Source organism: Cricetulus griseus, chromosome 6 (assembly GCF_003668045.3).
Source record: "Cricetulus griseus strain 17A/GY chromosome 6, alternate assembly CriGri-PICRH-1.0, whole genome shotgun sequence".
NCBI lineage: Eukaryota > Metazoa > Chordata > Mammalia > Rodentia > Cricetidae > Cricetulus > Cricetulus griseus.
The window spans coordinates 40,234,000-40,306,088 of record NC_048599.1 but is presented as its reverse complement, the minus strand read 5'-3'; the positions used below and the strand labels follow the sequence as shown (position 1 = coordinate 40,306,088).

At 39.4% G+C, this 72,089-nt stretch overlaps 1 pseudogene; it reads right to left on the bottom strand.

Annotated features, from left to right (window-relative positions):
- Positions 1-12,645: 12,645 nt before the first annotated feature.
- LOC100774142 lies at positions 12,646-60,977 on the bottom strand (annotated as a pseudogene).
- Between the last annotated feature and the right edge of the window lie 11,112 nt (positions 60,978-72,089).

The following is a 72,089-nucleotide window of genomic DNA, read 5'->3' as shown; positions in this document are numbered from 1 at the left end:
TGCCTCTTCCTCCCCAGTGCGGGGATTAAAGGTGTGCACCACCACACCTGGCAAGCATCTTAAAAATAAAAATGAGAAGGTAGAAGTAGTGAGGCTACATGTAACTTTTTAAAAAAGATAGTAGTTTAAAATATAATGATCAAAAAGTGCATTTTCTAAGAAATGTTTCTAAATTTTTAAGACACAATGCTGTGGAAGAATTCTCAGTCCATTCTTTTAGCTATTTTTTACATGCCTAATAAAACAACAAGATATTGAGAATGGCACAGCTAAGAAAGCTGAAGCCAACAAATGTCAGAGTTGAGTATAGCTGACCTCACTGAAGGAAGCAGTGCTGTGTTCCTTGATGTTTACAATGGCTGTATCCTGTGGGTGGATACAAGCAGTGTGATCTCAGTGTCAGCTTTGGCTCCCTCATACCTTCTACATCCCATCCTTCATTTTAGCAAATCCTGGGATACTGGGACACATATTCACTTGTCAGAATTACTGACAGAATTGTATTATGAATTAGCTAGTGCATCTAAATTTAATAGAAACTCTTGTTTGTAGAATACTTTAACAATAGCCACAAGTCTATTATGGTCTCTGAGTTTTAATGTTGATATCTGTCAGTTGGGGACATATAACTTTCAGGTATAGTGATTAAAAATTGGGGAGAGCATCCCTATGATAAAATTCTTTAAAATAGAGATTGGAAATATTAGGTTTTATTATTTTACCAGGGAAGTGCTTGGATCTCAGTATCTCAGCTAATACAAGTTTTAAACAGTAATAAATCTATGAACTCTCAAAACAGTCTTCTACCCTCACACTGTTACACACATCCTACTGTCTGCATTCTGTAAAGGTGTTCAAGTGCACTGTGGCATCTACTGTGCATTCTCTATGTTGAAGGATATACTGCTTACAATCTGTTCCTTCATGTTAATGGTGACCCTCCCATCACTACAATGGCCCTTAATAACTGACAATCAATTCCTTTAAGATTTTTTCCAAAATTGTGGTCCTCTCTGGCAGTAGTATCACCTTGCCTATGAACCTACTGTAGACGCAGGACCTCCAGCCTGCCTAGAAGCCTGATCTACACAAGGGCTTCTCAACCTAAGAGGCTGCCCTGGTTACTTTCCTGTCAACTTGGCACAAGATAGAGTTTTCTGAGAAGAGGAACCTCATTTAAGATCAGATGGATTGTAGGCAAGTCTCTGGGGACATCTTCTTGATTAGTGATTGTGATGGGAGATCCCAGACCACTGTGTGTGTGTGTGTGTGTGTGTGTGTGTGTGATGTTTCGGGTAGGGGGATGCCACCCCTGGGCAAGTGATCCTGTTTATTTAAGAAAGCAGACTGAGCAAACCAGAAGGTGAAAACCCAGTAAGCAGCTTTTATCTAATAAAACCTTTCCTCCTCAAGGTTTTGGTTGTGGTCTTAGTGATTTATCACAACAATGGAAAGCAAGCTAAGACAGCTGCACAATAGACTCCCCTGAGGAGGTTGAAAGATGTTAATGGCAAGGGTCACTAAGCCAATTCAGTTGGTCTTTGGTTGTGGCTTCAGGAGTCTATACTTAAGGTTCTACGTGATACTCTGATTGGAGGTACAAAATGAGGTAGCGTGAATCAAAAGTTTTGTAAGTATTTGCCATTTGAAGTTGTCATCTAAATGTGACAGAAAGAATTTTAGAAGTGGTAGAAGAGCCAAGTGGACTCAGCGTGGTTATAGCTGGCAGGCGTTAGGAAGTGTTAAGCCTGCAACTCAGTGTTGTCACATGTGCTTCTTTGATAAAAAGCAGAATAACTTCTCTCTTCCCTGACACTGTGCTAAATTTTGCAGGTGGTTGGATGGTATTCTGAAAAATAAGAAATAAAGGTTAAGGAGTGCCTGCCTTCAACCAGGCAGAGCAAGGTAGGTGTGGGGCGATGATTGGTGCAAGCACCCAGATAAAATTTCAAAGACCTTGTTAAATTCAAAGTTCAGATAAATAGTGGGAACACTGCATTTTGATCATTTTTATTTGCTTTATTTTGCAGCCTTAGAGTGAGCTCTAAAGTGCTTTATGAGGCTCATGAGCTGAGGATGTTATGGGGATGTTAGTTTTGAATTGGCACAACTCTTGGAAAGAATGTTTAGACCAAGGAAAAGCACCTGTGTACAGCGGGTCTGACTCAGAGCTTCTCTTTATTATTCATTTTCTGGTTTTCCTGGGTCTCTCCACCTTGCTCCCCCAGCAGCCTTTCCCTTTTCTTTGTCTTCTAAAGTGAACTTGACTTTGTGTTTGTGCTTTGCTCAGTGTTGTCCTCCAGTTCTGGGAAAAAGCTCTTGCTTTTAAAGTAAGTTCACAGTCCCTGGTGTTTATAAAAGGGCTCTTATTTATTTACCGTCTTCTTGTACACCACAGCACTGAGGATACGTCCATAAATTTACATCTCTAAAATGCTCTTATTCTTCTTTATAACATGATAGACGGCTTTCCTGGGGCAAGAAATGGAGTGAGTCCGGGGTGTGGTGAGAAAATCTGGGGGTGGAGATGAAAAACAGCAGCAAAATGAAAACAAGAATTTTGTGTGAAACCAGCCCCCACCAACTCTCTTTCCCTCTGCCTGTTACAAAGAGCCCTTTGCAGATGGTAGAGAGCAGTCAGGGAGCTCCCTCAAAACCACCAAGTCTGCTTATGCATGTTATTTTCTTTTGAATAGTGCCTTTTCAACTGCTGCCTCAATCCATGCCCAAGCTTGGGTGGTCATGGAGGTATAGAAAGAGCCAAAAGCAGGCCTAGAATGTTATTTTCTTGACTGCATTTCATCAGAGGGACGGGACAGCCCGGGGTCTCTAGATTCACTCTTAGGACAGGGACAGCAATAACTGAGACTTACTGGAGTCTCAGGTCTCATCCCAGATGAGTAAATGGACATCCCTGAGAAGGAGGATCTAACAAGCCAGCCAGATGATGCCTGTGCAGGCAGAAGTCTGAGAAGCAGAACAATTTTACTTCCCTCCTTCAATTAGGAAACCTTTGTCTTCTTCCTAGTGCTGCTGTCTTGAGAGGCATGGACATGAGTGTGTAGGCTGGACTGTCAACACGAGATGAGATGAGGAAGGAATTGGCAGTCCTCTGTGCCTTGAAATCTTTTCCTTACATTGGGTAGTAAAGTTGGAACTGGTGATGAAAACTGAAGTGCCTCCCCAGCCCCCATGCCACAAGCCTTGTTTTTGTTGAATATTCTCTGCTCCTGACTGACTGACTAGATCTTTGTGATTGTGGACAGCTGGACTGATACAAATCCAGAGCCACACTTTCTGGGGCTGTCTAGTTCCCTTAATATAGCCCACTTCTGTATCTGACATAGTGTTTTCTCAACTATCAGGTAAAATCCTTGGGAATTATTAACTGACCACCAACTTCTACCAACCAAAGAGCTAAGACTGTCATTAAACAGTGTGAAAATCTGTACAGAGTTTTCCCTCCTTTTCTGAAAGATGCCTACCAGATGATCTCAGAAATACCTTAATTAATGCCTTTATTTGCTTTGGGACTATAAAAGTTTGTGTAACCATTTCTATGTTGGACACATGTGATTTGAACAACCAGAATCCCTAGCCCTGATGAAGTAGATAAAAGCCATAAAAGCCAGGTAATGGTTTAGAAGACCTGGCACTAAAATGGATATCCAGAATGAATTGGCCAAGATGACAGCTAAATATATTTGGGAATGATGAGTAAATAATCAATGTGAGCATTATGTAACTTGTTATAGAACCATTTCTGGCATGATGTCAATTTTGTAGGAGATTTGTATAAGTGACTTTGAGACCAGGGAAGCCCACTTTCACACAGGGTGTATACAGTATGTCACGCCTGTCTGAGGCTCTGCATATTTTCTAATTTCCTAGTCACGCACAACTCTCTGTCTCTGGCCTCAGAGCTTAGACCTGTTTCATGGCTCACTCATATTTGGTTAAGAATATACTCTTTCCTATTTCTGCTGAGATGAGAACTATGATTTGAGTTGGTGGCAAAGGCAAAAGGAACAATGGCACGTCAATAGAACTAAGATGTATTCTGTCAACTTCACAAAGCCAACAGTCAAACAACGAATACTTTCCATCAGCTTCTATATGCAGACCCCCAATTTGCTTAGTTTTGCTTTTAAAGAAGTCACATATACACACAATAATTAGTTTACTGAGAATGAAAATGTGACATCCATTCTTCTAAATGTGATTCAAAATGCTGTCACTAGACAGGAACAACACTACTCAGTTGGTGTCAAGAATATCCACATGTGATTTATAGGGCCTATGATCCTTACCCATGAGTTCTCCTGCTATTAAAGGCCAACTATTAATCTAATACTTCTGGTTGGAACCTAGGGCTGCATAGAGACCTTTAAGAATGCAAGTGCTTGGCTAACAGTACTATGCTCTAAGAGATCCTGGCATGGTAGAACCTGAAGTAGCCTATGCATCAAGACTATTAAAAAAAAAAGAACCCTGGGGCCAGGGCCAAGAGCTACTGTCTTGTCTAGTCCATCACTAACATTCTTATACTTTCAACCTAGTGGATCTTAGCTTGTAAGTAAATTAGATCCACCTGCTGCTTCTTCAAAGCATGGCAATGCTCAGATTCAGTGGTAGCTTTTGGTTACTGTGACAAAATCCCTGTGACAAAATTCCTGAAACTTGAGAGGAGCCAAGAGTGATTCAGGGACAGTTTTGGATGTTTTCATTTACGGTTGGTTACACTTGCCAGCTGTGGTGAAGTCAGATACCATGAAGGGATTATGGAATATTGCTGGGTTAATCAATTCAGAGTATCCAGGAAATGAGAAATGAGAGGAAGAAATGGGGGACCCCAATGACCTAATATTTTGCACTAAGCTCTACCTGGTTAAGGTTTCCACAACTCTGTAGGGGAGTATCAGGGAACAGGGTCAATAGGGAAACTGGAATTTAGGGTTCCAAAGTACAATTAGAAGGAAGAATTAATTCTAGCAAAGTAGGGCAACTTTATTCTACAACATTTCATTATATCTTCAAAATAAGTAGATAGGAAGATTTGGAAGATTGTTCTTTTTCTGGTACTGCTCATCATACTCAGATCCTTGTATGTTCTTGGTGCTTTTTTAAATTTTGAGACAGAGTTTTGCTAAGTTTCCCTGGTTGGTCTCAAAAAGTTTGATCTTCTGGCCTCAGCTACTGTCATAGTTATGATTATAGGCATGTACAACCATGGCCAGCTGGTGAATTATTAACACACTGAAAGTGTGAGTGTTTGAGAAGTTACAAGTGCTTACCCTAAGAAGAACATTACTCTTTCTACAATCTATCATTTTATCATACCATACATATAGCTATGTATAAATATTATGTCTATTTAAAAGAAACACACAAGAAAAGAATAAATAGTTTCTATCATCTCTTCATCTCTATTTTATATTTTTGCCACAATTCCATAACTTTTAGATCTGTTTTCCCTTTTTGGTTTTCCAGTATTTGAGAATTGTTGCTTGTTTGGGTTTTATTGTTTGCTTTTTTTTTTTTTTAAGACATTTGAGTATCAGTGAACCTGGTTCTCTGGGGCCCTTTTTATCTAAGACAGCCTGGCAACAATGGCTCATCCTAGGAACCTGACCTTCTTGTGGTTTCTCATATCTCAGAGTTTCATCTTTGCACTAAATAAGCTGAGAAAAGGGCAGGACCACCACCTACAGGGTCAGGAAATGTTCAGGGCTGGTGGTAGATCTGTAGGGCAGTGAGTGTAAGGTCATAAATTGGAGATGAAGGAGTCAGTGATCCAGTGGAGAAGTAGAGAATTTCCCTCTTTGGAACCATCACAGTGTTCCCAGGTGCCTGGGACACACCGATCTGGCCTCAGTCATGCTAGCTTTCTGCAGTCCCAGGGAAACTGATTAGAACTCCAGTTGAGCTGATGTGAACAGATGGGGCTGAAATGACCTTTTCCTAAAGATGGATGATAACCAGGCATAGTGACCTTTGGATCTTTTTCTGGTGGCCTGGGAGAGGTGCAGAGTAGTTGGTAGAGCCTATGGGAGCTTTCTTTTCTTTTAACATCACAATTGCTATAATAATTTCAAGAGTTCACTTGGGATCTGTGGTGGAGTACATGAACAGCAGACCTCCTAGATTCCTGCTCCACCCTCAGTCCTCCACCCACCACCTCGACAAAAAGCTCCTTTGTGCTCACTTGACCTTGGCATCATGAATGCAGCCTTTATGTGAGTCCCACTTCAGAGTGTGCTGTGAGCTTCCTTAAGTGCAGTGGTTTTGACATCAACTTCTGAAACCACAAAGTAAAAGAGCTAGAAAGAATTTCTGAAATGGCCTGACCTGACTTCATTCCTTCACTGTTCCGTGTGTGTGTGTGTGTGTGTGTGTGTGTGTGTGTGTGTGTGTGTGTGTGTGTGTGTGTAACAGGAAAGGAAATAGGACCAGAAAGTTCAATGTACTTGTCCAAAATAAAGCAGTTGGTTGACTATTGAACCATTCTGCTGCCTCTGTACATAGAAACATTTGCCTATAATCTCTGCCCATTATTTTTCAGTTCTATCCTGCTGAAATTCCCATGGGAAAACTAATGGACCTATAATCCTATTAAATGTTAAATCATTTTCTGCTGCTTACATGTCAGGGGAAGTTTCAGAACTTGTCTTGAGTCCCTCCTTTCATCTTCCCAGAGCCTTGTTTCAGGGAGAGACTTACCATAGAATGTGTTCTAGTTCAGCTGATGGGTTTTGAGCTTGAAAGGATCCTGCCTCATTACTAATGAAGTAAATTTAAGGCTGTTGATGCAAATGGATTTGGTAGCTGGAAGCATGCATTAATTTTATTTTGGTCTAGGATTACTGGATTTTAAGAGCACACCTATTTTGAACTTGAATCTTAAAAGAGTATCAGCTTTACCTTTGGTCTGTAGACCAAAATACAAGATGCTTAGTAGCTCTCTTTAGGATAGCAATCTTTGTTCTTTTTAATATCTACTTAGGCACTGCCTTCTCTACCTGGAAGGCTCCTTCTTTTCATGATTCACTCCCAGTTGGATCCCAGTGAAGTATTTACTCCTCTGAGAAGACTGCCATGACCTGTCAGTAATGTTAGTTGCTAGCTCCTCTGCTGCCTTCTGGGCAGGCCTTATTACATTACATGCAGTGGTACCCAGTAACTGAAGCAAGTGGTCCCCGCATATGAGCCCATGAACAAGTGAAACAGGACATTCCATTCTTAGATGTAGTATTGTAAGTGGAAGACATCAAAGGGACATAGCTATCTACTTTATGTTTGATCCCATTACAAGACATTCTGGAAGAGGCAGAACCAGGACTCAAAGCAGATCATGCACTCATAAATGCACTCTTTAAAGGATTCTGCTGATCTGATTGTACTTTAACAAACCAGGGAACCATACTTAGTTACTATCCTAATTCTAATATTTAGATCTACCCTGATTAAATGCTATTTTCATATTATAAATTTACTAGACTTGGATTTGTCCAATAGACTAGCTACTGGCCACATAAAGTAATGTAAGTTTAAGTCTATGATATTAAAGGAAAGATAATCCAAATTTAGTAACTGGGTTGTATTAGCCTCAAGGGCTCAATAGTCAGATGATATACCCTCAGGTTTGGACAGCATACATTGGTAATATGCTATAGATAAGACAGGGTATTTTCTAGCTTTGTAGAAAGACCAGTTGGAGAATAATGCATTAAAGATGGTGCCTTCAGAACCCAATTTTAAAGTCTATCTAAATGTCAACTGAATGAAACACTGAATTCCAAAATATGAAGTTCACATCATGTTCCTCACTTTCCAGGTATATATTTCCCCATTGGCTTCCGTGGGGATTCTGTCTTCCTTGAGCTGTAGGGACTTTGCTGTCATGGTGTGTGGCTGTGAACCATTTCTGGTTCATTGACAACTTCATTTTGTCCTGCCTTATATTTTGTACTTTTCCACTTTTGTAGCTTCTGAGGGGCTACTGGCAGTCTTTCTGTGTAGTACATCTGAAAATCTAGAAAAACACTGTGACTGAATCACTTCCCCTAAGACTCCAGTCAACTATTAGCCAGTTAGGCAGCATGACTTAGTAGCCTGCCCATTGCAACACCCCCTACATTATCATCAGCTTCTGGTTGTCTAGTCTTCATCTGTCTCCACTGCAGCCTTTTACACAGCTGTGTCTGTGCCTGTATTTGCCCTGTACCTATAATTAAAGATATGCTGCTTGCATTATTTTTATGGGAAAGAAAGCTTTTCTTTAGTGCTGTGCTGGCAATGCATAACAACTGGCTTTCTAGGGGAGAAAGGGCTTTGATTTGTAGTGTTAACTGAATATCATAGCATAAACACTCATACAAAGACTGATTTCAAATTTCCAGTATGACATCTTAGAATACAGTTCTGGGAAGTTTTCCCAACACATAGGCACACACAGTATCTGAAAATAACCTCAAGACCATGGAAGGTAGCAAAACATAAAATAATTACAGCAATGAAATCTGAGTGTTTTTACCTTTGCATGCATGAATATATATATTGGCTTGTGTTTAATAACTGGCCCATAGACCTCCTAGGGATTGAGCATTTGACTCTGTTTGAGTTGGTATGAGCACATGCTAGCACACACTTTTCACTGAAGAAATACAACTCATCTGTTTCTGCCTGGAACCCTGTTGTAGTATTGGAACCATTGGGGCATACACTTGAAGATTCAAAGGATGCAGGAGTCTGTTGTCTGAGATTACTACAGAGCTAAATAAATGAGAGAGATCTGCTATCAGACATTATTAAGCATATTAAGTGATTTGGGCCACCAAAATGGAGGAAGATCTCTACTTCATAAAACAATTTCCCCGGCTTGCATAAACTTTTTAGAAATGGGCCAGTATGTTACTGTTTGGGAATATTGGTGAAGTGGTAATCACTCTGGGCTCCTCCACAGCTCCATGATCCTGTTACCACCATGCTTAAGAAACCTAAGAGATTTGAACAAGGGTTTCCTGTTGCTTTAGGAAGCCCAGGACTCTTTTCCATTATGCAATACTGTACATAAAAACTCCCATCTGTACTTTCATGTTGCCTATGGAGGTTTGTTTGTTTTGTTTTATTCCTGTGATGAGAATCTCCTGAAAAGTGAGAATAAATGTCTGTTCATTAGGGTGGTTTTACCAGTGCCTCCAGTAGTGTCTGAGTTAGGAGGCAAGGGTTTGATCAATGTGCAGTGAATACTGGCTGAAGTATGAGAAGAATGGCCAGGACAGGGCAGGGCAAGTCAACTTAGTCTGTGCTGTTGCCTTGTTATTGTGAAATCTCAGGTAAGATTAAAGTTTATCAGTACCAAAAGGAGATCTTCTAGTGTTTTCCCACAATTTGAGGGTCCTTTCACCCCCTATGGAACAGGACAGAAAGATAGAAGAATAAATAGTGTGAACTTGGAAGCTGATATTTCTGGAGATAATGTTTTTCTCTATGTTTTATTTCCTGCCTACATCATCCTGAGAAGACTATACCTTCCAGCCTGTTTCTACATCTGTGATAGTATTTGTTTGTACTCATTTCCACCTCACCAAATAATCAGAAGTAAATGAAATGATATGTGGACCACAAACATGAATTTAATAGAATGCATTTAATAGAATGCATTTCCAGGCCTTGATGTTGGGTAAATGAAAGAGCCCTCAACATCACCTCAGTCACTAGCTTCAAGTGTGCTGTGTGGCTACTGAGGAAGCTCAGCAGAACTAGGGTAAAGGAATTATTTCACTCCTGTGTTCATTCAAGGTTCATTGATAGAAGCCGGGTAAAAGAAGTTTGTACCTTCTCCCCCCACCCAAGGCCTTGGGGGAATTCCAAGATCAGTGAGTGAGTGAAATATTTGGCCATGTTATAAAAGAATGTTAAGCTGTGAGTTTTGTCCATAGGATAGGACTCAAAAGATATACTGAAAAAACAAACAAACAAAACAAAACAAAACAAACAAAATAACTTCTAACTAGGAGCTTCAAACAGCCAGACATCTTCCAGAACTCTCTGTTTTATGACTCCCCTTTAGTGCTCTTGGCTTATAAAAATCAAGTTCAGGTCTATCCCCAAGGTAAGTAGACAGATGAAAGTAAATGATGGAGCTGAATGACACAGCTTTAAAACCTACCACTTGAAATCCTTGCCAGCCAAAGAGTATAGGCAAGCTCTGGATGCTCAGGGTTGTTGAGTTTTGTTGTTTGGGGATAAGTCCACACTATTCCTGTCAGACAGAGGCTCTGTCATAACCTGGCCTCAAATACTCCAATACCTTCCTCTGTTGGGAAAAAGAAATCCTTCTGCTGAGGTCTCCATGTGTCTCTGTTGCATCTGTGGATTTGGGCCTTCTGCAGGCAATGGGCTGTGTCTTCTTTCGGGTATTTGTACTTTACTGGTTCTCTCTCCAACACTTTCCAGCCAGGAGGCCTCCTTTTTACATTTATGAAATGTACATTATATATTCTATAGTTAGCAGCATGGGGATAAGGCATTCAAGGGGGCACAACTTTAAGAGAGATGAATTAAGCCTTTCCCACTCCTCCTTACCTGCCAGTGTGTGCTGAGCTCTCAGAATCAGATGTGCACAGCTGAAATTGCACACAGGCTTGGCAGTTACTTCGCTGAACAGGTTGGACAGAGCAGAGCAGGTAGGAGCTCCATTTGTGAAGTCTGGCAATTCCTGGTCTTTCATACTGCTTTTGGTTTTTCTGGGTGATACTGGAGCATATTCCATTATAATGAAAGCATCCTAATAATAATGGTACCTCAGCAGCTGTCTCCTGCTCCGGCTCATTATCTCAAGAACTAGGAAGACTTATTCTTAAAGAAGGAACTATAAAATAAATGGTTAACCTGTTAATTGCTGTCTTTGTCTGCGGGAACCTATCTGCTTCCTACAAGAGATTATTTCTGTTTCAGGGTGCAGACTCACTCTTGTGGATTGTTGCCTTCATCTGGGTGGGGATGTCTGTCCTCCGAGGTTTGGTTCTTCCTGGAATCCAAGGTGTTTATACATGTATGACAGTGGTTTATTCCTGTACCTTTACCCTTTGCCAGAGATGAGAAATGACAGGTGGCCAGACTGGAGCAGGAGTCTGAGCCAAACTAAAGGAGATGCAAAATGAAAGCCGAGATGCCAGGCTTTCACTCCGCTTTCAGGTACCAACTAGACACACATCAGTAACTACTCCTTAGTAAAAGTAATTTCCACGTGCCTGATTCAAAATAATGTCTGTCTTTTTCTGGTGTGTGCCCCCTTCCTGGAAGTTCTTACAAAAGAGGTTTTTTTTTTTTTTTCTTTTTTCTTTTATAGGCAGATCTTAGTGATAAACATATGATGCTACGTACAACTTCTCATTCTTCTCCTCAGTCCAGACCATACCACTCATGACTCAGAATCATGTGTGATCTCAGGCCCCTCCTATGTTTGTTAGTAGAATCAGCACCTGGATGATACAAGATATAATGAAAAAATGACATCAATGGTGAGTCTTCATGAAAGGACTAGTTATCAAGTATTGGAAAATTCTATTTTTTGGGGTTTTTTTTTTTTGCTGTTAAGATAACGAGAGAAGAGATTTAGTTTTTCTATTTCTGTGGAAATAGTTTACCCTCTTTTCTTTGAAACTGAGTAAAGCAAATTGCACTTTTGAAAAATCCAGTGTTAGGCAGCTAGTTGGATATTAGCAGGTCTGGCAGTCACTATGCATGGACCTCTCCTTCATAATCAGCAGTTTGTCAAACCAACATTGAGATTGCTGGACTCTGATTGTTGACCTAAAGAGCAGGATCAGAGCCATATTTTCTCTGTGTGGAGATATGACATCATGAATGGCCTAGGAAGTCAATAATAGCTAACTATTTAAATCTTACATGATGGCCTCCAAGCCAGAGCCTTTTAGGTAAAGACTAAGACACACTATATTATCCCTAACATCTGAATGGGACTGCCAATACCTGGAAAGAACAATATCCTTTGAAAAAGATGACCTAGAGACCTTAGAAACATTATAAAGCTGCCTAAAATGTAGGTTGTCATGATGGTCTCTGGCCATTTTTCTATTCTCACTCTTTAAGAGTGCTCTACTTTGTTCTGTAATGAATAACTTGTTTCCTAAACTGAGCCATGTCTCATCTGAATTCTTTTAACAGAAGTCACATGAATTACAGAGCTGTGTCAATTCCAGAGCATATCCTGTTGACAACAGGCTAGTTTTATTAGACATGGGTAATTTAAAATTACCATGGTAGGTGTCAGAATACTTGAACCATACTTATGTATTCATGATTCACTAACTGTATAGTGTTGGGTAAGCTGCCTTGCTTGAGCCTCAATTGCCTCCACAATAAAGTGAGATTCGAGTCCCTTTCTCCATATATATATATGTATGTATATATACATGTATATATATTAATATGTATGAATATATTATGATATGACTATTATATATAATTATATATTATTTACTATAGTATTTATTTTATAAATAATATAATATCTATTCAGAAAATATGCAAAAGAGTTATTGTAACAATACCAGTTAGCTAATAAACATCACCTCAAAGTTGGTCCCTGGGATGATGTGAACATGTATATTATTATATCTACCCCCTTTTCTTGCTTTCAGTGTTGCTCCACTCTATCTCAATGGGTTGGTCAAAGCTAGCCCCTTCTGGTGCCATACATGGCTAGGCCCATTAGCTCAATGCCAGCACCCAATGCTGAGCCCATGGCAGGGACCTTGTGCTTGAGGCTGTTTACATCCATTTGCTCCAGGCCCATATGCTCAAGTCTGTTGACTCCCATGCTCTCAAGGCTCATGTGCTCTAAGTTGTTGGTTCCCATGCACTCCAGGCCAGTAGCCGTATGATACATTATAGGGCCTATATGTTCCAGACTGGCTTCCATGCCTGTGGGGCCCATGAGATTCATGCTCAGGCCAATGCACTCAATGGCAGGGCCCATGGTTTGGTCCATATGGTCAATGGGTATGGCCATTGCTCCAGGGCAAGCCTATGCCAGTACCCATATACCCCACACCCGAGCCATTGTGCCCCATGCACTCAGTACTGGAGGCTATGTGGTCAAGGCCTAGTGGGCTCATGTGCTCAGTGCTAGAGCCCATTCATTCAACTGAGATCATTCAGTCCAAGACAGGCCCATATGCTCAATCTCAGAGCCTACCTGATCCATGCCATGCCAGAGGCCTGTGCCCTTTCCCTCCATGCCAGCACTTCTAATTTGTTCAATGCCAGGGCCCATCCTCTCCATCCCAGGGACACTGGCTCTACCTCTGCTTCCATCTCCTCCCTGCTTTGAGATGATATCTTCTCTCTTCAGAGTATTGCTTACAATTTCATTTGTTCTTTCCATGTTCATTCTAGATTCAAATTGCTGTATGTTTTCCATACCACCACCAAAGACTCCTTCCATTTCTCCAATTTTATTTATTCTAAATCCTGTGCCTTCCATTCCCATTTCTGGAGGCCCTGGGTTTATCATTCCTAGAGTACCTAGGTTTCCCATTTCAATGCCTTTCTTCTGGTGGTTGATATCAGTAGGCTTCCCTCTAGGTCCTAGCCTCATGCCAATGCCACCAAGTCCATGGGAAAGTTACTGTGGGCATCCAGGAAAATCTCCCATTTTAAGACTCTTTAATTCATTTTCACATGCATCAGGCTATCAAACAGCAACTGTCCATTAAACATAGATATAGCTTGCACCAAAAGCTATTATTCTAAAGTCATAGTTCCTATTCCACAGCTTTGGCCATCGTTATCTTGCAGAATGTCTGCTCAGACCACCCCACAAGCCATACCAAATACTTCCTTCAGTTTCTTCCAGCCAACTTTTAATCCAGATTTGCTTCAAATGCTCTGCTTCCAAATTGTCCATCCTGCAATGCATGGATAATCTCATCTGGGATGTTAGGATTATTTAGGATACTGGGTGGGATATTAATCATTTCTGGGCCACCTGCTCCCATACCCACCCCACCAGTCATAGCTTTCACATTCCATGTATATTACCTCACCAAGTTTTTCTTTAACCAGGTCTTTGAGTGACTATTTCACATCAAGAGGTATGTTGGTAATGAAGGCTCTGTTTCTTTTAATTCCATTGGCTTGTGGTTCAAAGCTATTGCCTCCTGTTTTTATGCTTTTCTCCTTCCTATTCTTATTCTGAGTGGGTCTTGGAGCTGGAGCCTTTGGACATGGAGCTCCTGTGGCTACTCAGCATGCAGGGTGTGTTTTCTCCATTTGGGCTCTTTCACTTCCACTTCAGCCTCCTCTGCTTTGACCCCTGCCACCATTTTCTCTGAGTCTGTACTTCCTGAAGGGAGTGGGCTGCGTGGAGCTGCACCTGCATGCTCATGTGACCCCCATATTTCATTTCTTTATTTTTTGTAATATCCTTTATAATAAGATAATAATAATCTAAAGAGAATTATAAGAACCTGTTCTGTACCTTACGAGAATCTCAGGTGAAATAACCTAGAGCTTATGATTCCTATCTGGAGGTGGCTCATGTCCTAAACAGAACAGCTGACTGAAGGGTCTGATGTTTCAAAGAGATAGTTTCAGAACTGAGCTGTATGAGAGGACAGCTGATGCCCCTAAAGAACTCATTACCTACTTTGTGGTGGTAAAACATCTCAATATTTTATAGGGTCACAAAAGCAATCTGTGCTGTGAATATACAACAGTATAAACTGAGCTTGAGTTTGTATTTTCTATTCATGATCTAGGCTCAGAGTTGCAAGGTCTCAGCCAATAGGATGAAATATGACTTAAAAAATGAAACTTCATGAGGAAAATATTCAAGGACACAATCTAACCACTAATTGATGCATGACATGGATCTCTAAATAGGGGAATGTTCAAAGTACAGATATGCAAGAGTAAAATAGTTCTAGATTTACAAGCTTATAATTACAAAGGAAAAGAAAAGAACACAATGTAACAAAGAGCAAATAAAATAATGTGTATAGTTACATCAGTTCAATTCAAATAAACATTAATTATTCAAATAAACATAAATCATCTAAAATGCCATACATAAAATTAAATGAAGATAAAACAGTGATAATTAAAACTGTAACTAAAAAAATGTGTGAAGAAATAAAGTTAAAATAAAATTAAGGTGAAAATATTAATGTCAAAAAAATGAATGAGGTATAGGAACAAAACCTTAAACAGGGAAAAGGAAAATAGATGATGGTCAAAGTTTTGTTCAATGAGGGGTACAGCAGTTGTATAAATTTATGCATCAAAATCTCATCTGTGAAACAGAAACCATACAAAGCAAACAGACTATAAATACAAGGAAACTGACAAAGCTCAATGGTAATTTAGCTGGTGATAAACAGCTGTATGAATTCCAAATGTCAAATAAATAAAAAATTGGAAGCAATGTCAAGTAATGAATACTATAATCGAGAAGCCCAATTTAGTACAAAGCGTGATAAGATGAAGTCCCTGGAGTGAATGTATTTCTTTTATTTTGCAAACTGTTGGGAGGAAATGTATGCTTTCCCTATTTTTCTGGAATACCTGTGAATACCAATTACATATTTAGCCACAGAGAAAACCTTAATAAATGCATCCCAAATAAAGATCTTACCTGCTATATTTTCTGAATATATACAATTAAACAAGAAATGAGGAATATAAAGGCCAGAAGGAACATTACATGGAACTGAGCTTTCTCCTCTAAATAGTACTGGATCAATAAAGAAATTAAATTGAAATTGTACAGTATATTAAATATTTGGAAAATAATGGAGAAATGAACATTCAGTATAAAGGCCTATGAATTGGTTACAGCTATATGATATAAACCATCTAGCAGAATAATAATAGGTTTTCCACTATGACCTATGACTTATATAGATAGGTATGGGTTTAACATGTGGAAAATCCTTAAATCCAAGGAGAAAGTGATTGGTTACTCATATGACACTAGTACCACTATTGCTCCAGTAGGTTTGTCTTAACAGGCTGGTCATTATTGTAGCTCACAGGATCCACAGGTAGGTGAGATTTGTGATTACATTTCTCTCTGTTAGAGTGCATAGGACTTTTCAGCAATGCGAAAGCTATCCATAGTGATAAGGCTTCCAAGTCAGTACCAGCTTCATTTATCAATGTTCTATGACTAATGCATGCTGTGTATTCATCAATAGGTTTTTCAGAGGATAACCAGAAGCATTGACAATAGTCTCTGGGATTTCAATAGCCAATAAACCCTAAAGAGATCCTATTCTTGGCACTAGGCTTTCTATTTGCTAGCCTGTGGTTTCTAATGGGGGCATTGTTGTCTAATTATAGGACAACTCAATTTAAATTATTTTTATACATGTGTAAGCATATATTTTAAGAAGCTTCTACAGTACAAAGTTTCCATATAACTTTTATGAAATATCTTTGGTGTTAGTTATCCCTCTTCTATTCTCTGCCTTCCACTTCCCCACCACCATTTAACTTTTCTGTTCATTATTCCTCTTCAACCCTTTATGTCACTGTGTTCTTGAAAACAACTTACATGACCCCTCCTTTCCTGAACTCTATGGGTATTCCAAATGGAATGCACAGATCTGACGATTATAATCTGATATCTAAAAATTAGAGAAAACATTCACTGTTTGTCCTTCTGGATCTGAGCTTCCTCACTCAGAATGATTGTTTCCAGTTTTATCCATTTAGCTGAGTATTTGATAATAATTTTGTTGCTATTCTATTGTATAAATGTACCACATTTTTATTATCCATTCATCAGTTGATAGACATCAAAACTGTTTCCATTTTCTGACTATTGTGACTAGAGCAGCAATGAACATGGATGATCAGGTAAGATCATGGAAACTTGGAATGCATGGGATTGCATAAATATGTAAAACCAATAATCTTTATAAGAGAAATAGAAATTTAGAAATAGGAATAAATTATTATTGCTGACAAAAACAAGAGACTCATTATAAAATGTGGAAAAATAGTTCAGAAAAGACAAAAAATCCCTCAAATAATATTCAAGGGTATAGAAAAAATTTAAGTCAATTGAAAGAAAAACATCATATTCCTGGAAGGAAAGACTAATATTTTAAAAGTACCAACTTACTTGAATGAAATAGATAGATGTAGTACAATTTTAATATGAATTAGACCTGGCCAAAATTCCAATTATATTGGAATACTAAGTGACTTAAAAAGCCAAGAAAGTTTTGAAAAAGAATAAAGACTAGGAATAGAATATAAGACATTCTTTCCTCTCTTTCTGTCTATTCCCTTACGGCAAAGTCTCTTCATGAAACTAATTATTCCTAGGTAGGCTGAAAGTCAGGAAGCCTCAGTGTTTCTCTTATATCCAGCCTCTGCACAGCTTGGATTACATGCATGTAAGGAATGCCTGGCTTATTACATGGGTTCTGGCACCTGAATTTTGGTTCTCATGTTGTATAGTATGTGTTCTTAACTACTGAACTATTTCTTCAGCACATAACATCATTTATTAAAATTCTGTTTTTGAAAAGAGCTACAGCATTGGTTTCCTATTACTCTCGCAAGAAATTCCCACATGATCTGGTGGCCAGAGATAATAGCAATGCATTTCCTCAGGCTCTGGAAGCCAGCAGTCAGAAGCGAAGGTGTGCCTAAGGGTGCCTGGGGCCTCTTTTGTGTGTGTGTGTGTGTGTGTGTGTGTGTGTGTCTGTCTCTCCCAGCTTCTGGCACCAGTGTTCTCTGCCTGAGGCCCCATCTCTGCAGTTTCTGCCTACTGAGTCATGCTTGCTTCCTCCTCTGTGTTTTAGCTGAACTCTTATCTGTCTTATAAGGATGCAGGTGATGGTACAGATACCACACCAGCAATCCTGGGTCATTTCTCCTTGTCCACTTCCTTAACTGAATCACATTTGCAAAGGTTCTTTGACCAAGTAAGATCAATTACAATTATGTAGGGTCCAACATTAATGCTCACATAGCTCTAGTGAGGAGGCCTTTTTCAGCCTACTGTAGTCATTATGATCAGAATATTTTCTTTGAATGACAGACAAATAGAACAATGGATAGAAGAGCCCTGAAATAGACCCAAACACAAATGCAAACTAGATTAAAGGAATGTTTGGATTTCAATTCACTATCAAGAGATACTTTATTTGATAATTATTTGTAGAAGAAAATAGATATTCCCATAGCTTGACAAAATGAAATAAATCTAAGGTATATCAATTTGCAAATTTAAAAGGAAAATGAGCCGGGCGTTGGTGGCACACGCCTTTAATCCCAGCACTCGGGAGGCAGAGGCAGGTGGATCTCTGTGAGTTTGAGGCCAGCCTGATCTCCAGAGCGAGTGTCAGGACAGGCTCCAAAGCTACACAGAGAAACCCTGTCTCAAAAACCAAAAAAAAAAAAAAAAAAAAAGAAAGAGCAGAAACTCTGAGACAATAGTAATAGCCAATAGAAGAAAGCAAGCATGGCTATATTAACATATAAAAATAGAAGACTAATTATTCCACAAGTATCTCTTAAAGCATCAAAAGTCTAATGTTCAGTAGCACTTATTTTTGAATTTATTTAATATATTTTTATTAATTTATTGAAAATTCATACAATATATTTTGATCACATCCCCTCCAATTCTCCTATCTCCTCACAGATCCACTTCCTACACCCTTTCCAACTTCATGTCCTCTTTTTCTTTTTAAGTAACCCACAGAGTTCAGTTTATACTGTTCATTTCCTCCTGGGCAGTGCTGTCCAGTGGTGTTTGGTTGACTTACTAGGGGCAAAGTCCTTATAGAAAGTTGACACTCATTTTCTCAGAAACCCTTATCATCTGTCAATGATGGGGATGAAGCTTGTGCGCATCTCCAGGAACTTTACCTTTCTCTCTACAGATCTTTCTGTTTTGTATTACAATGAACATTATTGTATAGTAAAAAGTAAATGAATGTTTGAAGAGGGAAATTTTACTTGTTTGTTAGAGTTCCATAAACATTGGTTGGAGTCCTGGTTATCAGAATATTGAATATTCATGAGGCTTACCTTCTTATGTATGAATAGGAAGCAGCATTTCATTCTCTAGGCTAAGGTATTATATGTCTACACTTGTTTTATAGTGAAGAATTATAAGTACAACATACTGTGGGGAATGAGAAGCATGAGGTCACAGGTCGTGTGCTTGACCTGTGAAGGGAGAGTAATCCATCCCTAGTTGGATGTGGATTGATCACCAAGGCTTTGGATACTGGAAGCTTGTTTCTCAGCATGGTGTATTAAATAGTGGGTGCCTTTAACAGGCGGCCCTTACTGAGAGGTTATTAGGTTATTAAGTCATCGAAAGTAAAGTCCATGAAAGAGATTAATGTGATTCCTCTAGGATCCTTTTTAGTTCTTGAGAGTGAATAATTATAAAAAGAGGAAGGTTTTCTCTTCACTCTCTGGATGGCTGTCTTGCTACATGGTCCGCTCCCTCTCATATATAGGCATCTGTCATTGTGATGCTGTCTTCTCAGAAGTTCTCACTGGAGTCAGTGCTCATGCAATATCCTTCATGAAGATGAATGCAAAATAACACATTTTGTAAAATGAATTAAATGCAGTTATTCTTGCAGATTATCCAGCTTCATGTATTTTGTCATAGCAATGGTAAATGGACCAAAAATACACTTACAAATAAAAAACCTGAGAATATATGTATTCACATCAGAGAATAGAAGTACAGAATTAGAGACAGGCTTGAAGTCCTACCTCTACCCACTTATAGACTACTGAGACCACTGTATCAGTTATATATACTTCCTGCTGGCATGATGATAAGAACATGCATCCTTTTAAAATGAGTGCTTCTCAGTTTATTGTCTAGCCACCAATGCCTTGTGAGGTTTTATATATTTCTTCCCTTTTCATTTTAAATTCCTAGATTCTTGACTGATTTTGCTGAAAATAAGATATACTAGTAAGGGATTATGGAAATTACTTAAAGGGCTTAGGTTAAGAGCCCTTTGAATTACAAAAAGCACAATTTCTCAAGCCAGTATCTGTCACTTAGGACATATTTAAGCTCCAGGAGATTATCATAGCCCTTACTCTGACAATTCCCATCACTGACTTGCATAGTAAATTAGTTTTGTGGTTAGAGGCCAGAATTAAAGAGGGAGGGATTTTCTAATTTCAGAAAGAAACCAAGGCCAAGAAAGGAGACCATGTTGTCCTTTCAGTGGCATGCAGCTTACCAATGCTGACTAGTGACAACACTTATGCTTTTAAGTCTAATCTAAGTTTGTTCCCATGTTCATGCTCCCACTGCTTGGTAGAAGAGAGAGACCACACCTGGATGCCCCAAATGGTCTTTTGTCCCACTTACACACTAACTTGAATGGCTGTTTTTCTTTTTTGAAGGTGAATAAAAAGCACTGGACTTGTATGATCTACCTCAACACATAACTTTAGTTTGTCCAGATAGATATAATGAAGCCAGCAGTCACTAAAGAATTCTTGTAGAACCTATGAAAGACACTACTGGATTAAATGACCGTTTCTACCCAATGTGCTGGCTTACTGGTTCTGGGTGGGAAAGAATATCCTCAAAAAAAGGTTTCTATTTAAAATTTACTCTAAGTCTGATGGGGAACAACTGACTTGTTGCTGGACTCATCATACACCTACCTGTTAAACCTGTGTGGATTTGTTTTTCACGTATTGTGGTGGTTTGAAAAAAATAGGGCCCTCAAAGGGAGTGGTACTATTGGGAGTTGTGGTTTTGTTGCAGTATGCATCACCTTGATCGAAGAAGTGTGTCACTATAGAGGTGGGTTTGAGGTCTTATATATGCTCAAGCTTCACTCCGTGTGACACTATGACCACTTCCTGTTGCTTGAAAACTGCAGGACTCTCAGCTACTTCTCTAGCACCACATCTGCCTGCATGCCTCTATGTCCCACTGTGATGATAATAGATTAAACTTCTGAACTTTAAGAGAACCACCTCAATTAAATCTTTTCCTTTATAAGAGTTGCTGTGGTCACGATGTCTATTCACAGCAATAGAAACCCTAATTGACATACATATCATTGATAAAAATTATGAACTTTATAAGCATACTGTCAAAAAAACCCAGACAATTTCTATCAACAAATCTCTTGATTAAAATGTCTAGCCCAGTAGTTCTTAACCTATGAGTTGTGACCCTTTGGGGAGTCATATATCAGATATCCTGCATGTAAGATATTTACATTATGATTCATGACAGTAGCAAAATTATAGTTATGAAGTAGCAACAGAGATAATTTTATGGTTGGGGGTCACTCTAGCTTGAGAGACTGTACTAAAGGGTCACTGCATTAGAAGGTTGAGAACTATTGATCTACACTTTTCCCTTTTATAGCAGTTTTTATATTCCACAGTTCATTGGGCAAACCGTCACCCTTGCTTATTTATACATTTAGAGATTGATTCTCAGAACACTATTTTTCCTCAAACACAGAATTTTCAATTTTGATAAGGACTTGAGTCTTAGTAAACTCACATTATGGAACCTAAACTTGAATCTAGGTTTTAGGTGCAGCTAAATTACATGTGTTCAGATTGAAGAAGCATGGAGCAAGTAGTGAAGCTAGCAGAGAAGCTAGCTATAGTGTGTGATGACTGCAGGATACACTAGAGACCACCTGGGCTTACTACCATTGGAGAGCACTAGGAGGCAGAAGAGAACACACTTCAATAGCTGTCCTTCCTTAATGGAGAACTGTACCAACTTTCCTCATTGGCTGGAATATGCTCTTGAAGGCATGAAGTTCCCAGTGCTTCAGGCCTGCTTGTCAAGAGCAGAGAGCAGACCCAAGAGAACAAGTTGGCTTGCAGAATGTCACCATTACTGGGGCACCAACACCATCTGCTAAATCAACCTTGTGGGAAACAAGCTCACATCTTAATTTGAGCCACTTTATTTCATTAATAGATTAGGCCTTCTACTGTGACCTCACAAAAATAATTTAGGCATACATTCTTAAGCACAGTGAAAAAGTAAATTCATTTATTGGTTATATTTCAATTCTGAGGAGAAGTACTAGTTTTCATTTTGATTCTAATTTTATTTTTGTTATTACTTGAAAATATTGAGAGTGGCTAGATTCCAAATCAGAAGTTAAAGACCCATGAAGTTCACTCCAATTATGACACTTAAGCCTGCATTATGTGGTTGGCAGGAAATGAAACTCCTGCCCACATTTGCTTCTCAAAATTAGAGCTGACAAAGAAATATAAATATAAATATTCAGTATGTTTGCATTGAGAGTAAAAAAGAATACACCATAGTTGTACAGATCATAAAAATCTATGCAATGGCAACAGATATGGGCCCTTTCTCCAGTGGTCCTTCAACTTTTACCTTTTCAGGGACAAACTCAAAGATAGGGGCATTGCAACTCCTTCTATTGTACCTTGAGTGATAATTTTAGATGGCACTGATGTATATTTTCTTTTAAGAGGGCCCCATTTTATTTATTTTTTATCTTTTAAGTTGACATTTTTCCTGACATCATCTCCATCCCTTCTACAGCTCCTCCCATATCCCTCTGTTTCCTTTAAAATATTATTGACCTATTATTATTGTTGTTACTTTCTCTTTGTGTGTGTGTGTGTGTGTGTGTGTGTGTGTGTGTGTGTGTGTGTGTGTGTGTGTGTGTGTGTATGTGTATACTCTTGTGAGATTTCCTCCGTCTGCACCGACATGTAAACTGTTGTCATAGTGCAGTTCTTATTTAGGCAACCATACTGCCAAAAGATTTCTTGGGTGTAGCTTCCATGTCATAAATAGAAGATAGAGTCTTGCAGCAGATGTCCTTGTCCTCTGGCTCTTACTATCCGTCCAAAATATTCCATGAGCCATAGGTATATAGTTGTAGTGTAGATGTATCAATTGGGTCTAGGAACCATGTGGTCAGTAGTTCTCTACATTTTGACAGGTGTGTCTTTTTGTAATTGTGTCCTTTTGCTGCAAAGGGAGAGCTCATTTATCTGCGGGTATAAGGATATTTAGAATGAAAATTATGCAGGCTTAGAAAAGTGGCTTAGTAATAGGCTCTCCTCTAGGGTCCTTACTAGCCATCAGTGGTTGACTAGGTTTATAGTAACAACCATTAATTCCTTCCTCTGGAGTAGACTTTAAGCCCAATTAATCAGCTTCTGTTTGCCTCATGATATAAGTGCTACTACTGTTCCCTGCATCTTGTGGGGCTGGTATTATTGAGGTTCATAGACTTTACATCTGTGTATGATTGTGGACTTTTCAATATTGTCTGAGTATAAACTCGGTTAGGATATAAAACTTATTTCTCAGATAAGCCAAGAGTACAGTTTTTCAAGTCTTTGCTGTAATGGAGATATGTTTTGCATAGAGTCAAATTTATAAGAATTGCATGCGTGGAAGTGTGTCTACATATATACAAATAGACACCCTTCTCAAGACAAAGAATACTTTCTTCACCCTAGAAACTTCCTTCTCAGTATTTCCAGCCAGCTCCTCCCACGTTCAGCCAGTTATTTTATGTGTTCTGTTACTACAGAATAATTTTCCTTATTCTTGAGTGTCATATAAGTAGAATCATGTAAGATACACATTTGCATGGAACTTTTCCCACAAATATTATGTTTCATTCTTTGAAATTCAAATGTGTGTAGTTGTACACATTGTTCATTTCTTCATATTGCTGAATAGTATTCTATTGCATAAATATAGCACACTGTATTTCTCAACCCTCCTGCTGATGGATATTTGGTTTCTTTCCAATTCTTAGGCTATGTGAATAGAGCAGCTCTAAATATACTTGTCTAGATTTTACGGTTATATATTTTCGTTTCTTTTATATAAACCCTAGTGTTGAAATTGCTAGAGTATGGAAAGTCTACGTGCAAACTTACATTATTTTATGGCTTGAGTGGCTTAGGAATAAATGTTACGAGATTAAATATAACAGAATTTATAGACTATTTCTAAAATTAAGCATTTTTACATATATGTGTATATAAAGGGAGGAGAGGGGTATTTTATCATTTTTTATTTGAATTAGAAACAAGATTGATTTACATGACAATCCCACTCCTTCCCTTTTCCCTCCCGCCCTTCCATACCACCACCCCCAACTAAAACCCTACCTATCACATACCCTTTCTTCTATTCTTCACCTGACTCAACCTTTCTGCTCCCTCATGACCTCTGCATCCTACCTCTTCTTCCCTTCTCATTCTCCTAGCTCCCTCTCCCCTCTTCCCATGCTTTCAATTTGCTCAGGGGATTGTGACCCTTTCCCCTTCTCCAGGGGACAATGTTTGTCTCTTTTAGGATCCTCCTTGTTTACTAGTTTCTCTGGCAGTGTGGATTGTAAGCTGATAATCCTTTACTCTATGTCTAAAAAGCACATATGAGTGAGTGCATATCATGTCTTTTTGTGATTGGGTTACCTCGCTCAGAATGGTTTCTTCTAGTTCCATCCATTTTCCTGCAAATTTCAAGATTTCATTGTTTTTTTTTTTTTTTTTTTTTCTGCTGAGTAGTACTCCATTGTGTAAATGTACCACATTTTCTCTATCCATTCTTCAGTTGAGGGGCATCTAGGCTGCTTCCAGTTTCTGGCTATTACAAATAGTGCTGCTATGAACATAGTTGAACAGATGTCCTTGTTATATGAATGTGCTTCTTTTGGGTATATGCCTAGGAGTGGAATTGCTGGATCTTGTGATAGACTCATTCCCATTTTCTTGAGGAGTCATCATACTGATTTCCAAAGTGGCTGTACAAGTTGGCACTCCCACCAGCAGTGGAGGAGTGTTCCCCTTCTCCACATCCTCTCCAGCATAAACTGTCATTGGTGTTTTTGATTTTAGCCATTCTAACAGGAGTAAGATGGTAGGAGAGTCGTATTTTAATTATATGCAACATTTTACTCACTAAAGAAAATGTACATTATTTTCTTTATTGTCATGTGGAAATACTATTTCAAGTGTATATTCATCAGCCTAGAGTGTCATTCAAGTTTATTTGTTCTCTTGAGCACAAGCCAATAGCATCAATGAACACTTGCTGAGCAATCCTGATTGCATGTAGTGTTTCTTATCTAGGAAGAGTGCACTGTACGACCAATGTTGATGACTGTTGATGGCCACTCACAGATTGTGTCTGTGAAAACAACATAAGGGCCCCTAAATGACCAAAGATAATACAAAGAAGGTGACATTGGAGGAAGAACTAAGAAAAAAGTCAAAACTGTAGTATGGAGAATGATAAGATTTGGTGAACTATATTAATTAGTCTGTGTTAATAGCCTTTCCATCAGTATAACAAGTTCCTGTGGTAACCACTTTTTAAATAGAAAAGTCTTATTTTGGGTAGCAGTATTGAAGTTTTCAGTGCACTGGTCCCACTGCTTTGGGTCTATGGTGAAGCACTACTTTGTATCAGCAGGTACACAATAGAACGCAAGCATCACCTCATAGCCCAGAAGTAAAAAGGAAGAGGAGGGGGCTGGGATCACACTATCTCCCTAAAGAGCATGCTCCACATGACCCAAATCCTCCTAGTAGGCCCTATTCTTAAAGGTTCTACCACTTCCCAGTAATGCTGGATTGGAACTAAGTCTTTAATATATAGACTTTGGGTGTCATCTAAGATGCAGTCTGTAGCAGTCTTCTTTCTTGTTTGCCATACAATTATGAATAAAGCATTAAATAAACAAGTATCACAGTGAAATAAGGAGGAGGATCTTCTAGGTTCTTCATAGAAGGGAACTAGACAGAAATTACTTCATCAAACCTTAGGAATTCATGATTAATAGGCTTACGTCAATAGATTTTGTTTTTTTAACTCATGGGGGTCAGGTTAGGAATTGTGGTGTACAACTTGCATCCATAACTAGGAACTTGCCAAATTCTTCCTGGTGCTTGTCCATTTAATACCTCCATCTCTCCCTCCCCCCTCTCTGTCTGTGTTTTCACTGTTGTATTGTTGTGTGTGACCTCAGTAAGTTCTTGTTTCCCCCCCCCCTTTGGCAAGTTCCCTTGAACGATTTTGCTTGATGAGTATAATATCAGAGCTTTTTGCTGTCACCAAGATGACTTCTCAATTAAATGTTGGGATTTCAATCTAGGCTCCCAGTCAGGCTATAGATGGATCTCCTACATGAAGACTGCCTAATTTAATGATATGGGAATTTTGCTGCTGGGTCTGAGCTCTTTTGGCAGTTCTGTGTGTTTAAAAGCTTGGAGTGGTCTTTGTTGGCCTACTGTCATAAAATGCTTGAATGGACATCTATTTCTTCCTCATCCTTTCTCTTGAATTTTTATCAGTTATGAAACACCACCAGGTTGACATCTCAGCCTCTCTATTTGTTAAGAATAATTTATGCCTTACTGTTTGGAAACCAGAGGAAAGCCACTATCTACTTGTGGGAATGCCAGATTGTGTCATTTGCTGAACATAGATTACTCAGGGACAGAGTCCCCATGTTCCAAACAAGTATTAGTACCAAGACTTCCTTTGTTCTTTTTGTGGGAATTGTCATTTGTAAAATTTGATGTTGGGTTACAACTTTTGGCAACACTATTATTTTTTGTGTTTGCTTTTTTGTTTTTGTTTTTGTTTTTTGAGGCAGAAATCCAATTCAGTGTGTTTGCTTAATCTTTTATCACTGTATGTCTCCCATCACCTGGTGAGAATGGAAGCAGCAGGCAATTTAATTTGCTCACAGTATAATCTCAGGTCCCTTTGAGCTAGTGCTTTTAGCAGCTCTGTGCCCTAATTGTTGATTTACTCCCTGCTTCTGGCTAGAGTGCCCTGCCTGCCTCTGCTTAAACTCACTTGCTCTCAGCATTAGCTGAAGTATTCAAGACACTCTGAGAGTGGAAAGGGTCCAGAAAAGATGGGGACAGTGCTTATTATTCGGGGTCTAGCTAGTCCCGATACACATTCTCCCATGTGCTGTCCATGTTGTTGTTTCCAGGAGTGTGAATAAGGAAATAAAGGTAAGGATAATAAAAATCAAGGAAACCCTTCAAAGAGAAGCAGAGAAGGAGAAGAGAAAGGGAAGAAGGCAAGCACAGTACAGAGAGCTGAAGAGCTCAGGACAGAGCAAATCCCCCTATTCTCGCAGTCCTTCCCTTCCACTTCTCCAACTGCTGTGGATTTAGTGGCTTTCCTAATTCAGTGATGTTCCCATGTATCATGGAGGGATCTTTCTGCTGAAGCACCTGTTTGTCTCAAGTTGGGCTGGATGAAACCATAACCATAGATATAGTAAGCAACATGCATTAAATCACCTTGCTCATTCTGGGACTTTGTCCTGGGGAGAGACACAAACTCCTGACAGTTCCCATCCCACTGTTGACCCACAGCTGAGATTTGGCAGTTGCAAGCCCAGGATATCTATCTGCTAGAGTCCTGTCATCCTTAAGTCTCTGGGACCTGGATTGGGTCCAGCATTTTTCCTGTTATTTACTCATTCAATTTATTGCCTGCACAACACGGAGCAATCACCTTTACAAAAATTCTGGTTAAAACAAGTGGTGGGAAAGGTGAACAGATTTACAACCTTGATTTCATTATAATCTTCTCATGGGAGATAGAAATCCATCCACATTACTGTGCAATGGGGTTCTCTAAAGACACACTGGTAATAGATGTCACAGCACTGGTGGAAGAAGTTTTGTGACTATCAGAGCTCCAGGAGACCTGTTTTAAGGACATAAATGTGATGATGAATTAATAACATCTTCCAAGGCAGTGGAAAGAAATGGCCAATGGCATTTACAAACACACCCACCCACACCCACACATCCCTTGACATCAGCAACTTAACAGCTGGATAATTTCATAGTGAGAAGATGCAGATGGCTGGGCAAGAACCTAAGGTTCAGAGAGACTCCACTCAGCTCCTTGTAGAATCTGCTTATTTAGAAGGCATTGGGAATTTTAAGGTCAGTAGAGTATCTACTCACAGCCAAGCCTGAAGACCTCTTGTCTCTGGTATGATGTGTGAAGAAAATGTAATCTAGAGCTCAGCAGTTTAAATAGAGACGCTTCATATAGCTGTGTAGTTTCCTCCTTTACAGATATAGTCAAGAAGTGTTTAAGTAGCGTATTCTCTGCCTATAGCTATTCAGTCTGGATAGTGAACTTAGGCTGTAGATTTTATAACTGGAAATGCTACCAAATCCTTTCTAAGTCTTACATACTATTCTCTGAGAATGAATATGAGTGGAACTCTTCAGAGATGTGGAGTGTCAGCAAGGGAGAGGCCTACCTTAAAATCGTTCTTCAAGTCAATTGTTTGAAGAATTGCTAGCAATCTTCCAGTGGAGAACTTGGAAGTTGTCATGACAATGTGTGATGTGATAGAGAATAGGAGAAAGATTAGGAACTGTCATTTGTCTTTTCTTGGCTTTTTCTCTCAAGGTGTACACCCTCTCATATTTGCTATTTTCCCATGGTTGCCTTTCCCGGTATGCATACATATACAAACAAACATTTCTCTGCTAACATTTATGTTTGAGTCCCACATAACCAATGAAGACCTGCCTGACAGCAATCCCTGGATGCTCTGGGAAGAAAATGGACCGTATCTCCTTGAGTACATGGGATCCAACTTGCTTTGCTTCAACTCACACTCCGGCCAGAACTTCAGGTACTGACTTCAATCAACACAAGAACTTAAATCAAGATAAGGACTTCAACCTGGACCTTCAGTCAAGCATCTCTCCCACCAGACACAGACTGGATATAACCCATTCAGGACTTTCTTGTTTTGTTGTTGTTCTATTTTAAATATTTTCTCCATTTTTATTTATATTAGAAACAAGATTATTTTACATGTCAATCCCAGTTTCCTCTTCCCTCCTCCCTTGCCCCCCACTAACACCCTACCTATCCCATACCAATTCTGCTCTCCAGAGAGAATGAGGTCTTCCATGGGGGGGGGGTCTTCAGAGTCTGTCATGTCCTTTGGGATAGGGCCTAGGCCCTCCCCCATGTGTCTAGGCTGAGGGAGTATCCCTACATGTGGAATGGGCTCCCAAAGTCCATTCCTATGCTAGGGATAAGTACTGATCTACTACAAGAGGCCCCATAGATTTCCAAGGCCTCCACACTGACACCCACATTCCTGGGGTCTGGATCAGTTCCATGCTCTTTTCCCAGTGATCAGTCTGGGGACCAAGAGCTCCCCCTTGTTCAGGTCAGCTAATTCCATGGGTTTCACCAGCCTTGTCTTGACCCCTTTGCTCATCCCTCCTCCTTCTATGCAACTGGATTCCAGTTTTCATGTTTAGCTGTGGTTGTCTGCTTCTACTTCCATCAGATGCTGGTTGAAGGCTCTAGGATGGCATATAAGTTAGTCATCAATCACATTATCAGGGGAGGGCATTTATGGTAGCTTCACCAATGTCACTTAGATAGTTAGTTGGTGTCAACTTTGTAGATCTCTTGAGATTTCCCTAGTGCTGATTTCTCCTTAAACCTATACTGGCTCTCTCTCTGATAGTATCTCTTAGTTTGCTCTCCTCTCCTATTCCCCCGACACAAACTTCCTACTCTCTTATGTCCTCCTCACCCCTCCTCTGCTCTTCTTCTCATTCTCCTAGCTCCTTTTCCCCTCCCCCAATTCTCTAAATTTGCACAGGAGATCTTGTCCTTTTCCCCCTCAACAGGGAACCATGTATGTCTCTCTTAGAGTCCTCCTTGTTGCCTAACTTCTCTAGTGGTTTAGATTGTAGACTGGCAATTAGATTGTAGACTTTGCTCTATGTGTAAAATCCATATATAAGTGAATGCATGGCATGTTTGTCTTTTTGTGACTGGGTTACCTTGCTCAGGATGATTTCTTCTAGTTTTATCTATTTGCCTGCAAATTTCAGAATTCCATTGATTTTTTTGTTTTTGTTTTTGTTTTTGTTTTTTTTCTGCTGAGTAGTACTCCATTGTGTAAGTGTACCACATTTTCTGCATCCATTCTTTATTTTAAGGGCATCTAGGTTGCTTCCAGGTTCTGGCTATTACCAATAATGCTGCTATGAATATAGTTGAACAGATGTCCTTGTTGTATGAATGTGCATTCTTTGGGGTATGCCAAAGAGTAGAAAGAGTAGAATTGTTGAATCATGAGGTAGACTAATTCCCATTTTCCTGAGAAACTGCCATACTGATTTCCAAAGTGGCTGTACAAGTTGGCACTCCCACCAGCAGTAGGGGAGTGTCCCCCTTTCTCCACATCCTATCCAGCATAAGTTATCATTGGTGTTTTTTATTTTAGCCATTCTGACAGGAGAAAGATGGTATCTCAGAGTTGTTTTGATTTGCATTTCCCTGATGGCTAAGGAGGTTGAGTACTTTCTTATGTGTCTTTCAGCCATTTTAGATTCCTTTATTGAGAAGTCTCTATTTAGTTCTGCACCCCACTTTTTAATTGGATTATTTGGTGTTTTGGAAACTAGCTTCTTGAGTTCTTTGTAAATTTTGGAAATCAACCCTCTGTCAGATATGGGGTTGGTGAATATCTTTTCCCATTCTGTGGGATGCTGTTTGTCTTGCTGACTGTGTCCTTTGCCTTACAGAAGCTTCTCAGTTTCAGGAGGTCTCATTTATGAATTGTCAATTTCAGTGTCTGTGCTACATGTGTAATGTTCAGGAAGCGGTCCCCTGTACCCATTTGTTCAAGGTTACTTCCCACTTTCTCTTCTAAGAGGTTCAGTGTGGCTGGATTTATGTTGAGGTCTTTCATCCATTTAGACTTAAGTTTTGTGAATGGCGATAGACATGGATCTATCTGCAGTCTTCTACATGCCAACATCCAGCACCATTTGTTGAAGATGCTTTCTTTATTCCATTGTATATCTTTAGCTTCTTTGTCAAAAATCAGGTGTTTGTAAGTATGTGGGTTAATATCAGGGTTTTCAATTCGAATGGTCAGGACTTTCATTACATTAACATTTCTTCCCACAGGACCCCAGGAGGCTGTTGTCATACCAGTTCAGCAGGAAGTAGTTTGGAGAATACTATGTCCCCTGTGGAAGGAGGTGCTCAAGGTGCTTGGACATCTCTTTCAGATGACTTTAAGGTTTAGCTGAAAATAGATATAGTTTAGATGTGACATTAGTAGATTATTATAATTTATTGTTATTCATCCTTATGATTGTTAATGATAGATAATTTACACTGTTAAGTTTTAATCCTCTTTTAGACTAAAAGGGGAATTGTAGGGGAAATCCTGGCCAAGCCTATTGGAAGCTGGTGGAAAAGTGCCCACGTGGTGGCAGGGCTTGGGCAGATGGAGTAAAGACTTATCGTTACATATGTGGCTTAAATTCAACTGTATTAAGCATCTTTCTTTGAGAAAGGGCTATTTTTAGAAATTTTGAACCCAAGTGAGCTGGATGGACATCAAAGGAACTGAAATTCTTTAAATAAAATTTTAAATTAATTTTGAGATAATAATATAATAATATTTCTCCTGTCCCATTTCTCACTTTAAATACTACCATATACCCTCGCCCCGTTATTCTCCAAGTTCAGGGCCTCCTTTTTCACTAATTGTTATCACACACACACACACACACACACACACACACACACACACACACACAAAGTATTAAATTAAACGTGTTCAGTCTAGATGATATTACTTGTATGCATATTTTCAAGGCTGACCTTGACCTTTTTTTCTAAGAAAGGAATGATCCCACTCTGGAAATTTCACCCATTGTCACCCTGTCTCACCTTACTGTGTTACCTTCTCTCAAGGTGAGAAAAGACAAGAAAGGTGAAGAAGACCTGAGAACGTATAGATTTGGAGGATTCAACTCCTTTCAGAAAACTCTAGCTAGTGTAAACTGACATAAAACTATCCAACATACTATATGAACTGACAGCCATTGAGGATTCAGGATCTTCCTCTAGACCAGTGGTTATCAATCGTGGGGCACCATCCCTGGTCATGGGAGAATGAGGAAGTTGGAATAGCCAGCATTAGAAAAAGTGCAGAACTGAAACACTGTCAGGTAGACCATAGGGGCTGGCTGAAAGCATGACTCAAAGTTATGGACTAGAAGAGTACCTCTCAAACTTCCTAATGCAGCAGCCCTTTAATACACCTCATTTTGTAGTGATGCCCAGTACCATAAGATTATTTTTGTTGCTACTGCATGACTGAATTTTGCTACTGTTATGAATTTTAATGTAAATATCTGATATGCAGGCTATCTGATAGGTAACCCCTGTGAAAGGGTCATTTGAACCGAAAAGGGGTGGTGCCCCACTGATTGATAACCACTAGTCTAGAGGAAGATCCTGAATCCTCAACTGGCTGTCAGTTCAGATAGTATGTTGGATAGTTTTATGTCAGTTTACACTAGCTAGAGTTATCTGAAAGGAGGGAATCTTAATTAAGAAAATACTGCTGTAAGATCAGGCTATAGGCAAACATATATGGCATTTTCTTAATTAGGGATTAATATAGGAGAGCCTGGCCCATTCTTGGTGGTGCCATCCCTAGACTGGTGGTCCTGGGTTCTATAAGAAAGCAAGTTGAGCAAGTGATGGAGACCAAGCCAATAAGCAGCACTCCTTTATGGGTTCTGCATCAATTCCTGCCTCTAGTTTCCTCCCCTGTTTGGGTTCATCTTCTGACTTCCTTTGATCAGGAACAGAGATATGGATTTGTAAGCCAAATAAACCTGTCCTCTCCAAGTTATCTTGATCATGGTGTTTCATCACAACAATACAAATCCCAAATAAGGCAGATAGAATGAATAATATTCTCATTTTGCATCTTGATACTGCTCCAAAATTAGTCTGGGAGGTCAACAGATAGCCAGTTCTCTAATATATTTTAAGTGGATGAGTAAGGCTTGGGCATCTAATTTCTCTTGGACCTTTGTGGGAGAAAATTGAGATTCAAGAAACTAGTTGAATTGGTATAGCTGTAATCCCAGAACTTGGGAGGTAAAGGCAATAAAATCACAAGTTACTTAAGCTACATAGTAAGTTCTAAGTGAAGAAAACAAGGAAGAGGAGGAGGAGGAATAGGAGAAGGAGGAGGAGAAACAGAAGGAGGAGGAAGAGGAGGAGGAGGAGGAGGAAGAGCAGGAGCAAAAGAACATTCTCAAAATAGAAGGAACATACTTAAAATGTAGTCCTGTTGTCATAAAATGCTACACAGAGAATGTGAATTGAGAACGATCCCAGGCTTCCAGGATGTGAGTTGCATTGTCTTGGAGATAAAGCCTTCCAGTTCATTGTACTTGGGCTGGCTGGGTCATAAGCTGAAGATATTCTCCTATGTATCTATATCCATGTAGATGCCAGGCACGGTGATGACTGAAAAAATATTTATGGATCACGTTCTTAAGCATGTATCTTTTTCATTACTCTTACTCATCTGAAGATGAAGGCTAGCTCAGTTTTTTTCCTAGCTCCTTCGCCCCATGTTGCCCATAAACAGAAATAATTATAAATTATACCACAGGGTAGTCAATAGGAAGCCTTCTGAACCCTGGCTTTAATTCATCATGGGTGATAGTTCATTTCACAATGCCCCACAAGACAGGAATAACTTATTTTAATTGGCCATCATTTGTAGTCCACAGCATGGTCGACTTTAGAAATGACACTGCCACTTTATTGTAACTGTATTTCTCTGACTCATGGCTTTCTAACCAAAGGGAATAGATCAATTTTTCATAAATCATAAAAAGTACATAGGAAAATAAAATAGATTTCTGTCCCTAGCTTTTTCTAGCTCTCTCAAATACAATGCCAACAAATAAGAGACTGTACAGTTTTGTGGATCTCCAGCTATACTTGGAATTCTACCAAGGAAGGTGACTGATGAGGTGACGGCAGAGAGAAAAGGTCACATCTTGGGCTTGGAAAAAGGAACAACGTGACCATTCTCCAAGCTTCTTTTACTGTAATGTCATTAGGATTATTATAACTTTCAAAGGTCAAAGAAGTAGCAAAGCTATACCTGAGGTGTGAGCAAAACAGAGTGGCAAGATCTGGCCTCCCATGTAAGGCCTCTCTAACCAAATTTCTTATGTGAACAAAAGCTAGCTAGCAGGATCTTAGTGGTACCCCACCTCACCATCTATCTATCTACCTATCTATCTAGCCATCATCTATTTTTTCCTCTCCCTGTCTTAACAAGGGATCTTTGGGGAGTAATTGGGAAATGCAAAGAAGGTATACAAACTCTTTTGTCAAAAATTGCCATTGTAGCAAAGATAAGATGGTTAGAGTAGATTGGTCTAAACAGAAGCAGAGGTCTCTATCAACCATAATAATTTCACCAATGGTCATTCTTGTGTTCCTATGGTACATGGAGCCTGTCTTCTAGTGTATCCCATACTGCACTTGATTTCCTTGCAGCCAGTCATGGTGTCAGTTCAAATTACTGCAGACCCTACTTAGTAACTCACATTCCCTCCCCATGAACACAGACATGTTGAAAGATAACTTTAAAAACATTAGCTTGTATTAATTATATAAAATAATGGATGACATTGAAGGCAGACACTTTTGAATAACACTAATACATTTGAATAATAAGCTTCCAGATCATAGAAGTAGGCCCATGAGGAGCTAGGAAGACATTTTTCCTGATAAGGGGTTACACTTATCAAGAAACAGAAAATGCAAAACTAAAGGATATGTAGGTATGCTTTGTGTACAAATGCTTTGCATCCTATCCAAAACTTAAACTACTTTTAAAACATATTAAACTATACCAAGAATTAAAGTCATACATCTCCCAAAAGTGCATGTGTGTGTGTGTGTCCAGAAGAGTTTCTTACTATACAAACAGAAATTGTTTTTAAGCCAGATGTCTAAATGTGGGACATGATTCCTCATGAAAGTGGTTAAAAAAGGAAGACTTCTTGGATTTGTCTTTCAAAAAATTGGTAAGACTACAGACAGCTGAACTATTCTTCACCTTCAAAAATAGATTAATAATAATAATAATAATAATAATAATAATAATAATAATAATAATGTGGCTTCTTTTTTTCCATTACCTGCGTAAGGTGAAGTTGTAGGTATCAAATTTTTGGGGATTCTTAGCATCACTTTTTTCTTTTTTAATTTTTCCAGAATTTCCAATGAAACACCCCAACTCCTTAGAAAACACAATATTCAAGCTGGGCATGTGGATCTCTGTGAGTTCAATACCATCCTGGTCTACAAAAGCTACTTCCAGGACAGGTTCCAAAGCCATAGAGAAACCCTGTCTCAAAAAACCAAAAAAAACAAACAAAACAAAACAAAACAAAACAAAACAAACCAAACAACAAAAAAACCTACAATATTCTTACTGTCTCAGTTCCAGTTCCCCATATAACTGTTAGAAAAATGATGGAAGTCATCATTTAAGTGCAAGGATGTGGTAAACTGTTAGTTTAGGACACCTTTTCGTGCATTTGTATAAAACATCTTCACTTGTATAAGTCATGGTCTATGTTTGTGCACATAATTGCACAGATTTACAGTGTGTGGTTTAAATAGGAATAGCTCCCACAGACAGACATATGTGTTTGAATGCTTGGCCCATAGGGCATAGTGCTATTAGGAAGTGTGCCCTTGTTAGAGGAAGCGTGTCACTATGGAGGTAGGATTTGAGGTCTACCAATGACAAAGTCTCCTTCTAAGGCCTGTGGAACAAGATGTAGAACTCACAGCTCCTTTTCCAGCACCATGTCTGCTTGAATGCCACCATTTCCCTCCATGATGGGCTAAACGCCTAAACTGTAAGATATCACCAATTATGTTTTCCTTTTGAAGAGTTGCTATGGTCATGGTGTCTCTTCACAGCAATAGAAGCCCTGACTAAGCCATATAGTTTACTTGTCATCTGCAAATACTCGAGTCACCATCCTTACATAAAACTCATGTATTTTGACTTATAATGTTTAAATAGTCAAATATTCCTTCAGAATTATTGACTTGGAAATATTTTAACTGATTGACTCAGTCTCTATTTTTTTCTCCTCTCAATAGCTTGGTACAGTTTAGTAATAAATTAGCATGCTCCTAGAAATAATACATTATATAGCTTCTGATTTCTGCCTTGTTTAGGGGAGCTTTGTTGTTCTGTTTCTTTTGTTATTTTGTTTTGTTTTTCTGTTTTTGTTCACCTGTTTGTTTTGGAGTAGAGCCTGAATATGTAGTCAGATGGACCTTGAACACAGAATCCTCCTGCCTCTGCCTTTCAAGTGCTGGGCTGGGAACGATGTGACACCCTGCCTAGCTTAAATTTGAATTCTAACTGAGTAAGTGTTATTTGGCTATTTGCTGGAGTCCCCTGTTCAAGAACAGCAATTCTAGAATGTCACTTTAGTATTCTGAATGTATTTATTTTGTTAGACTACCCCATTAAAGCACCCCAGGCTACATCGTGTAAGAAACATTGAGTTTGGGTCAGTTTTACTATGTATAACTTCTAGTGCCACAATTTCATTTTCAAATGTGCTTTAAGCATACCATTAAAGAAGTAGATTGCCCAAACATAGACAGAAAGAAAAGGTGCAATTACCCAGCCGAGGATTTTAGGAGACGTCTCTGAGCAGTTGATGAGATGAAGATGTCTGGAAAGTTTATTGCCTCTAATTTGCACAGCATTCCCTCCCAACCCCCATGTGTAGGTGTGAGCAGATCTTGAAGGGAGTTTGACATTTAGCTTTAGAAGGAAAACACTTTGGGGGCTCTTCTTAACAACCATGGCAAGTTTTCGTAGGTGATTTAGCAAATGTCAAAACTTTTCTTCTAACGATGGGCTTGATTTATACAGCCGAGCTGGTATTTGCATCACCCAGATGACTCAGAACTTAGGTGGCTTTCACAGCACGGTAGCCCCCATTACTACTCACCTCCCAATTTCCTCTGCCCCTGGAGGATGACCTGCAACTGCTTCCCTTCCTCTTAGCATTTCCTCAATACTTGACCCTGCTTCCAAGTCCTCTTCCTCCCAGTCACGATGCCAAAGGATATACACAGCCGCACTTGCTTTTGCTTCCTCATTTCTTCTTCCCATGAAAAAAGCTCTCTTATCTTCATAATTACATGTTTTGTTGTCTTTCAATCATAAAATCAAGTAAGCTAATTAAGCTCCTCACTAGTAAAGAAGCATATTTATTATATGTCCATCACACGCATGAACCAGCTGTGGGGTTGGCAAGGAAAGTTGGCTCAGGCATCTAGCCTGGAGTATGCAACACAGTGCAGTGGTAAAACCAAGAAAGACACTTCCTCAATACAAAGCAAGGAGAGAGCTAACTCCCCAAATAGTTGTCCTTTGACTTACACATAACACACCATAGTATGGTGCTTGCCCTCTGTCTCGCTGTCTCTCTCTGTGTATGTCTTTCTCTCCACATAAATAAATACATACAGAATCAAGTTGTATATAATTCTTATTTACCCACTTAGTATCAGCTTCCATTTTTGCAATAACAAGAAACAAAAAGTATCTTGATGATACTTTCTTTTGCCTACTGCTGGTCATTTGGCCTTTGTCAAATGTCTCACAGGGTGAAAATGTGGCATGTATCCAGACTAGCCAATTGCACCCTCATATTCCCCTGGTCTCACTCATAAAATGAGCATGGAACTTCATGATGATCAGCCGGGGCTGTGGTTGGTAGTGAATAAAGACCTTATTTTTCTCATAGGGATTGATGAAAACATAACCTGAATGTTATACCCATGTGTAGGGTTGCCCTGCCTAACACTGAAACTACTTACAAAACCGAAGGCAATAGGTGGAGGAAAAGGCAGCTGCAGGCTGTGGAATCATTAGAACAGACACAGTCTGCCTTTGAATTTTCTTTCATGTTTTCTTACACCAGTTTGGGGGTTCTGTCATTTGTAATGGCCTGTGATACACCCCTCTCCTCTGAGAACAAGTGTGGTGGAGATAAAGCCACTTGGTTGTGTTTGATACATAGACTGATGTCCTGATTCTCACTCCATTGGTCCAGTTTATCCCATTTTCTCAGGATTCTGTCCTTTGATGACTTCCAGTATTGCTCTCTATTTCTTGGTTAACTTTAGCATCTCTGGTTTACATAGCCTCTACAGGCTGATGCTTCCTATGTCCCTCCCTCCTACCAAGCCATCAGTTATGCATTCTAGACATTTGCAATCGGCAAAACACCTAACTTTTAAGTCTAAGAACCCTCACATTTGGATTAGTAAACTGAATTTATCACCTTCTTCACTGTCACCTCTAATCTCTCACAAGTTTTAGCTATTAATTCACAATGGTGCTACATTGCCCTCTTCAATAACCTAGAGTTATTCTAGGTTCCTTTCTCTGTAAACTTGACAACAATAAATTTGTTGTATTTTGCTATCTCATATCATAGAGATACTCTCTATGCATCAATCCCTAATTTTATAATTTCTTAAGATTTTTACAGTTTTTCAAATGCTTTGTTATATGAAATATTCTTGCTATGTAAGATTTCTTTGTGTATATGTCTCTGTGGTATGCTTACACATTCATACATGTATGTGCTGTGGCTAGGGCATGAATATTCAAGCTATGGCTTACATATGACTCGCCTTAAAAATGTCTAATTAGGGAATTTACTTCCAAACACATATATAAGGTTATAAAGAGAATAGAAACTGGATCCCACTGTGGTGTTTATAGTTAAGGCCACTGGAAAGTGATTAGGTTTAAGCAAAGTCACTAGAGGTGAGTACCCATTAATGTATCTTGATGGCTTTATAGGAACATGAAGAGGCTCTCACAGATATCTATTTGCACCCTCTGTTAATTGCCATGTGTAATGGCTGATCTTGGTTGACAACTGGACTAAATATGTTATCAACTAAAACCCGCACAGGTAGACATGCTTGAGAGAGACTTCCTTATGTGGGTCATTGGTTGTGGGAGTACCATTCTAAATCTATAGCATACTTTCTGATGGCAGACCACAAAACAACATGGGGGAAGAAAAATGACACTTTTGGATTAAAATGAAGATTTTGGATTTTTGTCTGCTTGCCCTTACTCTTGCTGGCAAGTTCATCTACTTTGTTGCTGAGGCATTCCTTTGCTAGTATTAGAACCTACATCCTCAGGACTCCAATGTACACTGAAGGCCATCATCTCTCTAGTGATTATCCAGAACCTTAGTACCAGAGTGGAGCTGTTGAGATATCCAGTGTAATGTGCTGAACAACTACCAGGTTCTTTGCTTTTCCATTGGAAGACAGCCATTACTGGACTACCCAGACCATAGCCTACTATAATAAATCCCTTTTGATGTTATGTACCACACCGGAACTCTGCCTTGAAGAAGGTCATCACTAAGTGTGTCCCTTAAAACTTGTATCTCTATAACTATAACCCTAAATAAACATCTTTTCTTTATAAATGTAGTCTTCCTGAGTATTTCTCCATACTAACAATAACCACAATAATGCATCCATATGTATTTTTATTTTCAAGTATACTTTTATTATATTGCACCATGTCTTGAATCCCTTTTTGCCTAAATAAGATTATATATTAATTACTAACAACGCTTTTCAAAATCTGGACCTTGAATTTCTTTTCTATTATTATCTTTTACAAATCACCAACTTTATTAAGTTAATTATACTTACTAAAAAAATACTGTGTTCCAGTGGGAGGAGGGAGGAGTGGAGAGAGGAGAGGAAAGGAGGGGGGAACTGGGATTGGAATGTAAAAAGGAAATTAATAAAAAAAAGAGAAGAAAAATGCTGTATTCCAAATTGGAAGGAAAAATTATATTGGACACTTAGATGAGCAAGGAGAATAGGCATCATTCCTGTCTGGATAAGTCAAAGATTTAAAAAAATAAAAGGCAATCATGTATAGTAAGCATTCAATAGCAGACAGATTTACCACTTGTTCCAACATAGATGGAAGTGGAATCCTCTGGGCCACAATGTCATCCAAGGGGCATCACAGCAGAGAACAACAATGTGTGAATAATGGAGCCTACATACCAGAAGGCTAGGACATCTAACTACCTACAGGAAGCCAAGCTCCCCTTGAAGAAATAAGCTTACATGCACAAGACTGGGACAGTTCTCTCTGTTGGATGGCAAGGATCACTTCGGCTGAGGCAAGAACCCCATGTGAATCTTGGAAGCAAAATGACAAGTGCAGAACAGTCAGTCCTGAACAAAACCTCACAAGTCCCTCTTTTGTTTCCCAGGTTAAGGATTCCTAGCTAAAAATCACTCCTCAACCTGGGCTTGATTAGTCACTCATCATTGGGTCCATGCTATTGAGATTCTTAGCCTTAAGATAGAATTTGAGCAGGATACAAGGGTCCTTTTGTCACATTTCCAATGTCTGTTTTTACCTTTTCTTCCTCTAACTGTTGAACAGCTACTCACCTCTCAATGTCCAAAGTAGTTGTCTTCACCTTTGTAGAGATAGCTCTATCTTTTCACTGTTTTGTCTTTCACTTTCTTTTTCACTCCTCTACTTCTAGAACACTCTAGGAAGGACTTTCCCCTGACTGTGTTTGCTCTATTTGTCTTGGTATCTCAAGGATGTAGGGCTTTCTGGCACATAGTAGGTCCCCACAATTTTTTAGGTGATTGAAGGAGTTTAGATTGAGTAAGGAAAGGTAATGTGTCCAGAGAATGAAATAGATACATAGGTTGTTTGTGAGATCCTATTGGGGATTTAATGGAAAATATGTTGTAGAAATGGATTAGAGTTTTTTTAATAAGTAGTGAAATGTTCTTCTTACATTTTTGGTTGTGAGCCTAGCCTTTACTGGCTGAGCCATCCCTCTGGCCCAAGAAATGTTGTTCTAAATATACAGTAAGTAGAATCTGGTTGAGAAAAAAAGTGAAACATTTAAACAAATGCACTAATGAGTTACTATTAAGAGAATATGTTAGAAATATATTTCTTGGTAAAAATATATTTCTTGGTAAAAAATGTGCAGTTTAAATGTCATTTTAAAGTGTTGACATTTGACAACATCACATGGTATTGATTCTGGGAATGAGCTTGGTCTATCACTGAAGATTTAGCTACTACAACAAACCTTCAAATCCAATGTCTTTCCACAATAGAGATTTGATTCTTGCTCAAGCAATGGGAATAGTGTTTGCTTGACTATTCTTCTCTGTGCTATGCCTTAGATACACAAGTGGCTTTTACTTCCTAAGTATACAGTGTCAGAGTTTCAAGGTGGCTTTGCCACCCTTTGCCACAAGAGTTGGCAAGAAGTCAGTAAAGTCAAGGGTGGGACTGACAAGGATTACTGCCCATTTTCAGCTATGTGGCCACACTAAGTTCACAGGAGTAAAAAGAATCATTTAAGACATAGGCCACATGCCTTCTGCGCTGTGAAAAAGAAAGAAGTAAGGAAGCAAGGAAGAGAAAGTAGGAAGGAGAAGGGAAAAGAGAAGTAATAGAGAACAGAAAAAAATATTTGGGTGATTATGTAAAACATCAATAGAAAATAATGTATCCAGCCCTATTTTGCCTATCATAAAAAGTGTGTCTTTAAAAAGATGTCCGGCAACGTATTAAAAGCTTATGTATTATTTTCTTTTTTAATTTTTTATTTTAATTATAAAGAAGATTAGTTTACATGTCATTCCCAGTTCCCTCTCACTCCCCTCCTCCCCTGCCACCCCCACTAACACCCTACCTATCCCATACACTTTCTGCTCCCCAGGGAGGGTGAGGACCTCCATAGGGCGTCTTCAGTGTCTGTCATAGCCTTTGGAATAGGGCCTAGGCCCACCCCCTTGTGTCTAGGCTAGGGAGTATCCCTCCATGTGGGATGGGCTCCCAAAGTCTGATCCACTACAAGGGGCCCCATAGATTTCTGAGGTCTCCACACTGATACCCACATTCAGAGGGTCTGGATCAGTCCCATGCTGGTTTCCCAGGTATTAGTCTGGGGACCAAGAACTTTCCCTTGTTCAGGTCAGCTGTTTCTGTGGCTTTCACCAGCCTGGTATGGACCCCTTTGCTCATCAGTCCTTCGTCTATGCAACTGGATTTCAGTTCAGTTCAAGGTTTAGCTGTGGGTGTCTGCTTCTACATCCACCAGCTGCTGCATGAAGGCTATATAGGATGGCATATAAGTTAGTTATCAATCTCATTATCAGGGGAGGGCATTTAAGGTAGCCTCTCCTCTGTAGCTTAGATTGTTAGTTGGTGTCATCTTTGTAGGTCTCCAGACATTTCCCTAGTGCCTGATTTCTCTTTAAACCTATAATGTCTCCCTCTATTATAGTATCCCTTTTCTGGTTGCTCTGTACTTATTCAAGTTGAAAGGATGATTTAAAAGTAGTGATTCTATTATGACTGCCTCCATCATCTTCATCATCATCATCAGCAGCAGCAGCAGCAGGAGCAGCAGCAGCATTATAATCAGTGTCATCGTCACATCTTCATTGCAAGTCTAACATGATATATATGTCACTGCATCAGGTAACAGAATTTCAAGGAGGTATAAAGGCCTTGAAGATCTTATAACCAAGTTTGGAAGTCAGAGTAACTACATTTAGAAGGTAAATCACAATTCAGGACTGTGTGTGCTTAGTGCTAAATGAGCAATGCTGATAGCATAGAGAAATGGGCCTGCACAAGATAGATGTAATGGACTTCAAAGAAGTGTGGAGAATCATAGGATATAATAACCATGAAGGCCTTTAAGGGATATAGGTCTCCTTCACTTTATAAATGTGGTCGCTGCTTTATAAAGATTACCAATTCCCTGATTATGTGACACTCTCTCCTTGAGCCTGGGCTGCCCCTACAACTTGCCTTTTACTAGAAAATATGACATAAGTCGGGTTGTGATAGATCATGCCAAAACCCTAAAGCCCCGACGGCTTCTGTTCAGGCCTCTAAGAATTTCTACTCTAGAGGTCAGCCCTAGGAAGGGAGGGATGTCCATGCTGTCAAGTAGCTTATGCCAGATACATGGAGTGTCTGTGAGGAAGGGAGATGCCTTGACAGCTGTTAGTCATTACAGTTCAAATACTGGGCATGCAAATACAGTAGCCATCTCGGATGTCTAGCCAAGTCACTTATTCCTGTGACTCCATCTTCTGCCACCATCTGCCTACAAGCACAGCAGTGAAAATGCCCTTGTTGGGTCCAGCCAGCCCAGGAGGCCATGGTTTCATTAAGCTGTTGAGGTTTGGAGTAGTGTTCCAGAGCATATGGTAACCAAAACAATGAGAAACAGACGATACAGGCTAAAACTCTCCCTGATGACAGATAATGTAGATCATGTGCCTTCACTACTGACTGTGCCCTTGAAGCGAGGCCTTCTGAAGTTTTAGTGGGTCTTAGAATCACTTGGTAGGGACACTGCTCCAACTCTGATTACTGGGCTCCACTCCTCTAGTTATTCTGCTTATACAGTTCTTAGTCAGGTCCTGTGTGTTTGAACTTCTGACTGTCTCCCAGGAGATGGTGAGGCTATCAGTGTATTGACCACACTTGGGATATGTTTGCCAAAGCCCAGACCTGAGATCATCTCAGCGCAGGTTAAGCAAGCAGTATCTGCTCATTTACCACTGTGATTCTCCCCCGTTTCCTGTTTGCTGCATCCCTAGGTAAGTAGTTGAAAAGTGCAAAGTGCAGGCCTTGTTCAGAACGTTTCCAGTTGTAGCTGAGTTTGGTTTTGCTTTTCCAGCTGTAGGCTAGAGAAGCCCATGTGGTCTGAAATCTAGACACCCTTATCTAGTTCTGTTTTCTCCAGGCTCGACAGTGCTGGTTTTATGACCTGGTTACCAGAAGCAATTAGGGGCCTCATCCAGATTTTCGGATCCATTTCCCATGGAGACACATGTTAGGAATCTCCCACAGTGAATTTAATTAGCAGAAAATGTGGCTAAGCCTGTGACTTGCTGTGCAGATAAGAGCCACGACTGCCCAGTGAGAGCAGCTCCCCTTTCTTTAAAAATGGCAAGCTCCCTAAAAGGGGTAATGGATCTCAGCTGGACAGGTGGGACTCTGTGCAGACTGATCATGCATAGCCAAGCAGCTCACATATTTCACTTCTATTCAGTTGAAAGAACTTACCTCAGTAGAGACAGTAGCAAGGAAGGCTAAGGTTTGTAAATGGTAATGCCAGGCATCTCTCTAGTGTCCCTTGGCCTGTGTTGTCCACTGCAGATGGTTTGGGTGAGATACAGTAGTCATATTTACTTTTGTAATTGCTGTTGTAGGTTATCTTCTGAGTATCTATACCCCATATTCATGGCAAGTGTGCTATTAATTTGCTTTAGGTTATCTCCCTATAAAAAGCTATGTTTATAGTCATCTTTTATGGTGTGAGAGTTTGAATGTGACCTTGTTAGGCATTAATGAAAGTCACAGGCAAACATTTGTGAAGCATCGGTGAGTGAAAAGGCTCCTTCTATGCAGAATAGCCATGTCATCTATTACAATACCCATTAGACAGAATGGGAGAAATTGATAGAATATTTCCCTTCTCTTATCATTCTATATGAGGATTAATGGCTACATCAAGTGCCATATGGTATAATTTGACATTGACTAAAGCTATCGATAAATGGAGAGTTTTAAGTATTCCCCAGAGTTTCTGATTTGAGATAATTGATTGATGAAAAAGAATTTAGTCAGGACTTTTGCACTAATGGGGCCCAATGAGTTGTGGTGGGTGGCCACAGACTTGTGGAAATGTGACTTGTAAGGATTTAGTTACAAAGGAGGAATTGCTAGGTGTGTTTGCTAACACTTTGTATTTTTGATCACAGTACCACTTCTTGCAATCAAAAGCAGCAAGATCTGAAGGAATCTATCGTCTTTAAATTCATGATTTCCAAAGTAAAATAGTCTTATTAAATAAATTCTCAAACCCCTTAAAATCAAGCACATGTGTTTTTATTTTCATAGATTCAAATCCTGTTGGAAAGGGCATATTTGCTTTCATTTTTTATTGGTCACCTGCATTTCTCTTTCTTTTTCTGGCCTACTCATCAGTGTTAATCATTTATTTCCTCTCCCTTATTAGGGAAATTGGTATTTTTGCCTTTGTTTTTCACTGGTTAAAGGTGATTACATGAACAAAAGCTGTGTGTGAGCTGTGGGCTTGAAGGTCTGTTGGTAATTTAGCTCCTGGAAGATCTCAGGAAAGTATGTAATCTCTATGGCCAGGCAAGTTGGTTTTATTAAAAGGGTGGGAGCAAAGGCAGGTGGGTGTCTGTGGATCTCACCTAAATGTCTTCATGGGATGGTTAGTGAAAAGTATTTTTAAAAGGAGATTAACATGACACTATGTAACTGAGTTGAAGGTTCTGGTCATGTGCTGCATCTGTTTCCATTGACCTTCCAGTCTGTGCACATGAGAGTTTTTGGAAGAGACTAAACTATTCCAGTAAGTTTGCTAGCAACTGAGCAGAAAGTCAAGCTGCTTGATGATGCTCGTGAACTGTGGTGTGTCCACCCAAGACAGGACTAGTGGATGTGCCAGTAAGCACACCACTCTCTGACTTTGAGGGTTATTTGTTTTGCTCAACCAAGATGTTTTTTTCTCATTAACATTTTCTGTACTTTTCTGGTTTTGCCTATGTTTGAAAGGTCTATAACAATAGCAAGAAGGACCAAGGAAGGAAAGGCATTGCCTGTGGGTGGGTGAAATTCAGTGTCAATTCCTGTGAAACCACACAAGGCAGAATTTCTAAATCTTTTGGTAAAGAGTGAAGCTGAATTTGAATCTGGATTCTTCTCAGGAAAGAGGGTCTCACCTTCAGTAGCCATCCCTTGAAAAAAAAAAAAAAAAAAAAACCTCCTAAAATGCCCAGAAAATTTAGTTTATAAAATCAAGCACTCTAATTTTCTCACATTTAGCATATTTGATTGACATGGATGGTCTGGTTATTTTAATCAAGGAAAAAACTGTATTTGAGGTTTTAGTTTGTTACTACTGGGAAATTTGATTTATCTGTTTTGAGCAGCCATCTGGAGTAAGTTTATTCATATTACGTGTCAGGCATATATTTATGCTATAAGATCAAAATCCCTAAATTGCATCCTTTTGAAATTTTAGACATTATATAATGACAATTCCCAACATCACAATGAAGTGATTACATGGTTTTCAAAAATTGAAACATTGCACAACAAAAAGATGACTATGTATAATGAACAAGTTCATTTATTCCAATATAAATGTGTGGAGAATCATGCAATGCATACAGAATGAGCTGAGATGAATCTGCTGTCATTAGAAATACAATTATGGTATATTGAAATTTCCCAGGTCTAGATAGGTTTTTATCCAGTCCAAACCAGATACAATTCATTTATTAAAGGTTTTCCTTAATTATGTCGTAAATAAATCACATAATTCATAATTGATGAACACTTTGTAAAAATATTGATAATATGTGTGCTCATATATGTCTTTCTCAGTGAGAGTTGTGTTTGCCCTGGCCAGCTCTATGTATTATGCAAAGTCCCCTAGGTAGCTTTGAACCTTAAAACTGTCACCCATCTACAAAATATTGTTTCTTTCTGAGAGTATCATTGTTCCCCATATGCTTCACAGTCTCCCTACCAGATCCAGTCACAGAAAAAGATCATAGGCACTTGGCCAAACAAAAGGATGACGTAATGGTAAGGGAACACTAACTCTGCATGTGGCATACAAATACCTCTTTCTGTTTCAACTGGATCAACATGAGTTGGGCTTCTAAAACTGAAACTTACTATTTGATCTTAGGTAAATTACTTGACCTTTCTGTGTGTTCTTTTATAAAGCAGAATATTCCTAACATCGTCCTAGAGTATGCTGAGGATTTAATGAGGTACTTTCTGCATTGTTCTTGATAAAGTGTGATGCTCATGTTGGACCAGTAATGTTAGTTCCTTTTTTGTTTTGCCTTAATGTTAGTTGCTTTATTTTGTTAATGGCAATCCAGTCTTCTTAGCCAAGGCAATTAACTTCCTGTTGTATCAATATGTCTCAACTACAGGCAATGAAGTCCAACTGTGGGTTTGGGTACTCCATCACTTAACAACAAATCTTGTCTCCAAAGATGTGATAGTGGCTCATTGATGTCACAAGGACCCATCCTTCTTGCCTGTGTTCTCATCTTATTAGAGCCCCCTTATAATTACAGGCTGAGTGTTACTTTTTGGGCATCATATGTAACCATAGAAACATCAGGCTGAAAAAAAGAACAATGGTTCTCCCTTGAATATTTTTTCAACGTGACAAAGATTTCTTTACCCCTTACTAGTCTCTAGCAAATTTGTTACCAGGCTCCATTGGCCAAAATTAGAAAACATCCCCATATTCTTGTTCTAAGAGAAATTTTGGAAAATAACTAGGCCTTCTTTTTAAAATTATTTACATCTTTCTTGATGGAGGGCTGGTGAGATGGCTGGGAAGATAAAACCACTTGCTGAGCCAACCTGATAACACAAGTTTGCTTCCTAAACCCATATGAAGGTAGGGGGACAACTGACTCTACAAAGTTACAAGGTGGGGGGGCCAGTAAGAAATCTAAATGAAGAAAATACCTTTCTAAATGTTCTTCCAAATTACTTAGTAGATGGGTTTCATCTTACTCAAGCTCATTGCAGAAGCATGTTGGAGTTTATACAAGAACTTGAGTTTTTTTCTGAACCTCAGCTAAGAGAAGGAGATAGCTACCTGATGGTTCAGAATGGAGGAATAATGACTAATAAAGAGTCACAGAAAAAAAAATCATGTGATAATACACTTTTGTCATCCTGTGGGCCAATAGGAAGATCTTTGGGATTTAGGGAATACAGCTAGTTGATTCTAAAGGCCAACCCCAATGCACATATGCATTCACTTACTCTATAGAGATTCATCACAGACATACTGTGAGCAGGCACTGGACTAGGTGCTGGGGCCTGATGAGGACCAGATAGTCTCTGACTTCAAGAGGTTTGTGATCAGCTACCAGAAGAAGTTATACATAAATAACCATAAACTCAGTTTACTGTTCTGTTTCAGCCAGCTGTTCTGTGATGCAAAGTGCTGAGACTGAGCTATGCAGCTGTGTGTGTCTACAGTGAAGGATCACCTGGATGTTTCAGTGATGATGGTGTGGAAGCTACAGTGAGTGAGGAAGAGCACAAGAACATTCCCCGACACAGAGCAGTAAGAAATATCTTCAATGTGAACTTCACTCTGTCTTCCCATATATCGTCTTCAGTGTTTACAACAAATGGTGAAAGAGGGGATACAAGACCACTTTCTTGTCTTATAGATGAAGTACATGAAGAATGGGCATTTACATTTCATTTCAAAAGTCATAGTAGATGGGAAATTTGCCATGGGAATCATGGTATAGTTGGTATGGAGACCCTGCCCTTGTAGTTAAATAGTTTGCCTTTCCATTGCCTCAAGGAACCTTATAGCTGTGATAGCTGGGGTCTATAGTAGCAGATTACAGAAAAATGGGTGTTCTTCATTAGAGGCTGCCATGGTGGAAGCAGCAATATTATATTTCCAATTACTTACCTATTAACTCTAAGCTTTTACTCACAGAACTAGGACTAAGTAGGGCTGGAGAAAGGAAGATTTTTGTACATTGTTCATGAAGAGTCTGAGAAACCATGCAAGTGGTTTCCCTTGTGGATATTTGATTTTACCACAAGTCAATCCCAAATCTCATCTAAGCTTCACCATGTCAGAACCTTGATTTTCCTCTCTTAATAGTCCATTGAAAATTTCTGTGCCTCTAGTTTTCATGTTTATCCGATACAGCACATGTATTCAATGTACACTTTTGGATTTTCTCTTCATAACCTTTTACTTTAGAATCCTGGATAAATTCAGTAAACTTTCAAAGCTTCAATTTTCATTGTTATTCAAAAGGGTTGCTCTGTTTTGGGTGTTTCTGTTTTGAAAACTTGGTGCCCAGTGCAGTGATACTCAGAGTAAAACTCTTCATGGGTGCTTAAATCATGAAAGGCCAACCTTCATGAGTAGGTATATGCCAGTGGATTCTTTTTTTATTAGTTCAAATTAGGAACACGCTTGCTTCACATGTCAATCCCTTCTCCTCTCCCTTCCAGTGGATTCTTACAAATATGTGGAAACATGAAGTATAGAGAAGCTCTAAGTAGATATGGATCATATGAGCACTTTAGGGACTGTAAAGCTAATACATTTATTGTTACCCAGTCTTTGGCATTCTGTTATAATAGTGCATAACACACTAAGAGAAGGACCTACAGGAAACAAATTTTCAGTGATACTCATACTTCAAAATGGGCTAAGTTTAGAATGTGTTTAGTATGTATACTTCTTCTGTTTTATACCTTTCATTCAGTAGACTTTGATATTCCCAAATCTCTCAGTTAACCCAGAAATCTAAGCTTCACATTAGAAATACCAAGGGAACTAAAAATAAAAATATTAATGTCAAAAACTTACTCCATACTAATTGAATAATAACCTATAGGGTTTTTTCTAATATATTCCTAGGTGACTGTTTTTTGAAGCCCAAGTGGAGAACCATTTAGCAAGTTGACCTCTTCTGAAACATTAATGAATATACCAAGCTCCTGAGTTCCTGGAAAAAAACATTAGATTTTTGCCTTGGTATTTCTGGGGTGAGGCCTGAAATGCAAACTTTAACACACTCCCAGGTGTTACTGTAGTGCTGGCCAATGCTCCACCTCTTAAGTGGTAAGAAGACCATAGACATAAGATTGCTGGCCTGGAGATATGTCTCAGAGGTTAAGAGCATTGACTACTCTTCTGGGTGTCCAGAGTTCAATTCCCAGCAACCATATGTGGCTCACCCATGATGAAATCTGATGCCCTCTTCTGGTGTGCAGTGAAACATGCTGATAGAACACTGCATGCATAATAAATAAATACATCTTTAAAAATAAAGAAGATAGATATGCTGATCAAGAATATTGATCCCCTAGTCTAGTATAATTGGGTAATATTCCCACACTCTGGTAAGATAGCTCTTTTCTGGAAAGTGTAGATAAAAGCTGACTGTACTGAAATTGCCCTGGTGTTTTGCCTTCTCTATTTCTTCATGTCATAAAGCCATAGCAGGGAGGTCTGGGGCCATAGAGGAAGTGCTTAGTGTCCACATCTGGGCAGGTTTTCTCATAATTGGAATGAACTGAGATTTTTGTTGCATGATTGGTGGCATCTGCTCAGATGATACTGGAGGAATGGGAACCATGGAATGTCAGGGCTTCAATCCTGAAACACCATCAACCCTTAGTGCAACTCAACAAGCAGAGACTGCATGGGTTTCTAGAGATATCATATCTCAAAGTGAATATTTATGGCCTGGGGGTGGTCTGACGTGGTGCGGTTTGTTTCAACAGAGCCAAAATACAGTTTCTGTTCAGTAGATATGGGTGGAATCCTAAACGTTTGCATCAAACAAGTTCCCAAGTGATGTGCTGGTCTTGGTTGTTCCTTCTGTAGAACTCTTTAAATTCAGTGAAGGAACATTAGCCTGGAGCTTCCCATCATCTCCATTGACTGTTTCAAAGTAGACTCAGATAATGGCTTACTTCTGAGGAATGTACACCAGAGGACTCATTTAAGATGGAGGATAATGCTTTCCCCTTTCAATGCTACCAAGATAAAATGGAGGAGATAGCTGAAGGAGACAGTATAGGACATTGAGGTGAGATTATTGGGTTGCTGATGTAAGTGATGGGATGGGGCTTTTGAATAGCTGTGGTTATTTAAGGGAGGCTGATGGATGAGGACTCTTTATTTACAGCCTGCAAAGATGCTCTCCCACCCTTGCTGGAGAAGGCTTAATTATATACACTGAGCTTTCCAGCTTCATGGGATATATGCCTTTCCTAGGAAGATGGGCATATAACGAGGAAGCAGTTTTCCTCATCACCACATAGGATCCTGATGCTATTATAATGTGACTACATTGACATTCAGACAAGCAGTACCCCTTAGCCTTCTCTGTGACTAGCTTCTACCTGCTTATAAGCCCCATCTTTAAGACAACTCCTCCCTGTGGTTCAAAATATTAACTCTCTGATATAAATATTGGAGTGCTTTGCACTTTGAGGAAATGCTTCCTAAGTTGAAGGCCATACTCCTTTTCCTTTCTGTAGTTTCCAGCATGACCAGATTCAGGGTACACATTACAGATGTATACCCTGTGAGGAAGGGATCCAGTAAAAATTTCTTTAGCACCTCCTGTCTTCTCCTTAAGATTTTTGGAGACTACCTCTGTTTATCTTTGTCCATTGACCCTATACACCAGTATCCTCTGAACATGTCTGTAATCCTAGATATGATTTCTAGTTGTGATGTCTGTTGTCTTCCTTCTTCAGTGGTGGTGATGAAGGATGATTGTTGTTGGAGTTGAGAAATCCTAAAGATCTTCCTGGAGCTGGAGAGATAGTTCATTGGTTAAGAGCACTTGCTACTCTTGCAGAAGACTCAAATTTGGTTCCCAGAACTACATGGTGACCTCACAATGACCCATAATTCCAGTTCTAGGGCATCCTACACCCTCTTCTGGCTTCTAGAAGCACTAGGAACTCACATGCTCATATATACATCTGGGTACTCACACATTCATATGAAATAAAAATAAATAAAAAAACAAAAACCACCACCAACAAAAAACATTCCAGTGTGTCATAGGTAGGGGCCATGACCAAGACTGATGTAGGAGCTCCTGATTATCTCTGTCAATACAGTACAAGCATCCTAGTGATGCTTGCTTGAAATGTCCTTCTCAGAGGTCCGAATAGGAAGTTGCATGCTTGTTTCCCTTGATGACAGATCTCTAGGAAGACTCATTTCCATCCCTGTGGTTCAGAAAATGTCCTGGAAGTCACATCATTTTCTCTCTCAAATCCTCCAGATTCTCTAGCATTTGGTTAGTAAAACAAACAAAAACAAAATTATTCCACTGTCTCTGTTGAGCCCTCCAAACTTTACAAAACAACAACAAAATGAAACAAAAACATTTCTGGTTTTGCAGATGAATTCTGGAGTTTACCTACTCATTTCTCAGACAGAAATGGGCCTTCTGGGTTACTTTGGAATTCAGATCTGAATGTCCAGTTCTCCACCCTCCCCTTGTTTGTGTACACACACCCCTCTCCAGTAATGGGTACTTCTACTTCAGTGGGAAAGAACATAGTGGGAGGAGATAATGCAAATCACCAGGAGGGAAAAGACATTGTTAGGGAAAGTCTCATGTGAACACCCACTGCTCTCTATGCCCAGGGGTCTAGGATGGTCAGATGCAGAACTCCATACTGCCTCCTCCTCTCTCACTTCTCTCTCCTCAATTCTGTATCTCTGAGTTCCTATGGCTCCTGCAGGAGGGGCAACTGTGTGAGCAAATTACAATGAAGTAGAAGTCATTTACTTTACTCTGCTTCTTCCGAATTCAAAGGAACAGCATCCCCAAAAAAGCCTGTCGGCCTTTCTTTTCTTCTCAATAGGAGTTAAAAGTTCTTTTCTTTCTTTCTCTTTTTTCTTTCTGTTAATTTTTTTAAAGCTAAAGTAAAAAGTAAAATGTTTACATTTTCAAACTACTTCTCTTAGAGATGGTTTTAGATGTAGAAGTTGTGAGATTTGTCTTGGAATGCTAATGAAGTCTTTATGTCTAAAGCTGGTGTAGATGTGTAGGGACAGTGTGCATGCAACTGGAAATGCCTCTGGAATTTAGCATTGAGGTATGCTTCAAAGACAATCGTGCAGTGAGAAAGGAAAATCTTTCTGCTTCAGCCTGCTGACTGTCATTCCCAATGAAAATGCAGTCTGTCTGTATTGAAAATGTTTCCACCAGGCAGAGAGGAAAAAGTGCTGTGAATTTGAGAAGAAAACTGCAAAAGTGAATGTGACTGGTCACAGCACAATGGGACTCAAGGGGGAGACCCGGTGAAAGCAACAGCAGCAATAGGCATTTAGATACGAGCTCACTCTAAATAGGATGTTGCATTGGGGTTCCTTCTAGGTGACCAGTTAATGTGGGCATCACAATGGCTTTCTGGGGACTTACAATGTGAAGATTATTTATCTCAGTCCATCTATTCTATATTTCCCATCCAGAATGCTTGTTATTCTCTTTTGTTTCTTAACTTGATTCTTGTTGTTTCTGTTGGTATTATTTTTAATCAGCAGCCAAACTTCTAGCCAAAATAGTTTCTTCTATGCTTTCAACAGAGCCATCATTTTTATTAGCTTATATTAATTGTACAGAGGAATGGGTTACAATATGACATTTCCATAAATGCATATAATATACTTTGATTATTTTCCTCCATCTATTGCCTTTTTTATCACCCACATCCTGTTTCTTCTTTCATATATCTATGAGTCCCCTTTACTTTCATACATTCCATACCCCCAAGAGAGAAAGCTTCTGAGACTTGGCTTGGTGAGACTGCTTTACATTATGATTCCACCTATTTTCCTGCCAAATATGTAAACACATTCTTACTTATGGCTGATTAAAACTACACTAGATATAGATATAGATATAGATATAGATATAGATATAGATATAGATATAGATAGTGTGTGTGCATGTGCATGCGCACTGTGTTTTCTTCATCCTTTCTTCTGTTGATGAATACCTTGGCTGGCTCCATACATTGGCTAGTGTGAGTAGTCTGTAATAAGCAAGAGTGTGCAGTTATCTCTGCTAAATGTTGGCTAATTCCTGTAAGGTTTACATCCAAGCATGGGATATCTGGGTCACACAGTAGTTCTATTCTTTGTCTCTCTCCCTCCCTCCCTCCCTCCCTCCCCTTCCCTCCCTCCCTCCCCTCCTCTCTCTCCCTCCCCCCTCTCCTCCTCTCCTGCTCTCTCTCTCTCTCTCTCTCTCTCTCTCTCTCTCTCTGTGTGTGTGTGTGTGTGTGTGTGCCTGTATACCTCCATGTGTTATGCAGACATAGAGAGGTCAGAAGACAACTTCCCAGAGTGAGTTTTCTCCTTCCACATGCATGCTCTGTGGATCTAAATCAGGTTCTTAGGATTGGCATCAAGTGCCTTTACATGATGAACTATCTCACAGACCCCAGTTTGTACTTTCTCTGGACTCTCCATGGCAATGTCCATAATGGCTGGACTGCTTTACATCTCCAGCATTCCAGCATCCTTAAACATAGTTTCTGTGCAGACTCAAAGATAACAATATTCTCATTTTCTAATTGTTCATATTGATATTTATCATGAAATTTCTTGTTGGTGTAAACTTTGGTGTATTTTTTTTCTAGTTGTGTGTTCTATTTCAACAAAAGATAAAACTTTCAAAGTTTAGCATGAAGGATATACAAATCACTAAAATCTTGTGCATCTGGTTAATATGTAAGACCATTTTGTAATTAATTTTCATAATGAGAAACACATCATGGCAAGGGTATATGGGTACTTAGACTGTCTGAGACGGAAAGAACCTAAGTACATTATAACCTACTACCATTGCTTTAGTAACACAAGGGGAGAGTTGAGAGTTTAGTGATTTAATCAAGGTCGCCTTCTTGAGACATTGGAAATGCCATTGAGAACAGTCCATTTTTTCTTTTTTTAATTTTTAATTTTTTTTATTTTAGAAGTACTCTTATTTAAATATCAATCCCCCCTTTCCCTCACCCTCCTATCTTCCCATGCTCCCCACTGACACCCTAACCAACCCCACACCCACTCCCCAAGTAAGACCCTCCACAGGGAACCATCAAAGTACCTCACATCATTTGGGGAAGAGCCTAGGTCCTCTTTCATGTATCTGGGCTGCAGTAGTACCTCTCCATAGGGAATGGGCTCCCAAAGTCCATTTTGTGCTAGGGATAAACACTGGCTCCACTGTTAGAGGCCCCATAGACTGCCCTTTTCTATTCCTCTATTTATGTAGTACCATGATCAGCACATCTACTATATAGTAGCAAGAGCTAATAGTGGCTAAGAGTAAATTGGCCACTAAATATTGTAGTCACTATGCTGTTATAGAAGAAAGTAAAAACCACAAGTTCCTCCTTAGGTTTGAGAGCCAACATTCTCTGTATGACAATAGGGATTTCACCAAACCTTAGTACAATAGTAAGACAGTTGACACAGAAGCTGCAAAAAAGAACTTGTACAGCAAACAAAGACCTCTCAGCCTTGAAACTGAATGTACAGGTTTCTGTGTGGAGTTATGTCCTCTTAACAGCGTATCCCTTACCCCCATCGGTTGAGAGAAACAAATGAGAGTTTACAGGTTACTAGTCAGTGCCTCGCACAAAAGCCAGACACTTCTCTCCAGAATTATGAGCCTAGTTCAGTGTTCTGTGGAAATAGGCACTTTCCAGACCATTCTGTGATCATCCTGATGATGGGGTTTACACTAAATGCTGTCATTACTGAGCTATAATGTGTGGAAGTAATTTTCTTTCAGCATTGGGGAGCAGAGAGAACTTATTTTGTGCCTGTTATTAGTCTACATTTGAGAGAAATTCATTTGCTGGAGGAGAGTTATTAAAGCAACCTAATGCAATATTTGTGCGAGAAATAATAAAATTGATAAATTATAGGTGAGCAAGGCCAGAGTTCTTCTGTATTTCCTTCTGGGACCCACTGCAGCTTTCCAGCATGTATTGTGATGCAGCTTCTTAGATGGATGATATGTCTGTTTGGTATGGAATTAAAGACACATGCTTTTGGCAGAGACACCAAAACACAGCTGAAAGAACTGCCACTGCTAGATTATTAGCATCTGTCATGTCACCATTCGTGTGTGTGTGTGTGTGTGTGTGTGTGTGTGTGTGTGTGTGTGTGTGTGTGTGTGTGTGTGTGCAGTCTAGGTTTTTGATTCACTGTCAAGAGGTCCTTTCTATTGCTGCTGACTCTAGCTTGTATCTTCACACAGTATTTAGCAGTCTGTCAAAGACAATCTTAGATAAGTGCACAAGTAATTCTATCTATTCTTGATTTTTGTGATGAAATGCACTGTATTTTCAAATTCTTTTGGGAATCTTTTGTTACATTGTTTGAGTTTGGGGGCCTGTAAAAGAATTCTCCATTATGCCAATATGTGTTCCCTTTGGAATATATACTTTCTTTAAAAAATAATACTTCTATCATTTTTTTGACAATTTTGTACAGTGTATTTTGATCACCCCCAAGGCCATCTTCTCCTATATGTACCCTTTAATCTTTACCTGCCAGCCCAACAAACTTTGAGTTCTTTTCTTCTTTTCCACTCTCTCAATGAGTCCTTTCTAGGTTGCCCAATTAATCTTGGTAGCGGAGCCTACTGTGGAGTATGGTAGACATACAATGGGTCATGTCACTAAAGAAAATTGATTCTCCTTCAGCTATTAAAAGGCAATAGCTCCTCAGCTGGTAGTGGGATTTCAGGCTGCGCTCCCCGCTTCATGCTGGGATGCTGTCTGGCTTGAATTTGTGCAACTCTTGTGCATGCTGTCACAATTGCTCTGAATTCCTATGTGCAACTGCCCTATTATTAGTGATTTTGACAGCTTCCTAGCCCACTATTCCCCAAACTTCAGAGCGCATGGAATCATCTGCAAACTTTTCAGATGCACTGTGGGCTTCATCTCAGCTTCTAAGTCAGTAGCTTAGGTGGAGTCCAGGAAAGTGTGTTTCACTCATATAGCCTTTCAGAAAAGGCTGCTGGTCTGTGGCTGCACTTGGAATGGTGTCACTGTGGCAATCAGATGTTTGCATTTAATTAAATAACACTAAGTCCCAGGTCTTTCTTAAAATTCTTCTGGAAGGCTTACTGGCCAGATTCTAAGGGTCTCCACTGTACAATGACCCTTGCCATTACCCCCGCTTTATTTCTCTCCCAAATCTAACATCTATCCCTCTTTTATTCTAGATATCCAAGCTTGAGAACTTGGGGTCCACTTACTCAACTGATTCATCTTTAGCTTTTGTTCACTAAGTATCAGATCCATGACAGATCATCTGTACCATGACCTTCTGCAGCCCCAGTTTGTCACATGCTTCTATAGTTCTGGAGGACTGTTCTCTTAGCATCCCCTATTCCTAAAATGTTATATGATCTTTGTCCCTTTTCACGTGTGACACAGCTAAATTCTCTCATAGGTCATAGAGAGATAGAGAGCTCGGTTACATTATATTAAAGACCCTGGCCACTCAGATTTCTAGAGAAAACATAAAATAATTGAGTCTTTATATAGGAAATTATTAAGGCAATTTGAGGTGAGTATGAATTTCTTTTGTCTTAGGCCCATTCCCTTGTTTCTGAGACTCATTTTCTGCCAACCTTAACTGAATAAGAGTAAAACCACATCCCACTTACTAATATTAGTCTTATATTTAACCCCTTGCCCACACTATTGGTTGAAAACTAAGATGTTCTTAATGGTATAGAGATGACCTTTACATTGGCTGAATAATTGTGTTAATTATAGGCTTTTTAATTTAACAGAGAAAGAGAAAGGGAAGGGAATATTAGAATAAAACCATAATATTCACTACCAATTTCTATTACTGTTTGCTTTCTGTATTGACAAACTTAACTTGCCAAGGGCTAAAAATTGATTTGTCCTGCCTCATTTCCGTTACAGTTAAAGTCATTATGTGGAACAACAGCAGCTTTTACCACAGAGGAAAAATGTATCTATCTTCACAATTAACTAGGAAATTGGCATTTAAGTATTTCAGAGGATTGTGTCCTTACTGTAGAGATTATAATTGTTAAAGATGTGATACTATGAAATGGCAAGTCCCAAATACTTAGTTAACCTTTTCTGTGCTCTGACAGTGAGGTTAGATTGTGTATCCTTTGCACTGGGGAACCTAAATATAACTTTTGACTTTTCCTTCTAGCTCATTAGTCAATACACATCCTTTGCATGTGGTATTATGGAACATAGGTTTTAAAAATGACATAATTTATTATTCTTAAAGATCTACTATTTAAGTGGGGCAAAAAGACACATGAATAAACCAAAAGAAGAGTATCATGCATAAAGACAGCATATAAGGACTCTCTGAACATAAGGGCAAGGAAATATTTCCTTTGTGATGTTAAGTGGAGGAGGAAGTGGATAATTTCAGTGTTTGTTGGGGGAAGAAGGGGGTTTCCTGATGGGAAAGAGTGCTCTGTTTTGAACTTGAGTGCTTTCCAGAGGGATTTGCCTAAGATGAAGGTCACCTGGGAGGTGTGACATCAGAAGGCTTAGATAGAGGCAGAAGAATCTTTATGAATGGAGTGCCAAAATGATGCCTGGGTTTTGAGAAACTGAACTTTGTAGTATAGAACTAAAGACAGAGAGAGCTGTGTCTTCGATGGAGCCAGGGAGACAGAAGGGATTAAGACAGAGTGGTGTTGAGGCAGCATGTGATGGATTGTCACTGACTTTTCAGAAAGACTTTGTTCGGCTGTGTGTCCTAAAAACTTAATAGAGGAGTCTAGAATAAGGGATTGATCAGTCCAGGACTTCAGGGGAAAAGGAGAATTAAGAGGCAGAGTGGGGCAAGGGAGGAGGTCAGGAGGTGCAAAGTTTCTACAAAGATTTAGAGTGCTCCAGTGGGTACTCCAAAATAAGAATCAAAGCAGAAGCTTGTCCTGGATTGAGAAAAATATGGGTCAGGCTTTTATGTTTATTAAACATTTGTCAGCTACAACTTGCTTCCAGGTGTGGCATGAGGTATAACATCCCAGGTGTTTCATGACAGGTGGTGTTTGTCTACTGGAGGCAATTCTCCAGAAAAAGGGCAAGTGTGATGTGATGGCAGCCAATACTCCTAGAGTTTAGGAGAGGAAGAGTATACTTGTCCAGCGGTTGTGGCACTGCAGGATCTGCTCCACGATCTTATGCTCCAGTAAAAACTTATTTCAGTCTTCTTCCTCCCCATTAGATCACACAGTCTTCCAGACCAACTATGACACATATTTAATGAGAAAGTAAAAACAGTGTAATATTCTTAATGCCTGTCCTCTGCCTCCTCCTTGAAAGAGCTACTACATTCATATACTCTTATGCCAAAGCTCTAAGCTAAATATTAAGCCAAAATGATGATCTTTTCAAGCTAGCATCCACAGCAAAGGCAGAGATCTTGAAGGCTAACCTTTCCCACATACCTCATAAGCTATGGCCCTGTGTTGTAGCTTGTCTTTCTTTTCAGCCAGGTCCCGCTGCCCTTCAACCCCAAAAAAGAACAGGGATGCTATATTAATTATAAAATTGTTGGCTGATGGATAGGGCTTCTTATTGCCTACCTCTGTTTTAATTATTAACCTATTTCTATAATTCTATCTATTTCCAAGTGGTCTTGGCTTACCAGAGAATGCCCAGACCTGTTACTCCTTTGGCAGCTACATGGAATCTCTTTGCTATGCCTTTGTGCCTCTCTCCCCATCATTCTCCTCATCTCCTATCCTGCCTATCTTCCTGTCTCTATTGGCTAAACAGTGTTTATTCATCAACCAATAAGAGAAACACATATACAGAAGGACATCCCCCATGATTGCATGCTTTTATTAGTGGCAGAAATTGCTGTCTCATTTCCTGGAAAGACCAATTGGGAGATGTTTGTCTTATTCTACTCGTGATAGGAGTGCAAGAGCAAACATGTCTTAGAATTAGCTAGGTATATGTTAGCAAATATACCACCTAGAATTTTAATATTCTGAAGAGTCAGAGCAGGATTTGTAGGTTAAGAAATTCCTAGTCCAGGCTATACTTCAGAATCACCTGGGAAACAAAATAAAGCAATCCCCAGACAGATTTGACAGGTTCTTAGGCTAGGGAGGAAGCAGAATAGAAATCAGAATATTTTAACTCCTCAGAACCTGGGCATGGTGGTATATGGCTGTAATTCCAGCATTTAGGAAGCCTAGACAGAACTATTATGACTTCAGGATATGCCTGGGCTACATAACTAGACCCTAAAATCCTAGGAGACAGTATTGTATAGCTGGAGTATGCTCTGTGTCAGTTAGATGTTATGCAAAACAAGAGAAAATGTAAAAAGCTTCTGAGATTTAAGGGACAAAGCACTAACACTTATTATTCTCTGTGTATCATCAGGCTAGCTGGCTGGTCTATGGTCTAAGCTGGATTTGCTCAGTGAATAGGTCATACACTTGCTAATCTTGGCAATGTTCTCACAGCAATCTGTTCAGTGATCTAAGGTGAGACAATGGGCTCTTCTCCATATGGTGGCTCATCCCTAGGTTACCTGAATATCTTCACTTGATAGCTTAGAAAGATTCCAGGAGTCAGAGCAGCAACATGCACACATTATTTCTAAGCTAAAAAATTGGCAGCTGTTCACTTTTGTCTTAGTCTATTCAGACCAAGTCAAAGGATAGCAACAGGATAGAGAAGAAAGGAACCCTGAAGTTAGGAAGCCGAGAGAGAATGGACTGGATTGGGGAAAGGCCTATAAGTAAGGACAATTTAACAGTTCAACTAAACTTTTGACTTTATGGTCACCAATGTGCTGAATTTAAAACCTGAAAGTTTCATTCACAAAGAAACTGACAGCTTCCTCCTCCTATACATACTCCTTCACGATTAACATATTTGAATTTGATTTATAGCCATGATATAGACAAAATACATAAACAAACATCTATAATTTGTGAAGCCAAATGTATTTTAATATGCTTGTACTCTGGTTTTAATTCACAGAGAATTCACCCACTGGCAGACAAGGAAAGAGAAATCCACACTTGAACCTCACGTTTTGATGTATTACTTATGGAGTGTTCCTGTGACCTGTTAGCCACTGGAGTGTGTTCTCAGCAAATGATTATAGACACCTAATCCCTCACATTTGACAACCTGTGTCGTAAGAGCCTTACCATATTTCAATCCTGCAGAGGTGTTGCTCTGCAGAGGAGGGAGGGTCATGAAGGAAAACGTCCCCAGCATGTCTTCAGACTGTGTGTGAGGAAGTGGGAAGAGCCCATAGCTGCACATTGCCCATTTTTCAGAGTGAAGATTAAAGGTTTTGTTGTGTCTGTATGGGCATCTCCACATCTGATAATATACCATATGACTATCTAACTTTCCTATTTGCCTTATTTGGCCTAAATTGTTGCTTGGCTGAAGTGTTCAATCCTAGTCCCTCAAACATGCCTATGTTACCATGTCCCTTTCTCTTGCCTTTGTCAAAGCTTAACATATTCTCAAGAAAGGGATCAGAATGTCTGGGACTCTATATTTTACCTATACTGAGTGGCAGTTATAACTCATTACCATACTCACACTCTTCTGTCTGAAAGACAGGCCTGCTTTTCTTAGTTATAAAATTTGTCCCATTTTTTTGATCTCCAAGTCTAGTGGATGAGCTATCTCAACTGTGCATAGAGTATTTGGCTATGCTGGCTCCTAACAAGATGCCAAGTGGTTCACTTGCTTTATTACTCTTTCCAAATTGAACAGCCAGCTCAGAGAGATACACTGTGGCATCTGCGGAGTGGACAAAAATAGACAATCAGTAATTAGTTAATAGACAACAATTTTAGAAATAAGAAACAAAAACTGAACATTTTACATGTGTTTAGAGTCCAACATTTCTCCATTTAGCTAATTTACATTGAGTCTCTGATTTTTATGAAGATACTATCTAAGTATTTATAAATTAAGAGGAGGCCTAGTCCATCAAAACTTTATAGGCCTCCATGGGCAGACCATTGTTACTGAGTGGCTTTTATAAGTCAGGTACAGACATGTTGGAGTAACTGTACCATCTTATCAGCATCTACAGTAAGCAACATTAAACTCTAGGATATAAGCTGTATCATTTTTTTTTTTTTGTTCCTCACAGAGCTTTGTGTAAACCATATAATTTTTCTTAGGTTCTGGGTTCACATCCATAAAGATAGAAAACAACTCCAAGAATCATTTTGGTCCTGACTGTTTTTCACTAGGTTCTTTAAGAAAAGCTTAGCATCTCTCTGATAGAATGAAATGGTTTTGAAATCTAGACAAATAGATTCAACACTTAAAAGCAAATCATATTCTGCCTTTCAGGGCCAGGACTACCTTCCTTCATCCCCATGTATCTGGGAAGCTAATCCTTGATGTAAACACATCTGTCATGCACCAATAATGTTCTCAACAAATTTCCATGCTATCTATGGGGCCTGAGATTTTTAAAACAGTGAAAACAGAAGTGCTTATATCTTCCTGACTGGGTTTGGTCAGGAGGATGTTTGTCAAATCCTGTTGTAAGTATACTTACCCAAAGGTTCACTTTAGTTCTACTGGGGTACATAATAGAACACTTGGAAATTTATTGCTGGTAGGAGTGGCCTCAACTTGAACAGCTTAAGTGGTAAAAGGCCTGTTCCGGCAAAATTTATAACTTAATCCTAAATTCCTGGAGGAGTGCCCAGGGAAAGTTGATGTTACCCTAATTTTTAAAGAGAATCTCACAAGGAGAGAGGAGAGCAATGATCTGTTTGCTTATGACTTACTTCACCCAATGCCATCACTGATCTTTTACTTGTCCATGTTTGCAGACCACCCAGGCTCATGGAATTATAAATTGAGCACTTCCACAAGCTCAGCCCCAAGCAGAAGTACCCTTCACACTGGTGTGCTAACCTGTGTGCTAAACACTGGCAATGATGGATTATTTTAAGGGTTGTCTTTCTGAGGCTCTCGGCATTGAAAAATGCTTTCTTTCTGGCACTGCACTTGCCTGTCCTCCTACACGATGAAGCAAATGCCTCCATGACAGATGGGCCATGCTGCAGTCCCTAAAAGTCAGCAAACTTGAGGCTTATTATACCACAGGAAAAATACTGTCAAGAGACCTCCAAGGAAGTCAGCACTTCTTGAAAGCCAAATGGTCAATATGAGGTCTAACCTGGCAGACAACTACGTTTTCGTGGAGATGAGTAGGCTCCTTACAGCCTGGGGCAGTGCTTGTCAGCATTCCATTAGATCTTTCTGATGAGCTACCAATTACCATAGAGGAGCACTTTAAAATTCTGGGACATAGGTGAATGAGATCAGTTTGGGATCTGTGAGTGTTTTCATGAGGTAAGAGGTAGGCCCCCTCTATTGGAAACAAAATCCTGCCTGAAGGTATTTAAGATGTCCCTGGACTTTGTTCTCTCAGTGACACTCAGATTTGGGGAGTGATGGAATATAATTGTGATCCAGTGACTTTCCTGCAAAAGAAAAAGCATAATGCCCCCATGATCTATCCCCTTTCTGGTCTAGTTTCTTCTACCAAATCTCTTTTTTCACTTGTTTTCATTTTCTAGATGTATTGTCACTCCAAAACAGAATGGTAGGAAACAGTGATAAACATTAATTTTGTTCAACTCTAAGTCTTGACTTGGGTGTTTCTTCATTGCACATGTCATTAGGTGCGGAGGATCAAATTTAAGGTGAATGGTTCACTCCTATGTTGGCTCATTCGTGTGGCACCTGGCCATCAAATGAAGCTTAGGTCCTGTCCCTCTTCGCCTAAGCTTCCATATCACTTGCACTTGCCTCCTCACAGCATGATGACTGCTCCCAAAAATCAGCATCCCATGAAGAAAATATTGGGCAGGAGATGTCCTGCCTTTTATGACCTAGCCTGGAAGTCACAGTATCACATCTGTTATTTTATCATTTTTCTACAAGTCCATGTAGTTATAAAGAGCTGTTCAAGTTCAGGGTGAAAAATGCTATAATTCATAGAGGATTGGCGTGGGTGACAAAGCTCTTCAAGGTTATACAGGGAAAGAAATATTGTGGTGGCTGCTTGTGGAATATGAAATCTGTGATCATCGCCTCATTGCACCAGGCATGTTCTCTATTGGGGCTTGATTTTGTTGTTGCAATAGTGTTCTTCTCTTAGATATCCATGTAGCTCCCTCTGTCATCTCCTCTACATCAGCACCAATGTATTTTCTTGTCTAAAAGTATTTCCCTAGACAGGATGTAAAGATTTAAAATATTTCCCAGCTCCACTAATTTTTAAAAACTTCTCAGTACATAGATTCTGCATGCTTGATGTTTCCTGGCATTTGTTGTTCCTTCTAACATGTTGAAATCTAGCTTCCACATAAGTGAGGACTTTGTTTATTTCATTTATTGTTCTTTCCTTAGTGCTAGAAGATTATCTGACACAAACTAGGACTCAGTGAATATTTGTTTAAGTAAACAAATGAACATCTTCCCTAAAAAATGGCACTGACTCTGGGCCCACATTTACTTTGTTTCTTATATGTTAACAGTGGTAAACATATCTACAAAATAGAAATTTAAATAATGACTATTAAATGTGGCAGTTTAGAATAACTTCATTTGAGGAGTAAATTAACAATGCACTGACAGTATTCTATTTCTACTCACTCATATTGCTTTTCCTTCCTCATCTAGAAATATTCAGAACTGACTAGTATGAACATTCAGTGATCCTCTGACCATACTACTGATCATACCTAGGAGTTGTATAAAAAGAAAGAAGAGAATCATAGATGATACCCAGGAGACAAGATGTCACTTTGGCAATGAACCTGTAGGTGTTTGCTTGCTACTCCTTCCATTCCCTGTCATCCGAGATGATTGACCTGTAAGTCAATTAGAAGGTGGTCTTTTCTCAATAGGGATCAATGTTCAGAGCTCACATAGCAGGTGGGTTAGGAAATGGAAAGAACACAGAAAAAGCTATTATTTCCACAACTATTATTGTATAGTTGCTTGGGTAATTTTGCTATCCTGAGGGAATGACCTTTTTCATTTCAGCATCATTCTTGAAACAGACAGTCACTGCTCTTGCTTGTTAGCACATTCTGCAGAGGTGTCTGGAAGAAAGTAGTGACATTTCAAAATGGATTAATCAAGGATGTTTTAAATTGGATGTGTTCTTGAATTTCATTTAAATGTTACTTGCTATAGAATACAAGTTGGTATCAGGCTGGCATGCCCTAGACCCCATTATCACACATATAGTTCCTGAAGTTCACAAAAAATCTGTGCTAAGATGATCTTGAGGGACATTTCTCTATATGTAGCAATTAATAAAATTACTTCTATCCAAGTAAGAGAGAAATGACATTCATGCGCCACAGCAGTTTGAACCTGGTGGACACTGTGGTAATAGTGTCCTAGATACATCAGCACACACACATTTGCATCAGCTATCCCTTGCTCACACAAAGACACCGAATCCAGAGATATCTAGCAGGTAGAGTGAGGGTGGCCTTGCTTTCTGTGTTTAGGGGTACATGGGACAAATGGGATTCCAGAGTCCTGGCAGGGGCTCTGCTTCCTTTAGCGGGTGTTATAAGAATGAAAGGGTTTTACATGCTTTGATTGCTTCTGAGGCTAAGCAAGAATAATATAGACTATTAATGTAATTTATGGACAGAAGCACTTTGAATTTAAATGAAGCAACCAATGGCCCCTTTGATTGGCATTTATATCTCCTTTTATAGAGAACACATCGAGTAGTGTTATAATTCTTGACAGTTTTGATTGTAAAATATATGGGACTTTAAGCTCCCTCGAAGAAAGAATAGATGATTAATGTTAATAATTAATGACTAAATATACAAGAGATATGAATAGCATGCTTTATATTTACACAGCTATTGTCTTACCTTGTTGAAAAACACTATATGCTTTATTGTTAGAACTGCAATAATAAGACACTGTGTTGTCTAAGCCACATAAAAGAAGACATTCAATCTAATCCCTAAATCCTATTAATTTCTTTACTCACATTACAGAACAAAAACTGCAAACATTTGACTTTACTATTCAAAGTAATGTCCTCAAAGCAATGGGACTGATTAAAGACAGAGATAAAAATTCAAATAACTTGGTTAAAATGCTTAGGTACAGAACCATTGTGAGTGTCAAGAAAGAATATGGAGATCTAAAATAAATAAAAATAAATATAAATAAGAAGCTAAGCAAATAAAAGTTGCTTATATCAAAGATGTGAGCATGTTTCTTCTTCTTTTGTGTGTGTATACACGGGATGCTGAGCGAAGCACCTCTCTGCTGTCAGTAAAAATACAGTTCTAATAAGAGTGTGTATTGTTATGGGGGAAACTATTTCAAGAGAAAATGTACATATCTTAGATTATCTCTAGCACTTGGAAAATTGCAAAATGTTTTATCACCTCTATTTTCTACCCCCTCCTTTCCTGTAACCATAATCATGGCCCTGTGGAACAAGGTAGAAGGAGACAACAAAAATGGATGGGTATTGTATTCAACTGAATTTAAGCTTTGCCTTTACATCAAACTGGAACAAATCAATAAGTACAGTAAATGCTATATCTAGCAGGTTTTCATTCAAAAGCTATTTGAAATACTTTTTTTTTGGGTTTTTGGTTTTTCGAGACAGGGTTTCTCTGTGGCTTTGGAGGCTGTCCTGGAACTAGCTCTTGTAGACCAGGCTGGTCTGGAACTCAGAGATCCGCCTGTCTCCACCTCCGGATACAGGGACTAAAGGTGTGAACCACCACTGCCTGGCTTTTTTCTTTTTTTTTCTTTTTTCTTTTGGTTTTAAATGTGTAGCCCAGGCTGGCCTCGAACTTGTGATCCTCCTGCCTCTGCCTCCTTCAGGAAATCCTACTAGGGTGCATCACCACCACCGGCTGAAATACTTTAAAGAAAAAAAAATGTCATAGGTAAATGGTTTAAAAGTTAGTGAAATAGGAGTGAATATTTTTGTAAAATGAAGAAAATGTGGCTCCCCAAATCATCAGTTTATGCATTGTATTAAGGGAAATCCATTCACTTGTTAGATATGGGATTCAATTTGAATTTTTTTTTTTTTTTTTTTTTTTTTTTTTTTGGTTTTTGGAGACAGGGCTTCTCTGTGTAGCTTTGGAGCCTATCCTGGCACTCGCTCTGGAGACCAGGCTGCCTGCCTCTGCCTCCCCAGTGCTGGGATTAAAGGCATGCACCACCAACGTTCATCTTTTTATTTTTAAAACAAAGAAAAGAGAAAATATGAACAGCTCCATGGTTTATTATCACATTAACTCCTCTTCTTAGAAAAATACACCTGTTCCATTTTCTTAGTTTTGGGAGAAGTTTCACCTTGATTTTGTACTTACATTGTTCACTTCGTTTTCTTCCTCCCCTGGGCTTTTAAGATTCTGATGACACTGAAAAAGACGGCTCCTCCCATTCTATTCCTTTGAGGTTTGTGGTATAAGCTTCTGATGTTCCCTACCTTATCTTTTGTGCACTCAACTATTAGCCTTTGCTTTATAAATAAGCCATTCCTAATCCTAGCACTCAGGAGGCAGATTCGGGGGGAACCTTTGTGAGTTTGAGGTCAGCCTGTTCTACATAGTGAGTTCCAGAACATCTAGGGATATAAAGAGACCCTGCTTCAAAAACAAATAAATGAATGTACAAACTACCTCAAAACTTACTACCTTAAACCAGCATTGAGTATCTGACTCAGAATTGCGTGGGTAGGCAATTAGGGCAGGTAAACCAAGATAATCATAGCTATTCTTGCTTAACTCTCCTCCATGCTGCTGCAGGCCCCTGGCAGCTGTGCTGTGGCTGGATGGACTGGGATGACCTCACACACAGGTTTGGCAGACTGAAGGCCTCAGTGCCTGGGATATTGTATGTGTACTTGCCCTCTCCAGAAGATCAGCCTGAACTCCTTTAACTATCTTGGACTTCCAAGTGTGAAAAAAAAAAAGCAAGCTTCCATGTGCAAGCTCCTTTCAAGTGTCTCCTTGAATGCCATTTGCTCATGTCCCACTGGCTAAAACAAGACACATGTCCAAGCTGAGATTCAAAGGATGGGGAAAAGCACCTTTGTTACAGGCAAGACTTGTGAAGAACTTCTTTCTTTATTTATATGTTCTGCCTACATGTATACCTGAATGCCAGTAGAGAGCATTAGATTCCATTATAGATGGTTGTGAGCCTCCATGTGGTTGCTGGGAATTGTACTCAGGACCCCTGGAAGAGCTGTCAGTGCTCTTATCTGCTAAACCATCTCTCTAACTCCCTACAATGACACTTCTATTCAAAGAAATTTGATGGGGGAAGTGCTTCTGTGTATGGGTTTGTCTTATTGGATGATAAAAAAATAAGTGTTTGGCCAATGAGGCAGCAAGCTAGGGGGGACTAGGAGTCAAGAGGATTCTGGGAAATGTAGCAAAGAAATGGTGATCTGCAGGAAGTGACATAGCAGAGAGACTCATATTTAAGCAAGGACAAGCAGGAAGTGGTTCCTTTCCCATTGGTTCTTCCCCCTGCTCTCTGTTCTGAGCTGCCATGTGATCTTGGAATGAGGATGCCAGTAGAAGGCATCCTCCGTAAGATAAGTCTTATAAAATATATAGATTTATGATAATTAAGACTGAGCTAGCAGATAAGAAATCCTAGTCATTGGCCAAGCAACATTTGTACCTAATATAATTCTTTGTATATTATTTGGGGCCCTAACTCAGCAAGTGGAACTCAAGCAGGTGGCAGAAAGATTTATCATAACAGAAATTTACCAGGAAAGCTCAGATTCCAAGGGCAGGTAAGTAGTTTTTAATCTCTTAATGAAGATAATTAGAAAATCACATTACAAAGTACATAGATGCCAGTAAGGACAGTTGATTGCATCTGTCTATACAACCAGTCTAACTGCCACATACTAAACACCTCTGAATTCTGGGGCAAGTACAAGTTTGCAGGACAGACCATTTCAAATGCACGTTAGAAAGATTAATTTGGTGATCTTTCTTAAAAGGTGAAAGATAAATTGACTTGGGTGGGGATATCAGAGATTGGTGTAACCAAGGAAGTGGCTTTTGCTTTAATGCAATGTGATAAATCAGGAGGGACTGAGACAGGGATAGCAAATAGGCTGCCTGCATGTGATCGATTTGTAGTAAATGCCTTGAGTGTGGTGTTGGAGAGAGTTATGTGGCCACTTTTCTGGGTGAGCTGAGCCCATGGCCTAGATTGATTGGCCATGTCCACTATGGTTACTGAAGGGAGAACCAATGGCATGGTGAATGTATTCACCACCACCTCTGTTCCATCAAGAGCAGTAGCCATAGAAGTCAAAGAGTCTTCTAGAAGCAACTACCAGGTAAAATTAGAAAACACTGGTGAAAGGAAGCTGTGAATGACAGAAAATCTGGAAGTTTGGATTTGGGTTTTTGGTGAACTATATTATTTCTTAGATCATCTATTTAAGGAATGGGTTTGAGTATTCTATAGATCTTTGTCATTTATGGAAAGCACACATATTTTTTTCTGTTATAAGACATGCCAAAGCATAGATGCTATAATAATGGACTCTGGGGTACCCAGACATTTGTTACATGACAGTAGCCATCTTTGATTCATGAGGCACATATATCAACACCCCCACTGAATGACAAAAGCAGCAGAGAGTTTGAGTATTATGTGTGCTGTGCTTTTCCAATACACATTCGTAGCCAGTGCTGAAGGGTATTCACCACAGGTGCAGTAGGTGATGCTTTCTTTCTCACAATTTTGTGGGTAGAATATTTTAACGTAATTTTTAGCAAATGTTTTTTATTCATTAAGTTGAGAATTTTGACCTTGACTTCAAAATCAATACTCTACATCTCCTCTAGCATACTCATATTAACAGCATTACTGATCTTGTTCATTGGGGCCACTAGGTAAGCAAAATAAAGGTTACCTCAACATGAAGCACTGTAATACTCCCAGTCCTAGGTCTGAGAGCCTACAAGGCTAGCCACTGCCTAAGAGGCAGACAGTGCATCATGCAGGCTATACTGGACACATGAGGGATTGTATGAGATTCACCATGGCACATAAAATGTCAGAATTACTTGTTTCTGGAATTTTCCATTTAATATCTGCACACTATGGTTAATAGCACATCAACTCCATGTGAATAAGGAGCAATTGCAGTATTCTGAGTATTTCTATAAGAGTGTTTGAACGAGATTAACATTGAAATGGGCCTCTGGAGAAAATAAGATGTTATTCTTCAGTGTAGGCACCTCCCATCCAATCAGATCTGAATAGAATGAAAAGACCAACCAACCCCCAAATAAGGGGGAGTCACATCTATCCAGCAGCCTTTTAAATTGAAGAGAGTTGTTTTAATCTGACTTCAATTTCAGACTGAGGCCTTAGCTCTTCCTAGGTTTCCAGTCTTCAGGCTATAACTTCACTCTTAAGTTCCCTGGGCTTAGAACTGTATACTTCTAACTGATGGGAGTATGAGATTCAAATCTAATCAGGTAAAAGCTGCAGGGCTGAGAGGGTTCTATGTAGAGGCCAGAAATTGAACAGGGCATGCTGGTTCTATGTTCTTGTCATCTCCCACTCCCACCTGGAATCTGTAAGTGAGGACATGACTACCCTGAGATGAGGCATCTGGACACCTCATGGTTGGCCTAACTAAACTGCCTATCCCCTATCTCCCCCCCCCTCATCCCTATCCCCACATCTCACACTGTTTCTGCAAGTTCTTAAAAAAAAAAACCCAGATTCATAGCTCAATGGAACCACTTCTTCAGACCTATTGATGCTCCTTTCTTGCTCTCAAGTGACCACCTCTAAATCTATCACCAATTGTTCCCTTAAAACTCACCTTCTGTAATCTGTAGTTTTGTTCTTCAAGTTCTCAGGACAAGCACCCAAAAGCCACCCCCCTCAAGGAGGCTTTGGTAACCTGTTGAATTTTTGGGGCCATAGCTTCCTGACTCCAGTTAAGCCTACTTGAAGAGAAAAGAAAGGTTTCCATTGAACTCAGAGCCACCTCCAAATTCCCCTTATCACAATCTGTTTTCTTTCAGAGGCATTCCCACTCATCTTGGAGCTGCTGACTTTCTGGATCTGTTCCCTTGCGAGTTGATCCTGAAGCTCTTAGTACTTCGTATTCTAATGAACTGAAACAATGTTTTTCTATTTTCATGGGTTCTGTGCTCTGGGGGAATACTAATGTAGAATTATCAACATGCATCCTGCTTCTAATAAGGCATGTAGACAGGATGGAATGGATACTCTGGGATATTTCAGGTCTATTCTGGAGTCTTTAACATTACAATCTCCCTGAATGGAAGGCTATTCCCAGATTGTTTATAGCAGTTGTCTCCAGGAGATAGCATTCCAAGAGGACAAACATTTCTGAGAGCGTTGCTTCTGTCATATGTGATAATTTCTCACTGTTTCAAGCAAATCTCAAAGCCAAGGCCAGGATCAGTGTGAAAGGAGATCACACAAAACCATGGATGCCTAGACTGAAAGCAGCCACTAGCAGGTATTCCACCTGGGCATGTTGACAGATGTGTTGTGTGCAGTCAACATAGGAAAACCAGGTGACATATTTCCAAAGCTAAGAAAATATCTTTAAGCTCAGTAGATACATTTAGAAGGTATGATTACAGAGGCAGATACTGATGCATACATATTCAACAGTTGCTGCAACATGGACAACAACCAATTAGAACAGATTTTTGCCTTTAGCCTCACAGCAGAGTCTCAGAGATCTATAATGCTAGAGGTTTTTCAGGGGTCCCAGAAAAGGAAGTAGGGCATTTAAACAATGGGAGGGCCCTAATGGGAAGACAATGGATAGTGGCTAGTGCCCAGCTGGTGGGAAATCCTGAAGTCTGTTTTCCAGACTGATGTATAAAAAGCTTCTGTAAGTTGCTTGCTTCCTTTGTAGACCAGATACATCAAGAAGAGGATCACAATGATAATTTGTGAGTTATTGAGACATAGTAATGAGCTATAGTATCATCCAGAAAGGTTAAAAGCTGAAGCCATGAGCAATGAGTAATGTTACTACCAGAGTAGAAAATTAGACTGAACCATAGATTAAATCAGTATTTATCTACTTTGGGCCTTTAAAAAGCATACTTTCGTTTACCTCAACCTAATTCACAATGGTATGAGAAGAGGTCTAAAAGGCACAGTAACAAGTAATGGTGGAGGGGGGGATCATAAGAAGCCCTCAAAAGGAAATGAAAGAGATGGCTGGGTGGAGGCCAAAGGAAAACTCCCCTTGAGAGGAAGGGAGTGGAAAGGCTGTGCTTGCTTTAAAGGACAAGGGAGAGGAAGAGAGACAAAAGGCCTGCTGTGTCTTTTGTA